General features: G+C 37.0%; 1 protein-coding gene across 1 annotated transcript; it reads left to right on the top strand.

Moving 5' to 3' along the window:
• Positions 1-15,430: 15,430 nt before the first annotated feature.
• On the top strand, positions 15,431-52,672 carry FAM135A (family with sequence similarity 135 member A; the record flags this gene model as incomplete). Its single annotated transcript, XM_029087248.1, has 17 exons — positions 15,431-15,503; positions 19,565-19,704; positions 19,821-19,891; positions 20,227-20,400; positions 23,009-23,135; positions 23,494-23,647; positions 26,164-26,241; positions 28,432-28,481; positions 30,041-30,196; positions 35,478-35,551; positions 35,850-36,004; positions 36,226-38,542; positions 40,596-40,756; positions 42,466-42,557; positions 44,634-44,731; positions 50,412-50,563; positions 52,562-52,672. Coding segments are annotated over exons 1-17 (4,168 nt in total), but the record flags the coding sequence as incomplete, so codon positions are not given.
• Between the last annotated feature and the right edge of the window lie 678 nt (positions 52,673-53,350).

The following is a 53,350-nucleotide window of genomic DNA, read 5'->3' as shown; positions in this document are numbered from 1 at the left end:
GGATGGCATCCCTTCCCTCCAGCGTGTAAAATGCTAGTTAACAGATGCAGGAAGAATATTAAATACCTTCCACAGAAGAGACTTTTGCAGATTCTCACATGAAACACATTTTTGGAGGTGTATCATATCTGAAATTAGGTTATTGGTGGGATTTCAGCAGCACTAAGTTGCTTGTGAACCTAATTCCCATTGAAATTCAGAGGAATTTAAACTTCCAAGACTAGTGGAAATTTAGCCTTATGGTATTTTTCTGTTCCATAGATTTATGTTTTTTCCATGGGCAGATACTTACTGATGTGTCTGAGCAGCAGTGACATTTTATGCTTCCATGTGTGTGGTTGTGTAATGTAGCATAAAATGTGTAATGTAGCATTAGTGTATGAATTTTAATGAGTCCTACTATGATTACACAGTAATTTAATGAGAAATAATGCAATATATGAAAAGTTATGTTTTTTCTGGATCCAGTGTCGACATTAGTCTTTTAATTTATTAACAAGAAATTAAAATTTGAAGAGTACATTTTCAGTGGGACCACTTTTCTTTCTCCTGGCTGCATCAGGAATGAAAAAGTTTTATTCTTAAATAAGGAAGTAGCCTCTGCTAATGTTTTATGTTGTTAGCATATGATCAAATAACAAACTCTTAATGGACAAGAAACATCCAGGCTCACCTGTTAGGCTTCCTTTTTAATTCATACAGCCAGTCATACTTGTACTTTCAAACTATGTCTCTGTATGACATAGCTTTCTGGAAATAAGGTTGTGAATTCCTTTCTGACATGTAGCTTATCTTCTGAAGTGCTGTACTGTGATCTTCACTTAATGTAATACAGTCTTTACAAAGGGAGAAGAAAGCTGTCAAATTTGTCCAACAGTTGCAAGATGAGCTCTGTTCTTTGGCGTGTGGTTTTACAGTCATACAAATAGCAGCAAAACGGGTTTAAGATTTTGAGGGCTGCTCTGTAAACTCAAGGGAATAGTCTGTTTAGGGAAAAGATTGCAAATACTTTTCTTTCAATTTCATTTTTATTTTTTTAAAAGTGGATCAGTTCTTGATTCTAGTTCAACAGTGGATGCACGCATACAGGTGCTGCTAGCTCTGAGGCAAGAATGGGTAAGACTGGGAATGAGCAGTGAGGAAGTCATACTTTAAGTTGGAATGGTTTCAGAAGTTAAAAGTTAATATCATCAAATATCCCATTAGCCCTTCTGGTGCAGGGTGTCTGAGAGACCAATGACGTGGTCTGGTCCCAAACAGCAATAACAATTTGAAGTACCATATGATAGTTCTTCAGAATCTTGTCTTTTAAAATAAAAAGCCTTGTATTTGTGGAGAACAGTTGATGGAAAAGTCAGTGGAAAATTGAACACTGCTCCCTTTGAGTTAGCTGGGAAATTAATGCTTTTGAAGTATATTCTGCATTGCCTATGTGAGTGGAACTGAAGATGTGGGGAGGTTGTACTGCTTGTCTTCAGATACCTGGCTACAGTGCCTGTGTTAGGAGACGTGCAGGGAAGCTTATCTAGGGGTCATCTAGAGCTGTTGTGAATTGGGCTTCTACTCTGAAGCATAGAGAATCTTCCCCTCCCTGTTAACTCCCTGAAAACGAGCCTGCAGCTTAAGAAACTGAATCAGATGCCTGAAGCTACCTGTTTTAGGTATCTGTTCTGATGTGTAAGGATGACGGTACAGGTGCTTATTTCTTCAGTTATTATTCATAGAGGCATAGCTAACAGTTGGTAATTTTCATTGTCCTGGGGGTGTGTTTTATAAAAACTTAGGTGTGTTGTTTTGTTGGTTTTTTTCCTGCATCCCCCCCATACTGATTCAAAGATTGTACCTTAAATTTTGTTGAATGTTGGTGGGTACTCATTGCAGAGTCTCGACTTCTCAGATATTGTGTACAAATTCTAAATCACCTGAATTTTCTTCAGATTTTAAACCTTAGATCCATGTTGTACTTCCGGAAATTTTAAACATCATAACTTCTGCAATTGAAATGGTTATTTTACAGTTGAAAATACTTTGTCAACTGAAAATTAAAACTGTCTAATGGCATCCCATACCTCTACAGAATTTGGCAAAATTCTGTTTTTTAGGAACAAAAAAATAAGGAGCTCAGATGGGTATTTATGGCATCTTAATGTTTTTCTGGAGCCTGACAGCACCGTGATAGGTGCAGCTATTTTGTGTGACAGCAAGGCTACCTGTAGTTGTGATGTGGGTTATGTAATTTGCCTTCCTTTGAGGACTATATTTGAAGGGTCTGTGTAATTCCTTCTCTCTGTATGTAATCAAAAAAAGATCTGTCTTGTGTATGTAAGACGAGGTACCATTTCACGTTGCAAAGTAAAGCTTGTATATCAGCAAGCCTTACCATGAAGACTGTCAGCAGAAACATGATCAGTGAGTTTAGTTTAGTGAGGGAGTAAATGACACTGTAAGACAGTATTGAGTATAAAATCATTTTCTCTGGAGAAGGCCCATTTTTTTAATCTGTAGAGCAATATAGGTAGCTTCTTTGTGTAGTATGGAGGTAGAATGGGAGTAGGTGTTAGCTGAAGACATCAGAATAATGGTTTCTTGAGTATGTACTTTTTCTTTCTAAGTCTGAGTTTTACTGGGTTCAGTATTCTGGAACAGCATGTGACAGCAGTAGCAGTTTTAACTTTGCATTAAATACCTGTTCAGTTATTAAAATTGCTAACTTTGAGACTCTTTCATGGAGCATGTAGCTTCTGCATAGGCTTACAGTTCAGACCTGTCCCCGTGTGATGGTAATAAAATCCAGAGAAAAATCTGCCATTCCCAAGTGTTCTGCCCTATTTGTATGTGCTTGGTTGATACACGTAATAGTTACAGCAGAAAGGTGATTATGTTGGTACTTTGAGTTAAGTCTGTAGCTATCTGAAGGAAGGGAGAGAGAACGATGGTCAGTCTGTGTTCCATTCTGTCTTGACTGCCTTGTGATATGACAGAAGTTACCTGATATGCCATCTCTCTGCATCTCTTCTGCCACACATACATCTAATCGTAGCTTTATGTGTACCTGTATCTGTAATCACAAACAGAAGTTTACTGGATCATCACAGACTTCAGAGAGCATATAGCTTTTTCTGAAGATGGAACCAGGCTGAGTCCCACCACCAAACTCAGACTTGCTGCCTCTGCTTCAGTCAAGTGATCTCTCCAAAAAATACCTCCCTCTTTTACTCATTGTGTATTTTCATGAGTTTTTAATGCCATAAGTAACTTCCAGGCTCTTGGAGGTTATCAGACTTAGAGGGGGGGGAATGTTGTTTATTTTTCACCTGTGCCAGTTTCTTTGATATGGATGCTTGTGCAACTAACTGCCCGAGCACTGGTTTTGGTGGAGGGAGAGGGTGAGAAGGTGCACCCAGCATGGCCCACTGGTACCACCATGAACTTGAATCTGTTGTGAAACAGTGATCAGTGATCTCATCTCTGGATTTGTAGTTGGCTTGAGCCGGTACAACTGCGTGTGTCTGCTAAAAGGTATCATGTGCACGGTCATCTCCTGTTTTGTTTGGTGTTGCAGTCAGGCAGTTGTGTGGTCAGTCAGGTGGGCCTGCTTTCGGCAGCAGTGTGGTCAAAGAGTGAGTTTAACGTGGCAGGAACACTGGGCTAAGGCTGCAGATGTTTCATGCAGGGAGGTCTGTTGGATAGCAGCTGTGTGAACAAGGGTGGTCCTGCTTCTGGTGCTTGCCTTGCTGTGTGCCTGCAGTAATGCTCTTCTACCTTATGGTTGGTCAACTCAAAATAGTAAGCCAAGGGAAAAATAAAAAAACACAGAATATGATTCTGTTTTTTCCAGTGTGTCTCCCTGGCCCACATCAGGATCAGATACTCTGCCAGTGCTGGCGCAGAAGGAGTGCAAAATACACAGGGGGAATGGGATCCTGACTTCTGTCACCAACTAGCTTTGGGGCTGGTTTAACTGTAGTGCTGGACCACTTCCTGAGGGAAATGTCTGTACAAGTTCCAACCTCTGTGTTAGGAAGACATCTCTTGAACAGGAGAGGCCATTATGCCAGTAATGCTGAGTGAAAGCAGCCCAGAGAATCGTATATTTTGAAACAAAACCTCTGTTTGAACTTCTGCTTTCATCTCAGTTGGCATCCCTGCCCGTAGGATGCAGAGTTACGACAGATGTCAGGTATGTCAATCCCAATTTCCCGAAGCTCTCATGTGGAGATACAGAGCTTGCCTGGCAGTGCCAGTGTGCAGAGTTTCCTCCTTCCTTGCTGCTGGCTGCTTCGTGCCGCTGCAGGGCACTGCCCTGTGGGTTGTGCTGGCTGGGCTGCTGTAGCAGCCTGCTGTCAGTTGAGCTGCTGAATCAGTCCAGCCTGCAGCGCTGCTCTGCAAGTAGTGCGTTCATGTAGTTGGGGAGGTGGGAATTGTATTGCATCAGAGGGGCAGGAGTGAGTCTGGGAGGGCAGGGCAGAGGAAGAGGGGAAAACAACTCCTTAAGCTTAATTTCTTCAAAAATCCTTACATTGTAAAAGTGTAGTCTCATTTTCAATACATTATTTTTGGGATTTTGTTATTATGAGAAGGGGCAGGATTTCCCAGGTGCCAGCTTGCATGAGCAACAAAGAGGACTTGGACAACTGCAGAGGACAGGGGGACCCAGTCCTCATATTTGCTGGGGAAAAGGCTCTAATCACCCCCAGATTGCCAGGTCCCTTTCTGTAGGTCATCTCTGAAAGGAGGAGGGAGGAGATGATAGAAGGGCAAGTTTGCAGACATCCAGATGAGCAGGGAGTGCCACTTCCAGCTCCCCAAGGAGAACCTGGATTCTTCTTCAGTGGGTTTCGCACATCCCCACTTACAGGAAGCAGTGGTGGGAGCTCAGCCTCTGAAGGGGTGCAGAGGAATTCAGATACCCATGCCCATGGAAAGATTCAGGCTGCTCAGTGGAGCATCACCTTGATGATCATCTCTGCCCTTATTACTGTGGTTAGTGCTTCTTCTATGTGCTTTCTCCTTTTTCCCCATCATACTGTTCTGCCCTTCTCAATTTTCATCTTGTAGTCTTTTTGCATGCTTTCCTTTCAGCAGTCTTTCTGCCTTTCCTGAATACATTCCTACTACAATTTATTTCAAATTATTTTGGATACTGTCTGAAGCTTCCTGTAATACTCATTACAGTTTTCTCAAAATACAAGTCTTCAACAAAATGTAGATTTTAGAAAAACAATTGTTTTGTTTTGTTTTGAATGTTTAATTTTTTTAGACTTGTTGAACAGGTTTAGTGAGCACTGTGTGTCCTTGGAACCTGGCAGGAGAAGAAGAGATTTGGCTACTTAGTCTGTTTGTGCCCATGTAATTTGTTTAGTTTATTTAAACTGGTATCAGAAAGTTAACACTTGTGATTTTTAACTTTGTTCTTCTACGGGTGTATTTGCTGCCAGGTACTAGATGGGGTCGGTGTTAGGAGACCAAAGATATTTTTGCTGTAGGAGGTGGATCTACTGTGGCAAAAATAAAAAGTCTATCCAAGAACAGCAACTTTTTTGTTTCCATGAAGGGGTAAGAAGTGATGTGTTTGAGAACCTCTTGCCTTCAAATCTCCAGTGTTCACCTTACTGTTTGACATTCATGAGCTTTTAGGATCATCTTAATAAGAACGTAAATTTTGGAATTTAGAGAAACAGATCTTGACTTCTGCTAAGTTTTCATAGCTTGCTCCTAATACTGTTCTGGTAATATTCTCTGAGATGATTTCTTAAGAATTATGTTAATAATGAATGCATAAGTACAGTAAAAAATGAGCAGATCTGCTTCTCTCAATCTTTTTAGAATTGAAACTCTTGAAGTTGAGGGAAAAAAATAATTTACAAGAAGTAGCAGTACAATTTCACATTATTTCTGAGCATGGAGTCCCACCAGTAGCTCATCTTGACCTAAGCCCTTGTCATGTCGCTGATGTCCCCTAGCTTCTGTCATGTCACTGGTCCTGCCTTCTGTAATCACCCCTACTGGATTCTTTTTTTTACTTTTCCAGGTGGATGAGCATGTTGCTTTGATTTACCATACAGTTGCTAGAACATCAAATCTTGTTTGAGGAGGAGCAAAAACATGTAAAAGGGGTTTGGGGCGGGGTTAAATTGCTCCTGCTGGTGGCAGCACTGTCTTAAGCAGGCTGAAATGAATCATGAAACTGCACCTTGCTTGAAGGAAAAAAGATAGAAGCTTCTCATTCTGAAAGATTTGTTTTTCTTTCTTAGTGTCCTAGTAACATCTCTGAGCAGTGTGTTATATTTGAAACTATAGTGCTCCAATTTAAAAAATTGAACTAGAGGAGTTAATGTGACTTCCTTGAATGATGTAGCTTTTTACAGGAGGAAAATTGAAGATGCTGATAAGGGATAAGAGTGGTGACCTTTATTTGGTGTATCTTATATAAGACACAACAGTTCACATGGGCTTTTTGGTCGTGACTTTTTGCAACAGTTTTCTTTGTGGTACCTGAACTTCCATCTCTCTTTAAATGTGTGATGTATTTGCTATTAAAACAGAGATGGCCTTTCATTAAAATAAGCGGCAATGTGACTTGTGTGCCAAGTTGTATACTTGATTACTGACAGATGAGAAGAACAGAATTGCACAGCTGCAAAACTTAAAAAAATTGGAAGACCAGTAAATGCCAGAAAATGGGTTGTCAGACTTGTCTTCTGGTCTCCCATCTGTTGTGTTTGCTAAACCTTGATTTCAAAATTAACATGTTGTGATGTGTCTGAGTAAAAACTGCTGCCTGTTTGCAAGGCGTGGAACTTTGGAAAATTATGACCCTGGTTACCAGGAAAACCCAACATCACATGCTTTTGTCCCCAGAAACCTGAACCCTTCAAGCCACTCAGTGGTTAAACATTTGTGATACGTCATTTGCAAGGCTAGTATGCTGAATCAAAAAGTTGAATGAAAGATACTTCCAAGCTAAATAACTAGAGTTAGAAAGTTGTCTTATAAGGGAGTATGGAAAATTATTAACCCTGTAAATGAGCTTCATGGAGCTGTTATAAAGATGCAGGGTAATTGAGTATGATTTCTTTCTTGTTCCCTTCAGTAATAACAGAAAATAAGAGGAACTAAAATGATAAACATAGACTAATATAAGTTAAGATTTATTTGATTAAATAAGAGCTAATCTAGTATTTTATTTTTATATAGTTCTTTAAAAAAGCAATACTTATTTGACAGTATTCCCATTTCAGGTTTTTACAATAAATATTTGTAACCACTGCAGGAATTCTGCCTGAGTGTCCCTGTGGTAAGAATATGGAGAAAAGGCTTTTGTAATAATAAGGCAAAATCCCCAGCTGCATTTACTTTCCCTTCTCTCCTGTCTTATGTACTTAATCCTGTTTCATAACAAGCTGCTATGACTTATATGAGGTATTAGTCTCCCAAATTATTCTCATCAAAGTTTTGATCTAATAACTGCTTTGTTTATATATATCTGTAATTGTCAGAAATATTGTGTGCCATAGACGTGGGGTACTTCTAAAAAGTAATTAACTTTCGAGGAGACTTGCTTTCAAATAAATGGGAATCTTTTATTGATTTCATGTAAGTTTGCACTTTGTTCTATTCATCTTAATAAAAAGACGTTAGCCGGCTGTGAAATACCTGGATTTTTCATAGAAGGGCCTCAAAAAAGATTTTAAACAAAGTCTTTTGGGCACGGTAATTTTCCTGCTGCTCAAGTATCTGAGTTAGAATTTGCTAAATGAGATAAACCCCACAATTATAGCAGAGTGTAATCTCATAGTGATCCATATTAGAAGTACTTATCACAAAGTGATTGCAAGATAAGAATCTTTCTTTGTGTTCTATACTTGTATTAAATAATTCCATGTCTAGATAAGACCCATAACAAGTTTGGTGGCTATTTGGTAGTCTGTGGGCCACAGGTGGATTTATATAGATGACTCGACATTTCTCCTGGTGGGGAAAAATTAAGGAAGAAATGTCACCAGTTCTCTTTTCTTTTTATATTTCTCACTTTTGAGAATCAGCATTACATTACTTCACAGAATCACAGAATCACAGAATGTTGGGGATTGGAAGGGATCTCAAAAGATCATCCAGTCCAATCCCTCTGCCAAAGCAGGAACCTAAACGAAATTACACAGGAAGGCGTCCAGGCAGGTTTTGAATGTCTCCAGAGAAGGAGACTCCACAACCTCCCTGGGCAGCCTGTTCCAGTGCTCTGTCACCCTCACTGTAAAGAAGTTTCTTCTCAAGTTTAAGTGGAACCTCCTGTGTTCCAGCTTACACCTATTGCCCATTACTTGTGCTTTATTCTCTGTTATTTTTTATATTCTCTTATTTCTGTTCCTTTACACCTTATTTTACTACCTTTCTGCTTTTCCTCTGTGTCTTTTATTTGTTTGCCTTTGCCTGGATTGCTTTTTTGCAGAATTCTGAAGAATTTTTTGGTAATTTTAAAATAGAGTATTTGTGTTCAAAGATCATTTGAAATGCTTTAAACATCAGAAGCATGTTCAGATTGAGGCTTTGAGCGGCCTGGTCTAGTGGAGGGTGTCCCTGCTGATGGTGGGGGGGGGTTGGAGCTGGATGATCTTTAAGGTCCCTTCCAACCCAAACCATTCTATGATTCTGTGATGACCTTGAAAAATGCGTGCAGGCTGGCATTTGTCAGTATAGGTTTGTGACTGGTTGCGTGAAATGCTAAATATCTTTAATGCTTTTAAGATAGATTTTTATAAATCCATGAAATAATTAATAATGTAAGGTCTCTGTAGTAGCAAGGGGCTTAGCTTGTAGGACAGGTGGATGTTGGACAAAAGTAAAGAACGTTCTTTGTCATTGTTCGGAGTCCTTCAACATTTTGCTGACTCAACCTCTCACCACAGCGGGAGTTTCTGTTGATGCAGTTTCACTTCTGTGGGAAGAGGTGTGATCTGTAGAACATCTGTAGAAGACACAGCTCTGCCAGGGTCAGTCTGACACAGCCATTACAATGACATTGCTGCCTCCAGAGCTGCCTGTTCCTCAGGAGACTCCTCTGCCCATTTTCCTCACAGTTCCTCATTTCAGTGCCACATTCTGTATTTGCAGAGCAGTGCTGCATCCCCAGCTCCGTTTCCCTGTGTGCCAAATGAAGCATGCTTACTTGAGCCACTGCTGTGTCACCTTGGAAAAAGGAGAAGGAGAGAAGTCTTAGTGGTGGTCTGCAGCGAAGAGGGTTTTCAACAGGGCCTTGCATTCAGTAGATCCCAAGAGCTCTCCTGAGGTTTTGCGTGTACAGGGTCACAGCTGTTCCTTCGTTTGGTGAACTGATAAATTTAGAAACTGCCCTGCAGGTGACCCAGTGTGCATGTGAATTTTGCAGTCCTTGATGTTCTTGTTAATGTGACTGAGAACATTTAAGTGTGCAGTGAGCGCACTGGGACTCACAGAAGAGGAAAGGTCGGACCCTGCCATGCGCGTTTCTGCCTTTCCTCTGCCTGGCAAGAGGAACTGCAAAAAAGTTTCACCTCAATGGTGAATTGCATTACAAAGCTTTTCAGGACATACATTTCCCTTGGAATGGATTTTAGCTGGCAAAGTAAGTGGTTTTTCAAGTAAATGTTCATACAGCTATCTCTGTAAAAGCACATACACTGGTTTTATGCATCAGATTATTTTTTAATAGTGGTTGTCCTTTATGACTTCATTTGCACACATTACTGCCAGTAATTACACAGAATCACAGAATGTTGGGGATTGGAAGGGACCTCGAAAGATCATCTAGTCCAGTCCCCCTGCTGGAGCAGGAACCTAAATGAGATCACACAGGAAGGCCTCCAGGTGGGTTTTGAATGTCTCCAGAGAAGGAGACTCCACAACCTCCCTGGGCAGCCTGTTCCAGTGCTCTGTCACCCTCACTGTAAAGAAGTTTCTTCTCAAGTTTAAGAGGAACCTCCTATGTTCCAGCTTACACCCATTGCCCCTTGTCCTACCATTGGGCATCAGTGAGAAGAGCCTGGCTCCATCCTCATGACATTTGCCCTTTACATAGTTGTAAACATTAATTAGGTCTCCCCTCAGTCTCCTCCAAGCTAAAGAGACCCAGCTCCCTCAGCCTTTCCTCATAAGGGAGATGCTCCACTCCCTTAATCATCTTGGTGGCTCTGTGCTGGACTCTCTCCAGCAGTTCCCTGTCCTTCCTGAACTGTGGGGCCCAGAACTGGACACAATATTCCAGATGCGGCCTCACCAGGGCAGAGTAGAGCGGGAGGAGAACCTCTCTTGACCATGTGAGAGCATTAAAAAGTCAAATAATCATTATTTCCTACATTTCCTTTTTTGTTGGTAGCAAGATACATTCCAGTTATTGTTAAACTTACTTCTTGCTCAGATTATAAATTATATTTTTCAACAAATGTGATGAAAAAACCTTTACTTATGTCCATCTAAATGATGATCCCAGTGGAAAAAGAAAGCTGTCAGTTTTCCTGTGTGGGAAGAGTTTTCTGGCACATGTCAGATTTGGAGTCTTCAAGATTTTAGTGCAGCTTGATGGAAAAGATTTAACCCCTCATAGAGGGTGGACAGTAGAGGTGGTCTCTGCCTGCAGGAGAGAAGTAACTCTTAACTACCTTTTTCAGAGGACCTTTTGCTACAAGGTCTGTAGTAATGACACTTAGCTCCAGATATTATTGAACCTTTTAATAACGTGGTTATGGATTTGCATATGATTGTATTGAGGACTACATGAGATAAATGGACATGAGCAAGTACACACATTTATGTACAGATGGCATAGACTGGGGTTGGCAGAAATCTCCTGGATATTTATAAGCTCTCCATTGGCGACTTGGCTTTGCTTGTATATACTGTCTCAGTAAACATCTCAAATGCTTAGGCTAACTCACACATTGTGAAGCAAATGCAAAGGTACCCTTGGGGGTTGGATGTGGAACTGTTTCAGGACAAAGCCTTTAAGCAGTGCAACTAGAGCAAGAGATGTGGTGTTCATCCTCAACCTCATGACTGTGGCCAAGATAAATAAAGGTAAATGCTGGAAGCATTTAGAGAAGGAGAGGTTGTGTTGTAGATTATCTTTTTTTCCTCAAGTCTAGGGCCTTGGAAATTTAATAGGAACTGGAAGATGCTGCCTTTCAGAGAAGCAAGCACATCAGCTGTTGAGAAATATCTTGCCTGTGTATATGCAGAAGTGTCTGCCTGAGTTTAGACTCGGGAGGGCCAGGAGCTGGAATTCACAGATGTCTCTGCGACTTGTTTTGTGTACCAGCTCCCAGCCGTATGCGCTTCTTGCTGTGTTGCCTTTCAGTTACCATGTTGTAAATTACTGAACCCTGTTTTATAGGTTTCCTGTAATCTCTGGGATCACAGCCTGATTCAGGGTGGAAGGGATAGTAGCATGTTATATAGTCCACCCTCATGCTGAAAGCAGGGTCAGCGTTCAATCCAAACCATGTTGCTTGGAGCTCTGTCCCCTCAGGGTAGCCCCCATGGGTAGAGATACCACAGCTTACCTGGACAATCTCTTCCAATTTAAGCTTAAGTATCCTTAAGTCTCAGTTTGCTCAGTCTCCCTTTGGGGACTGTCCTTCAAATCACTCTTAAATCAGCAACATGAACATCAAGCAGTTGTGACCTGCTCTTTGTCTTGACGAAATGGTGCTAAGGACTCGCTCAAAATCCTATCTTTTTGTGGTGGCAGACCTTCATCCAACTGTCAGCCTGCTGTTCATCTCAAATCTGCTCCCTGCACTGCAGCTGCTGCATATCAGGTTCTCGCTTCTGATCCATTTTTTAGTGCATTTTTTCATCATATTGTAAATTACAGTTCTTGGTGATATTTCTGTTGTTTTATTCCCTGTTTAGTGAAACACCCAGCTATCCTGCTTCAGCTAATGAAGCAAAAGGTCCTTACACTGATGGATGCTGCTGTTTTCACAGATGATTAATGTGTATTTTTCCAGTATACCACCTTTCTGAATACCATTGATTCTTTTCTTCAAAACAGGGAGAGTATCTTTAAAGCACCTTCGTCAAAATATTTCTGACTTCTTTGTTACCTGAAAATGGCAACTGTTAATAATCTGAAAATGATGTTTTCCTCATTTAATGCAGTCAAAAGAGAGATTAAGGGACAGGTTTTAACACAGATTTTTTTAAAATTATTCTTCAAAAATCTTCACAAAAACATCACTACAAGTCTAAGCTTTAAGAACCTCAGCACTTTTCTGGAATCTTAATGTTTATTGCAAAGTTTGATCTGTTTTATTTTTTAACATTTCTACTGCGGAAAACAGTTCTATATAAATATTGAAATGAACATGGAGCCCCGGTCTCTGTTATCATTAAGGCATTTTTCCAGGTTGCCATCAGAGTCAGGACTTGAGAAGGAGCTGGTGTGGGGTCAGTTCGAGTATTCCTCTGTCATGTTCCTGGGACTACAGATGTGTGTCAGAGAAAATGTGCTGTACCAGGGCTGGGCTCGTGAATCTTAGTGACTATGCTTTAGCACTGGCTGTGCTGCTGAAATGTTTTTACCGTGTTCTCCACCCCTATGGGCTTCAGGAAGGCATTTTAGTATAGACACACTGGTGGACCCAAACTGTTACACCCTCTGAAAAGTTGGAGTACTAAGCCTGGAACTACCTGATCAGGTCTGCATGTGCCACCTCTTGGAAGATGCTGGACTGGGGTTTGAAAGCTTTGGTAGACCCAAGCTACTTGATCTGTTGGGGCACCTTGTACCGTTGGTGGCATGTTCTGTACCATTGTTACTGTCTGGGATTTTCCACTACCTGGGATACCCTTGTTCTCTTGTTATGCAAGATAATGGAGAGCTGATTGTATTCAGATCTTACTTACAGAGTATTTTAAGCACATGTGGGATAATTGAACGTGACAGGTGAGTCCTTGATAGTGAATTGCTATGTGGAGGCCAAGCAGATACGATAGAATAGATCAGGCTTATGGGTCAGTTATTGTGTATATGAGAACTAAACAGTGTTCATGGTACAGATGGGAAATAGTAAAAAGTGACTTGGTTTGGTTTTGTTTTGTTTTGTTTTTTTGAATAGAAAAAGAAGCATTGCAACACAAATTGATTAATGAGTTGAACCAGAGATGGAAAGAAGATGAGGAAGGCAGGGCTTGGGGGAAAGAGAGTGACAAAGCTTGATGCATTTTATTTTTTTTTAATTTCTTTTAAAATTTGTTGTCAAATGAGGAATGTATAGCTTAACTTTAGAAAGCATTTCCTTATTTTATGTATTACAAATGTAATTCCTTTGTGAACAAGGTACCCTGTGTCAGTATCATAGCTCTTGATTTGCAGATAGATCCTTAATATATATGGCATTTAAAGATGAGTGGCAGTGAATAATTTGAGTAAATACTGTGTAGGAGGTTGGGTTTTTTAATTTAATTGTCTTGATGCAGTTAAACAATTGTTTCAAAGATCTAGGCATAAGATTTTGAATTAATGTTTACATATTTGCCTCCTACCAGATTTTATTATTCAGATTAACAGGTGAATATTTTATGTTATAAACTGCTTGAAGTATAAATCTGCGGAAGATCAAAGCCACTTGTTTCAAACCATGCACTGTGATCTTCCCATTAGTCCAAATTAAAACACATCAGACAGGTAAAGGGTTTACAGGATAAAGGATGGAATATTCTGCTTTTGATTAGTTGCTAGCAAGTAGTAATAGGAAAAGGAAGGATGTCCTAACAGCCTTTTTGTTTCACAGATTTCATTCTAAACACAAACAGTTCTATTGATTCCTTTCTTTCAGGCCCAGATTGTAAACAGTCACTTAATAGCATCCTTACACTTGGAGAAGACAACAGCAAATGCTTAATACTATATTTTTTTTTTTTAATCCAATACAAATTGAATTAATTTACTGTTTATGAATCAGTTAAGAAGTTTATATGTTTGACCTGTGGGTTCCTAAAGTCAAAATATATAATGATTAGTTTGCAATAGGTTTAGTTTTACTTGATTTTTAAAAGGTAGGAATCATTTTGCTATCACCTCTTACCTCTGGCAATGTCACTTGTTCGTTGAGTGTCTTTTGTTATAAAGCTTTCTTTGGCATACAGTTTCAACCAGACTAAAGTTGACTTTTTAATTTTGTGGAAGGATTACATTAAGAATTTTTATATTGGTTGATTCTTAGGCTAGTACGTAGTTGTGTTGGTTGTTAGCAGTGTCCTGGATGATCAGCTTTAGCTGAAGTGTTAGAAGCCAGAATCAGAACAGCACAATAGATGAGAGGAGTTTGGATTTGGATGGTGGGGATGATGAAGATGAGCCATAAGACTGTGAGTGGGTGTACACCGTAAGTGGAATACAAAGGGCAAACTGCATCTTCATAAGGGCATTTAAGACCGTTCTTCTGCCCGTCTCTTTAGCATTTGTCTTCCTGCTCTCTGCATGTGAATGTTCTTGCTCCCTCTCTTTCATTGGTGTTTGTGGGGCTGTGTGGTAGCTTACATCAGCTCACAGGGGAGCTGAAGCTAACCCCTTCAAACAGAAATAAATCATCTGAAATGGGGTGAGTTGGAGAGAATGTCTCATCTAAGTTTGTCATTTATGGGTGCTTGTGTCATGGGAAGAGTTCCATAAAATCAGTATGAGTGACAGGTAGGGATTTCACAGAAGACAATCAAAGCTGGAAACAGTACGGAGCTGAACAGGATTAAAAACTCTTTAAAGATGGGAACAGAGACACGGAAAACAGAGACTTTAGTGGTGTTGTTTGTGGTTTTTGTTTTTTGGGTTTTTAAAAATTTATTTTAGGCTTTAAGCCTGCAGTTTCTGCCTTTGCTAGCATAAAGGTGTCTTTAACACTGCCAAGTACTGTTGTATTTTGGCTGGTGTAACCTTTTATTTGCACTTTATATTATCTGCTCTGGGAAGGGATGTGTTTTCTGAGGATCTCGGAGGGGTAGCAGGGGATGTGTTGCAGTTTCACAAATAGCTCCTTCAGCAGCAGTACTGGCTAGAGCAGTCCTGTAGATGTGCTGCACGGTAGATCCTTCTGAGATGGCTATAGTGTAGCTGACAATCCTGATTTCTCATTTCTATCAGTTCTCTAGTGTAGTTTACCATGTAACTCCATGAATATGTGCCCCAATACTGTGAGAGGTGTGGAAAGACTAGCTCAGTGTTGAGGCTTCCTTCTTTTATTCATGTGTTTGGCTGCTGCTCTGGTTAATGATTAAGGAAAAACCCAACAAGATGAACAGACAAAATAAGACAGTTTTAAGCTTTGTAGACTTCTTGCCCTGTTCCACATTCCCACTCTCCATTCCTGCCTTTGTGGTTGTACGTAGCTGTATGTAGTAAAAGAGATGTACTGTACTGTATGTGTTGCAAATCACTGTCTTGTGCTTTAGCTTTTACCAGATCCGTGCATCTATGAAAATTCCTCCAAGAATTCCCCACAAATTAGAAGCTAGCTTGTTACATGCAACTGGTAAGTGCAAAAACTTCTGGTAAATGAGCTCATTATCTTGCCTTGCTAATTAAGGGAGCATGCTTTTTGTCTTACATTGTTATAATTAATATAAAAGTGTTTTTAATTTTGTTATTAACACAATAAAAATGTAAGTAGTTTCATGATGACCTGCTGAAAAACTAGCTTGTTCTTAGCAATGAGATTTAAAAATTGATTACAAAACTTGTGTTACTGTTTTTCCTGTTAATTCCTTTTGCTGGTAGTAAAACATAGTGACGCCTTTATATTAGTGTCCTCTGTTTTTTTCCACTTTGTCTTCATGTTTCAGACTAAGATGCCCAAGAGCTGATGTCATTTGCATAGGTATCCTCAAAGTGGTGGAGGACTTCAGATGTAGGCTCTTATATGGATTGCTGAGCCCTTTTTTTTGCAAAAAGAAGACTCTGAAAGGATACAGTCTTCCTGTTTCCAAACTTACTCTCTTGCTGTCCAGTGGCAAAATTGAAAATTGATTTAATCTCGTGGACAGAATTATCTGTTCCCTCATATCTTTTTCTTTTTTTAACCTGACACTCACTTTTGGTTTCTTTGTCCAGGCAAACTGAACCCAGAGTCACGTGTTAGTGCACTTCTAATTCTATGAAGCCCACACCTCAGCGCGCTGTAAAAATATGAGAAGCAAAAAATGAATTAAATTTTCAAATATAAGCTGGAATTCTTGGAATTGCAGGGAAGAAAAACTTACTACAGTCTGCGAAAATGTGTTATAAAATTACTGAAACCTGAATTATTCAGGCTATTTTAAAAATTAACTCTTGAGTAGAGCACCAATATAGATACTGAATTTTAGTCATTCTTCCTGAATATTTCTTGGATTTGTGTGAAATAATTAAATAAATAAATATTATGAACCAAGATTAGTCCACTTCAAAGGCAAAAAGAGAATTTAACTCAGCTAAACTGATCCTTTATTAAACAATACTTTCTTAATAGTGTCACTTAATGGTATGTTTAATATCACAGAAAAAAGTTTTTCGATTTCATGGTGAATATTAGAATGATCTTCAATTATTTTTCTGAAAAACTGCAATTCTGATAGTAAATTGTGACATATGTGTTAGCTTCTTGTCTCTCATTACTAGGCATAAAGGATGTACACATTAAGACTGCAACTTGACGTGAGTTTAGGTCAGCAATGCTGTCAAAAAAGAAATCAGGCTGTGATGCCCCCTGTCCACTCCTTCTTACCTTGATGTTGCCCTGTGCTCTCTTGGCACAAGTGTTGGATTTGGCCCAGGAACTCATTCAGCTGACAAGCAGCAGTTTTACAAAAAAACAAAACCAAAAACTGGGGTCCTTTTTCGATTAATCTTTCAGTTTGGTTTATCAGGTAGTTACTGATAATGTTTGTACCATGACAAAGCAGAGAGTAGGGTACAAACTGGTCAATGAAAGGGCGTTAGTTTGTCCTGGTGGATATGACAATGCTTGGTCTTGCTGAGGACCTCTGTCTTCCATTCATATTAGCTGCTTGTTTAATTTAGCAGACCTGGACGCTGTAGCTCTTAACTCACAGCTCTCCTGCTCACAGTGGTGGAATAGCTGATGCCAGTTGCTGTGACTGCATTATTTGTAGAAAATAGCTGTTCTTAGGCTAGGCATGGACTAGCACTAGAGGAATTGACCCACCATCTGAAAGTGTCTATTGTTGTTGACCGTAGAGGAGGCTGGACAGGAGCCCACAAGTTTCACTCTTGAGAATGATGTCCTGTCTTGGTCAGGTACTTCCTCCTGTACTTTTCTATCTATCTCTTTTTATGTCTTCCTCATACTTAACCTGTTCTAAATTCTGTTCCCTTTGACAGTGTCATGGTTTTCCCACTCCAGTCCAAGTCATTTTGCCTACTTGTAGCTCTCCCTAGCCTCTGCACAGGTCACCTGCAGTTTCCTTACCTTAGCTGTGTGTTTTCCCCTCTCTCACAGACTGTATTTGATCTATCTCTTCCTTTTATTTCCCCGAGTCAAATATACAGGCTCCGTTTTTCCCTTCTTTCTGTTCCTTTGCATCTCCTTCCAGCCCTTCCCAGCTCGTCATGAGGTCCCATGGTAATTTAAATCCAGTTTTCTTCCATTTCTATTTCCCACATCCTTTAGTAGTTCACTAGTATTGCTGAGGACCCAGAACAAGTGTCATTACAGATGTGACAGGGCAAGCCACTTGCTTCAGCTCCAGCCTTGTGAAGGTCTCTGGCTTTCTTGTAATTTAAAAGGAGATGTAGTCTTGCTCTAGAAAGTTAAAAGAAAAATTTATGTAATTCTAGCCTATGTGAGATTGTTTCAGATTTGAGGCTGTTCTGAATTCCTCCTTCTATCAGAAACTCATGGCTAGTTTTCAGGGGGGGAAAGGTTAGGAATGAGGTGTCTGTTTTTACAATGCAAGAATAAATTAATTTGCCGCTATTTTTTCCCCTGCTTTAGAGAGGTGGTTTTTTGTGTGGATAGAAACCTAGAAATAGTCTTGGCCAGTCAGCACAGAGGTGATTGTAGTTCTGCCTTGTTATTTTCACGTTTGTGAGGTCTTGCTCCCCACGTAGACGTGGCTCAGCCTTTTCCTGGTGTCAGCTCCTCTCTCACTTCTGAGGGTGCCGGTTCATGTTACACTGAACTCAGCAGAACCGGGGGCTGTAACTCAGAGTTGGACGCTGCGTCGGAAGTGGGACCTTGGCCACGCGTCTCCGTTACTTCTTTTGTATCAGACTGGAGTGGGAGATCCCTTTTGCTGATGCTCTGCAGTTATATCAGATTACATGTCATGTGAAACCACACCTACTCTGCCCTTCACCTCTAACAGATGACACGGAGGGATGTAAGCTGAAAGTGGCATTATACGTAGGGAAATTACTCTTGAATGATTCAGCCTTTGCAGGCTTTTTGTCCAGGACACTTAAATTGATGACATGTATGGAAGCACTTGAACAAAGACTAGTATTTTCACTTGTTTCTAGTTTCTGAAGGGAAGTTGAACTGAGATGTTATGAGGATTAGAGTGGGAATATTTACCAACTACAGTGATTTTCTGTGAGAGACCTGTAGACCCTAAATCTGTAAAGCGCAAACTTTACAGATTTTTTCTTTTGTGAGTTCTATTGAATTATTTATTAAGAAGAATAAAAAGAATATAAAAAAATGTTTTGCACTCCCGTTTACACAATTCCTAAGACCTTGTGTTTGTGAAGAGGTTCATGTTACTGGGTTTTCTTTTAGAGGAGTCATAAAATGTTGGTATTTCTGCTACTTTTGTTTTTCCAAGTTCCATCTTCTTTTATGCGTTGTTTCACAGGATAGAGCCTGTCGTGGTATTTCCTGTGCGATAATCCCTTGCTATTATGCTAAATACTTCCTCAATAACTATTTTAAACCATTCTCATTTCTTCTACGAGTCTTTCAGCCTTTTTTTGGCAAAGGATTACCTAACCATTTATCACATTTTTCTGGGCTCTTTTTGATGAGCAGCAGACTGAAAGCAGAAAAGCAGAAAGTGTGGTATTGAATGAGAAGTGTAAGACTCAGGTGGGACACTTGGAACTGGTCTGGCCAGAGTAGTATGCAAAGATCTGGAAGGAAGGAACAAACCACCTCTGTTCTTTATTAATTCAGTGGAGTGGTATATGTCATTTAACCTCTTTGCCTCATTTATAGGTAATTAAAAGTTCTCAGTGTGGTTAAACCTTGCAAATCAACGTGAATGCTGGATGAAACAAGAAAGATTTCAGGTTTTTTATTAGAATTTTTAATACCTAGAATGTCTTGCTCCAATTTGGAACAAAGCAAAAATTCTTTAGTTTAGAACTTGCATTAAAAGGAAATAACATTAAAAATATTGGTACAGTATTTCTTTGAAACAAAATGCATCCTTCAAACTCCAGCAGTTGCTGACTGAAACAGAAACTGCTGATTTCATTGATGTTACAGTTTTAATAGTGGTCATGAAACTGACAGGAATGATAGTTCCACTTATTAGCTGTTCCAGAGTTTCCAGATTCTAGGCCAAATACATTAATACTTGTTTGTCTTTTCAGGTGCAGATCTTGCCTTTCCTGCTTCAATCCATGACAATATAGTTTGCAGTAAAACATTTCAGATTCTTTACAAAAATGAGGAAGTTTCTGTGAATGATGTGATGATTTTCAAAATAAAAATGCTGTTAGATGAGAGGAAGGTAACGTGCCATTCAACTTTACTATATTCAGATAATTAAGTCTTCATTATGTGCAGTTTGGATTAGTATAAATAAGGGACCTGAAAAGATTTCATGCTTCTACAATTTCTTTTTAGATTGAGGAGTCTCTTAATGAAATGAATTTTCTGCTAACATTAGATCTACACTTCACGGATACAGACTATTCGTAAGTTTACAGAAGATTTTATTAAAGCAACGATACATGTTAACTTTTTAAACTGTTTAAATCTGTATTATATGTAGATGTATTGTGTTCATATTAGACATATATTAGGGTTAAAAAAAAGAAATGCAGTGCTGAAAACTTAAGATTTCATAAGTGGTTTATATCATTCTGATTTTTATATCACTCTGATTTTCTTTTTTTTTCCTGGGGGAGATGTTATTGCATTCCAAAGTACAGACCTATGCTAAATTGCTGTCTGCCTCAGCTATTAATAACTAGCACTTTAAATATGTTTTTTCTAATTGTATGTTGTTTTTGTTTTAATTTCTTTTTAGACCAGATGACCTGAGCACACTACAGCCAATTAGTAGCCGAACTTTAAAGTTGCACTTTAACTTACACCGAGGCCTTCATCATTACGTCAATGTTATGTTCGATTACTTCCACCTTTCCGTCATATCGGTTATAGTCCATGCTTCTTTGGTTGCTCTGCATCAGCCATTGATAAGGTAATCTCTTGTTAACATGCAAATAAATGATTGAGTGTGCAAATATGAAATGTTATAAAAAATAGAATACTTAGGAAGGAGTTAAATCCATGGCCAATATAGTTTTCTTTATGATGATTTTGGAATTCAGGGATGAGAAAGTTCTTGTTTTCAAAGTTACCTGGAACAAATCTTGAATTTGTTTTTGTTAGAAATAAGAGTATTTAGTGTAGAAGAGAGGTAATACCCAAGACCAGAGAAGAGGAGGAATGTATAAGTATCTGTATTTGTACATGTATATTTATACATATAAATATTTATACATTTTCTTAATGGGGAAGATCTGCTGCTCAGTCTAGTTAGTGACTGAATTAGATGCCATCAATACAAATAGGGCATCTCCTGTTAGCTGTCTTCACAGTTTTCAGTAATGGCAGCGATGTCTGCAGATGATGCATTTACAATTTTCTAAAGTAAATGGAACTAGAGAATTTAATTTTCTCTTTAAAAAAAAGCTTTTGCCTAATTTTTACTGAAGCCTTTTTATTTCATTTACTTGTGTCACCCTTTGCAACCTCTGTTTGCCTTGCTTCTCTATGTCAAAAGTAAGTGTGTAAAAGGGCCATACAGTCAGTCACACGTATGAAGTGTTCTTTACATCACTTTTTCTTTAGAATATCTATCTTTGCCTTCTTTTGCGGTCTTCAAATACTCCAAGCTCCTTCCCCCAAGTTTCTTCACATTCAAATTCAGGCTCTGACATCAATGTCCAAATGTCCAAACCTTTAGCTTCAGGTATTCCCACTGCTTGTCACTGTTCTCACATCATGGAAAGCTGTGTTTCCATGTATGTTAGACAGTTGTTCTTTGCAGTACGACTGTGCTGGTTTGGAGGATTCAACTGGCTTTTTCTCTTTTTTTTCTCTTTTTCCCCTCCAAGTTGGATTGTTTTAGGTGTGGTTATATAGTAACTGAACTGGCACATCTGAAGGTATGGTGCAGCATTATTTGGGAGAGGAACAAGTAGTGAGGAGGTGGGAATTATCTTAAGCTAGTATTGTTGTTGAAAACTTAATCTGATAAATAATGCACCTGAAGTAGTAGCACGCATGTAAAGTGTAAGTTGTCACACCTTACCACAAGTGAAAGTCGAGCTTTTCCTCTGTTTTGATCCCGTAGCTATAGGGTCAAACTTCACTTCGTTGTCAGAAAATGAGAAACAGATTTTGTTACTAATTTTCATCCAGAAATGTTTTTGTTCCTTTTCCTGCTGACTTTTTAAAAGGTTGCAGAACATCTGAGGTTTTTCATACAATTTTTCCTGTTCCTGTCTTTTGAAGTGGTGATACAATAATACTATTGAATTTTAAACCTCAAGTTGATATAGCTTGTGTAAAGAGATATTGAAACAAAACAGCAACTTCCGTGCTTCTTTAGTTATCTTTAGAGTAGAATGTTACTGGTGTTCATATTATTTTAAGGATCCAAGTTGTCCTTTAAATCAGTTTGGGGTGGGGAGAGAAATAAACTTTGAAATGTGCAGTATTTTATTTTGGCTGGGCAATCCCATATTATAATGTTTAGCAAATACTTTGCAGTTGCCGTGTCCATACCCTGCTTGCTTTTCTGGAGCACCTCTTTCTGAAAAACCTGAACATCGCAAACTTCACTCCCCTTCATCTTTTGGGCTTTCCTGGGTGGCAGTTTGCTCCTCTGTGTGGGTCACACTCACATTACTGGTATCCCTTCCTTTCCTCGGGAGTCACTTTTTGAGCATTTTCAGAGTAGCATCCAGGTTCTCCTTCTCTCAGGAACAACCAGAATTAACACTTTCCTTGAAAGAGAGGAAATAATTCCACTTGTTTACAGCCCTGGAGTCACGTACAATCTACTCTTTTTTATTAACTTATCATCGTTTATTTCTGCCCATTATCTAGAAGTTGCCACTTTCTGTAGTAATTCATTTTTCCTAGCTCTGTGTCCTCACAAGGCTACTGCTGTAGGACGCTCTTTTCTCCCAGGGGTTCAGGATGAGCTTTCCTCCTTAGCAGGCAAAGGTTAGACATCCCTTAGGAAAACAGCAACAGCAGTTTGTGTGACAGCTTTCCATCTGCTTGCTGCTGCCTTGTTTTTAGGAGAGGAAGTCCCCACAGCAAAGTTGGCGGGAAATTAATGCCTCTTACCTGTTTCAGTTCAGAATTTATCTGTATGGCTTAAACTTTCAGGAATATTGTTTAAATTAGTTGAGTTTGGTATTGGAAATAATGAGGAAGAGCTTCCACAATCTCCTGGCACAGAGTCTGCTGACCTTCGTGGTGAGAGATGACAAGAGAACAGCTGAGGGTAGTAATTTCTTAAATTTCTCCAACTAGCCAGAGATATACTTTGAAGAGAACTGCTTTAGAAGCACCGTTCCCCTAGCACAGCACCAGAGACTAAAGATAACTGAAGTATCTGGGCCATCCTGAGAGGTTTTAAAAGGGCAGCCCACCATGCTAGGAACTTCCAGGACATTGCTGAGAGTCCTGTTTCTACTCCTTTTGAAGAAAAATCAAGAATTTTTTTTAACTGTGATAGATTTGTGACACACAGTATGTTCAAATTACCAGCTCATTTGTGCTTTTTGCAGTTTTCCTCGCCCAGTGAAGAATACGTGGTTGAACAGGAATGCACCAGCACAAAACAGGGACTCTGTGATTCCTTCTCTTGAAAGTGTGGTCTTTGGCAATAACTACACAAAACAGTTATCAGCAGATGTAAGAAACTATCTGTATAACCTTTTATTTTTATTTGGTTGGGCAGTGTGAATTTCATCTTTTCTGCAGAAATATTACTTGATAAAGAATGGACTTTGTTCGACTTACTGTGGTGTGATGTGGGAAATGAGAAGAATTCTTCCAAAAGGCTGTTGCATGCTTCAGGAACACGCAGATGGAAAGCTTACAATATTTAGTGTTTAATTGTGTTTTTAAGATATTGCAATCCATTGAAAATCACAAAAATGTGCAGTTTGTGAAAAGCGGCAATTTATTTATCTTTTTTTGGTATTCTGTTAACACTTCATTTACTGTACAAAAATTAATATGTGCCTCATTTTTTTTCTCCTTTTTTTAGGGTTGCAGTTTTGTTGTGTCAGAGTCTTTCCTCAGCCATGCCTATAATTTTCACTATACTCTTTGTGCCAGTTTGCTGCTTGCTTTCAAAGGGTTGCATAGCTATTTTGTTATGATAACAAAGGAGCTCTCCTCTTCTCACCGAATTGAACTAGGTATGTTCAATTGAATAAAATACATCACTGTCCTGTCAGTGTTTATTAAGAACACCCCTCTCCTAGACTAAACTGTCATTAATTTCATACATATTTTATATCTAAAATCTTTTTTTCTCAAACTGAGCTGGAATTTAATGAGTCAGGAAAAAAAATTAAAAAAAACAAGTATTGTTGTGTTAATCATAAAATAAGGAGATAACAACCTGAATTCATGCAAATGTAGGTTTTCTTGATGGTCTTCATTTGACCTGTTATTTCAAATCACTATATTTAGTGTTGAGAAAGTTAGAGAAACTCTTAATCTAAGTAGCATGCTGCACTTGTGTGTTTGTTATAAGGAAATGTATATTTGTATAAAAATTGTAAGTCTGTAAGCTTTGATTTGAAAATAATATTACAATAGAAACTTACCTGAAAAAAGACCCACAAGAAGAAATTGCTGCTGACTCAAGTTTACAGTGTAACTTTTTAAACAGACTTAGTTACAAAGGAATTAGGAAATTATCTGAATAGACAAGAACTGTTTCTATAAAACTTAGTAGTTAAAATATGCTTTCAGAGAAGCTTTTTCTTTAATAAACTTAAAAGTAAACTCTTATAGGACAGTCTTACAGAAAGAAATTTAAGTTCTATGGCAATGAAGACTTCTAGTAACTGCATTTGATAAAAGTAACTGTGAAAATATTACATAAAATGTAATGTATGGAAATGTATGTTAGATTTCTATAGAATGCAGTTATATTAGAGAGCCTAGCCTCAACTTGTGAACTAGGAGAGTGATGAAAGGAGAGAAGCAAAATATATTGGCATTATAAAGGATGATTTAGACATTTTCCTCATCAAGCCTATACTTTTTTAGTCTTGTAAAGTTCTATTTAAATCTGAAAAATGGATCTTTTGGAATTTACATTGATTTGAGACAGCATTTACAGATTTTTGTATTGTTTAATTTTACCAGTGTCAAAACTAAACATTATGAAACAGTAAGGTTGGCAGTTGCGATATGAAGACTGTTGTGATGTGGTCAATGAATGATTCAAACAAAGAATATTTCACTTGTATATCACAAAATACAAAGCTATTTTTTGAAAAAAAAAAAAAAAAAAAAGAGGGAGTGCATTACAAATCTGTACATAGAAAAATACCAGAAACTGAGGCTTTTTCTTTATAGAAGCAAAAATACTGCTAGTTAGGGAACAAAGAATATTTCTGTGTCAGTTATCTTAATCTTGATATGGAGGGGAACACCCTATTAAAGGAATGACTCAACTCTTAGTCTTCCTTTTAAGGACAAAATATACTTTTTCCCAAATAGAATCTGTTAGCACTATTGTTGTTGAAAAGATAGGCTTAGACTAAATCTTGATACTTAAATGTTTCAGGTGGGACCTTCGTTTCCCCCAAAACATTCCTACAAAATATATATGTAATAGAAAAAAGCTGCCCATTGAGTTGCATAGTTGGATTGTATCTTTCAAACCTCACTGAAGTCACCAAAAACATCTCCATAAGCTTCAGCGGAACTTGAGTCAGACCTTTTGTCATTTCAGTGGGTAATTTAGCATACCTTTAGGAATGCAAGCTTGAACAGAAATGCTCAAAATAAATATATGAAGAGAAAATTACTGCTTGCATTTAACATTCATTGTACATATTCTGCTGACGGTTTGTTTCCTGGGGGGGGTTTTTTTGGTTATTTTTTAAGTCTCTGCTAGAATTACTTTGTTTTCTTATTTGTAAATCTTTTTCTCATTTATTTCAGTTATTTTGTATATACATTGATTGGGACAGTTGATATAACAAAAAGGACTAATAATGTAAATATTAATTATGCTACTATTACTTACCTTTTGCTCATGAAAAAAACTAATGCCTACCATTAACGCTGAATTTTATACTGTTGGTGGATTTTCTAAAATCCATCAACAGTAAAAAAAAAAAAAAAAAAGCTGTGTTTCTGTGATGTCTGCAAACAAATTGAAACTCTCTGGACTTCACAAAGTACACAATTGTCATTTGCATTTGGTTTTCATTTTTAAAGTAAATGAACTGTTTTATAGTGAAGATTTTATGTCTGAAGTTTAAATGGGCATTATGGAAGAGAATCTCATGTCCTGTTTAAATCCCAGAATTATCATTTTAATTTTAAATTAAATTATTATCTCTTTAATTTTGTTTCTTCTGTTTGCTTTGCTGTTGCTCTGTCATATAATTTTAACACAAGACAGTGATTTTACAGAAGCATGTGCAGCCAACTGTTGGACTCAATAACTGTCATTGAGCATTTAAGTATTATTGGTTTCAGGAAATAAAAAATGCTAGTTTAATGTACGTCATGAGTGATATCTAATCTAGAAACTACACTATAAATTATATGCTTTCATTTACTGATCTAACTGCACTAATTGCTAGGCTAGCAATAAGCTTTCTTACTAACTTTAAGGCAAATAATAAATCACAGATGGAAAAAGGAGTGTAGTAACTAGTCATGTGTGTGCAATCCCTATAACTAGCCAAGGCCAGCATGCAGGTCCTTTATGAACGCCTTCTCAGAAGAAAATATCCACGAATCCAGAGAGACGCCTACCTAGGTATGTTTTCAAAGCAGGTGATACAACCCCTCAGATTTTTATTAATAATACAAAATACTATATTCTTATTAATAACACAAAATATTATACTACTACTAATAATATAAAATATGATACTCTTGTGTAAACAGGAACACTGTTTCACCATTCAGCCGTGGTGAACGTCTGTTGAACTCTGATAAAGTCTACACAATTGAGCTATTAGTTATTTCTAGATAATAAAATGAGAAATTATTACTGGTTTTTGGTTTACTGTTGTTCTGTTTTACTAAACAAAAATGGCTGAAGAGTTCAGTCAGTTGTCTCCATTTAAATAAAATAGCTAAAAATTATACTTTCATTTAATTCATCACAGACTCAATTTTTTTAGATAATTAAAGACTAATACTTTCTCTTCCTGAGAAATCTTTCAGGTTGCTTCTGGTATCTCATTGATTCTTCCAGACACTGCACAAGACGTTCTCAAAGCTTCAGGTGCATTTGTCCACATCTAAATGGCCAGTTCTCCCTTTGGAGAGTGTCAGTGTTGGCCTGATGCTGGACAAAAGACAGCAGTGCTGTTTAAACACAAGGAAGTTTGTGATGGCAAAAGAATAAAATGCCAGTTAAGTCTCGTTGTAGGTCACCAGATTTATCATATATAACTGCATTTTGTCTTGGTTTTAAAAATAAAACAAAACTGTTGTTTAGCAGGGCCAGCAAAATTCCATCAGATATTTGCTAGGTGAACATTACTGCTATAGGATGTTAATATTTAATTTCCTTTTGTCTGATATTCTCTCTACTCTGGTTTTGGTTGTAGTTTTTTATTTATAACATTGTAGTTTGGGATTTTCCATAATTATTTTAGACTTCAGAGTTTTAAATGTTGTTCAAAGCCTATTCTCAATTGCAGTGTGACGAACGAGATAAATAATCAGTATTGTGTCCCAAAAGTGGTATCATATCTGAAACTGTTTTCATACATTTTCAGAATGATTACCATCAAGTACTGTTTAGCTAATATAGGTGTTTGTAGTTTCTTTCAAAAACATCATCTGAACTTGTTTCTGAGAACTTCATGCATTTCTGCAGTTTGCATGTTTTCTCAGAACTTTGAGTTGTGTGAGTTAATTTGTTTGTCACTGAGTTTAAACCTAAGTATAATGGATGCAATTAGTTGAAAATCAACATCTACTTACCAAATCTAGGTGGTATCATTCAAAAACAAGTTGAGTAAACACACTGTTGCCATTCTGTAAACCTCTGTTAATTATCCGTATCTTAAATTTATTATTGTGGGATTCAAGGCATGTTTTGTTGGTGTATGCTTTCAAGAAATATTGTGGGTTTTTTCCTTAATACTCTTATTTTAAAAATGAATTTAAATATAAATATTTGTTACAGACAATTTTAGGGTTTATAGATTGATTCCTTGTTACTGGTGCCTCAGATGAAGAAGCAAATCAAAACATAGTACTGAATTATTTAATTGATCAGAACTTCTTGAGTAGAATAGGAATGATTAACAAGGAAATACATGTCACATGAAGAAATAAATCTGTTTGCTTTATAAATAAGTCATTCAAGGTTGAGATCTAGTTCAAGCTGCCATACCATGGAAGATTGATTTGCTCTTAACATTGAGCTATTGAGAGAAAGATCAATTAAAGAACTGTTTTATTTGACTAAAATATAATTCCTGAGACAATTAAAGAGTTGTATTTGTATTAATGTAGTTTGCAAATCAAGTAAATAATATACTTGTAGAAAAATGGTATTGAAGTACGGTATCTCTAGAAAATCTGAGGTAGAAGAGGAATTGTAAATGATGACCTTGCTGCTGAATAGCTGAGCAGCTCACAGTGGAGAATCTGCAAACTGTACCGTCTAAATTACAGTATTTTCAAGTATAATTTTGAATGGAAAATTGGTGTCCTTGACAAGGTATCATGATAAGTGATCATGATACTCAGTTGCAAACCTTTTTTTATTAATTGTATTCTGTCCTCAATCTCAGAAGTTACTAAGAAATTATTTTAATGGAAGTTTTACTTGATTAAAAATTAATTATGGCACTTAATAGACCTTAAAGTTTTATTTGATGGGTTCTTTCCATTTAATGCTTTAAAATTGCTTTGGGAGGTAATTTGTTTTAATCTGCAACTTGGAAAGTACATTTTTCATGGATGTGTCCTTTCATCTTTCCAGAAAACATAGATGTAGAAGTTCGTCTTACAGAATTGTGTGAAGAAGTAAAGGTACAGGTTTTTTTCATGTATTAAATAAGTGAAATAACTATAAAAGTAGAGTATGCTGATTTCATATGCTACTTGGGAATAAAGTGTTTGTTTCAGTGATAACATGCTGTATGCTTTTTGCCAATGCTTATTTCAACTCTTCCTCGTTCAAAGAGAAATTGCTCAACTGACTCCAAAACTTAACTTGATCTAGTGGCTTGAAATGTCAGTAGTAGCTGTGGTAACTTTTGCATGTCATTAAAGAGTATAGAAAGGTGGATTACTTGTATTAAAATCACATTTTGAATTTTCTACATTTACAGTTTGAATTCTTTGTTTATGATGGTATCAAATAACAATGTTAGAAGATCAAGCAGTAGTAGTAAGTTGTACCAAAGCAGATTCTCCAAGTCATCCCCTCATCACGAAGGACTTCTGATGCTGTCTCCTTCTCCTGTTTTCCTTGTATTCTTAGGGATTTGTCTCCCCAACTGTCTCCTTAGTCAGAGCTAGCCCCAGCCAGATAGCTAATGTAGTTGTCACAGCAAAGTTTAAAGCACATATTTTAAAACTTTCTTGAAAGATTGTCCTTGCTTTGCTGCTGAGTTGGTCATCTACCCAGCTTTTGCAGAACAGTAGGCTTACCTTTCATTACTGTAGTAGTAGTATAACTGCAAGGAAATATAATACTGGCTTTAAAAGCGTATCCCTTGTACAACTGCAGACAGAGCCAGCACAATTAGCTCTCTGTGGGCAGATAAGTAATCTTACTTTAGATATTAAAAGTTTTTTTACATTTCCATAGCTTCTGTGAATTCTTTAGTTCTCCCTTAGCTTGCTAATGTGTGTTTATATTTTTTCCTTTTTCTCCTTGACTTCTTAAACCCTTTGCCTCAGTGCCTGATGTGCCTGCAGTTAGTTTCTGAAAAATTACATTTTTCAGATACTTATGGCAGGGCACATAAGTCTGTCAATCTACAGTTGAGTTGGGTGGAACTGTACCACAGGACTATAGTATGTTGTTAATAAAGAAAAACTTGTTTTGCACTGAATTTGCCTTTGTGTGATCTGGGTCTAGGAAGCCTCTACTATAACACTGCTTCCTGATTATGTTTAAAGTACATGTCATATAAATGTTATTGTGAAGTGTGACTGTTCTGAAATTGAGATATCTTTATTAAATTTTTACAATTGTACCAAATTTGAACTAACATACCAAGTATCAATTTTCTGTTTTCTAATTCCTGTTTCCTGTTCTTTTCAGGGACACTCTGTTTTTGCATGTTAGAAAATACAGCAGTTACGACTCATAGTTGTGGTTGCCATAAAGAGGATTGTTGCTTTAATTTAAGATCAGGAGTTGTAATTCTAAAAGACAACCTTAAAGCAACATAAAATTATCTGTTAGTGATGTAACATAGGTTAATTCGGTTCTCATATTCAGGCAAAACAGTTCTTATTTGGAAACTACTTTTTAAATTAAATTCTCACCTAAGATAAAGTACACTTTTTTTAATTTTTTTGTCTGTACTTTTATGGTCTCATTTCTTAATGGTGTAAATATTTTTTCCTAACTTCAGAAAATGGAAAATCCTGATGAACTGGCAGAACTTATAAATATGAATCTTGCTCAGCTTTGCTCACTTCTCATGGCTCTCTGGGGGCAATTTCTGGAGGTCATTACCTTACAAGAGGAGGTCACAGCATTGCTAGCACAAGAGCATCACACGTTAAGGGTAAGTATTGACTCTGGTGTTAGGAACTGTGGCACCTTCTCCTACTGGGACACATTGTTATGGAAATGTGTATCAAAATGAGACTCCAGATGCTATTTTTTCTGGTTTTATTTGGGAAAGTTAGTTGAAATCATAAAGGGAGTTGTTGTATTGCTTTTATTAGCTTGTGTATCATGTTGTTAAACTTATTATTGGAATATAATACATAAAATACCTTATTTATGGTTAAGAACCAACTAATTCATTGATCTTTGGAATAAGAAATGCTATTCAGAAGGCAAATTGCAGTTTGTGGAATAAGAAGTATTTATGTAGAACGTTATATTTTTCTACAGGAGCCACGCCTAATGCCTACCCTGCATTTTACTTCCCTACTGCATTTAAGCTGCCTGCTTACATCATAAAACAAAATGTACTTTCTTTCTGAATTAAGAATTTATAACATTCATAAGCTTTGAAAAGGCTCTTAAGTGGGATTTTAAAAAAGAAGAGATGTATTGGAAATTATCTGGCATGTTAGTACATGTGTATATGTATTAAAATATATATAGTGAATACTTTCACACACAGATGATCTCTGTGTGTGTGGATACAGTTGCTGTGGGCTTTCTACACACAAAACCACAGCCAAGCTGGTTCTCACAGTGGAATATTTTCAAATATGAACTAAAGTGTTACCCTCATTTTCTAATAAATATATTTTCCCTCCCGTCTTTTGTGGCCAAGGATTTGAAGAAACTTAACATTTAAAAATTTTCAGAGTGAGATTCAGTAAAACAAAACCAAATAAACAGTGACACTGCCACCGAACACGCAGCTTGATCTTCAGCTGGCCCAACATCTTTACTGTCTCACATCGCTATCTTTGCATTTATCTCACACACACATTACAGAATAGGTAATTTTAAGAGATTATCTGGAGGTGATTCTGGTAAAACCATTTGCAGAGAGCTTGTTAGATGGTCTGGTTAATGAGACTACATGTTATCAGTGTTTTGTAATAGTCACAATCCAAAACAAAGTGTGTTTTAAGGCTTTAGTTCTCTTGAGATTTCATTTGTCTCACCAGCATTTCTGTCACTTGCATCAAAACCCTTTCTGTTTTGGTTCTGGAGGGGAAACTGATTATGAAGAATACTTGAACTGTGGTTTTATGTACAGACTCAATAAATCACATTGTTTAATGAAGGAATCATGTTTGTGGAAATGGCCTATTCTGGAGAATAAGTGGAATCTTTTAGAAAGAGCACAAGGCTTGTTTGTTAGATGTGCGAGCCATAGGAAACGGTGATCGTTTTACTGGCTCTGTGTGAATCTTACTTACCTTTCTGTGCTTTTTGTATAAATTCTGTAACCCTTCGGGTTAACTGTGGAAGGTATGAAGCAATAATACTGTTTCATTTAATCTGCACTTGCATTCAACTGCTGGTATGTTAGTGTTTGACAAATATATATTTAATAAAAACAAAAGAATTATTAGTGTTTTTATTTTTACTGCTCCAGTGTTTTGTTTTTTTAAAAAAAGATACTGATAATGAGATGTACTTAGCTTCTTAAATGTGGTTCTTTTTAAAGTCTCTGATTCTCTCTAGCTGTCAAACACCTTAAGAATTCAATTTTACTGTGGTTATTCTAGGAAATATAAATCAAAGTAGTTAATTAAAATATGTGAATGGAGATATTGTGCATATTAAAAGTATTTCTGTGATGCTTTCCAGTTTTCACAAAATTTAAATAGGAGTTCCCTTCCTCCCTTCTTTTTTTTTTTTTAAGAAAAGTATCATTTGATTTCACACCTGCATTTTTCCAATTGTTATTAAACCCACTTCTTTTGTTATCTGTCGTTATGCATAAATAAACTTGTTTCAAGCACCACATCATATTAAATTTTTGCTTTTTTAAATAAGAAAAAAGCAAATTATTCTTTAATAAAAGCTGTAGAAATACTCTTTTATGGAGGTGTGAATCCACACTTGCAGCATAGTGCTGTGGGCATAAAGAATCTTACACAGTGCTCAGTGTAGCTTGCTAGTGGGGGACACAGAGTCTCTAAACTTAGGAGTTTTCTAAGTTGAGCTCAGAGATAACCCTTGTTATAACTGAAAAAGCTGAGCTTACTTATTTTTCAAAGGAGTGGCTAATTGCTATTTCTTACTCAGTTCTGCAGTTACTGAATAGATACTACATTATCTATCCAAACATCAGAGACTGAAAAAGAGGTGCAGGACGTGGGTAGTCTCAAATTTACCTTTTTATTTAGAGCCTGATAGTGAAGAGCAAGCAGACTGACTCTAAAATTCGAATAATTGACATCAAGAAGGAAATTCTGCTTGAGCCAACTTACAGAGAACCAGCAATGTGATACCTGATTTTACAAGCACTAATTTGAAAATGTGACACTCGTTTTCTGTACTCTAAGATGTGAAGAGCTTGTGCAAATACTTTGCAAATATATGTAATGTTATATGTTACACAAATATATGTATATGTTAGGTTAATGATTTGACCTGCCTGATGATCTTAAAGATCTTTTCCAGTCTTGGAAATTCTGTGATTCTGTGTGATTCTGTAATTAAAATATATTAAAAAGATGTAGCTCCACTGGGCTTCCCACATGGCAGTAGAGCAGGAGCCAGCAATCCATAAATTCAGTAAATCTTTAAATTAAAAAGAGATGGTAAATTTGAGCCTTGACATTCATAAGATCATGTTTGGTTCTTGATTTTTCGATCATGTTTTGGGGTGCTTAGTATAATAATTTGTAATTTTTATTGATAATATCTTGAGAATTTATATTCTGAGTGTTCATATAAACTTATTCGGGGAACCTTCAGTGATCTTGTTTCACTAGAGGTATTATTGGTACACGTCAAATGATGCAGACTTTCTAGTTAGTGAATTTAGTAGAGATTTCTGAGATGACCTACTGACTCTTGAGAGATTATCTGTCCTTTGTGGAATAAAATTTTTGTATTATACAAAATTTCTGTCCTTCTAAATCAGCATTTTATTTTGGAAATTGGTACTCTTGTATTCTCTACTGGTTGCTAAATCTCTTTTAATGTTACCTTTTCATCTTGCAGTATTTATAGACTATACCCTCCACGGGAAATTTCTCCCTGGGAAAGTTTAGTTTTAATCCAAGATAAATGCACCCTTTTAGGGAGTCATTCATCTGACTGATTTAGATATTTCTATTAAAATACCCTGTAGAAAATGCCTGTCATTTGTATTTGTTCAAACGACTTTCACCCTCTTTGCACAGATGCTTATAAAACAGGTATTTCTGATGAAGTCTTTTTTGAGAATAGTGTTATAATGAAATAATATAGTTTAACTATTTTAAATTATTATAATTATTTTACTTAAGTATTTAAATACCTACCTGTTTTCAAATACTTTGACTATTAAGCGCTACATTAAAAAATCAGGAACACTTTAAGTACACTAGCACATCCATCAACTACATTATCACACTGATAATGTTTACAACTCTGTTTTATTGAAAAAAACACCTAGCGTATGTTATTTTATATTACAAAAAGTTTGCACACTAAACTAGTTCACCTGTTTGTTCAGTAGTGACATCTTCTGGTAGGTGTGAACATGCTTTTCCAAAATTATTTAATTCAGTTTGATTGGTCCTAAAATACGAGAACTGAGAATAAGATCTCAGACTGCTACTCATAAATGTGCGGGAACTCAATATAGATTCCACGGCAGTTTTTCTGTCTCATTTTTCCTCCTCTTCTATTTACACTGGAAGGACCATAAAAACCATAATTTTGGGAAATCTGTAGGGACTAGGAGCAGTGGATGCAGTTTCCTCCTGCAGAGTCATTGTGGAGTCAGCCCAAGTCGGTAGCGCCTGAATCACTGGCACCAGCTGGTAGTCGCTCTGGTTCTGCAGAGCCTGTGTAACAGCGTCCTAGCAAATGCCTCCATCCTTTCATAAGTTGTACAAGTTCCATAAGTTAAGCACTGATTAACCATAAAAAACTACTGTTAGTTCGTGTTGGGGGTTTTTTTTGTTGTTGTTTTTTGTTTGTTTGTTTGTTTTGTTGGTTTGGTTTTTTTTAAATCTCTCCTTACTATTGATTTAGGCGAGCTTTTGGAGCTTGCTTTCAACTAGTTTTATACCATTGCTATTACGCTCAGGGATGTCTGGAGCTGGTAATCAGATTTTCTTCAAAAGCACTGGAATTACAGTTACCAGCAGGATTTATTGCAAACAAAAAAGAGTGGCAGGATTCTAAAGATCTGGTCTCCATACAATTCCAGTTATTTTTATGTCATCAAGTGATTGCTCGCACCTAAAGTCAAAACCGCCTTGCTTGCCTTCTGGGAAACCGCTTTGTGTTCTTTTCTTGGCTTGAACCACAGACATATAATTGAGCAATATTCTTGTTACTATTTTATTTCCTGTTACCTGATTGATTAGGATCTTTAATTCATTTTTAAATTGCTTGGTTTAGAACAATAACCAGTTCACTCTTCATGATCAATTGTTCTAAAGTCTAGTTTTTAACCTGTAAAATTGTCTCTAAGTCTATTGTATAACAATCTTCTCCCTTTCTGGGAAAGGTTGGGGATTAGCTCTGACAAAATAATGTATTTGGAAGGTGGATGTCTGTTTAGAAAAGCTGTCTGGGAGAACACTGGGGAGTACTTAGGAACACAATTCTAATCCCACAAGTGTATTCATAAACTAGCATAATTTCTGAAAAAAAGCAGATACCTCTTGTGTGTGTGTGTGGCCACCGCTGAGAGTGGAAGTTGCATTTACAAGGGCATGTCAGATTTATTGGGTTGTTTTTTTTTTTACTTCAAAACATTTTCCATGACTGTTCACAGATTATTTTAGCACTGAGATAAATTTTGTATAATATAGTAAATGAAATTCTGGGAGGTTGGGACAGGACTTTCAGCTTCTGGTGCAAGTTAGAGATTGGGAGTTTAAACTTTGTGATTTGGGATTGTTTGCTTTTTGTTTTTTAAACCACCTTGGAGAAAACTAACTCCCCTCCAAGTGCTCATGTCTGAACAAAAGTTGATGTAGTCCTGAAAGTTGATGTTTGCCAGTTAAAGCACAGGATTTTCCTAGTGCCATGTCTGCACTCAGGGTGGATGTGGCTGCTGGCTCTCTCCCACTCAGACTGACCATTTAAAGAAAAGTAACTGTCTGTATAATACATACAAGTTAATAACATTGCTGTGTAGGAATGGTGGTGGATTATTAAACATGATATATAATAAACTCTAACTTTATTGGATCTTGCAGGTGCGCAGATTTGCAGAAGCATTCTTTTGTCTTGAGCATCCCAGGCAAGCTGCCCTTGCCTATCAAGAACTACAGTGAGTAGCCATTTGAAGTGCACCGTAGGTAGCGTGTGCTGCTATTATTCTATAGCTTACGTTGTCTAGAAGTACTGTCTCACAAAAATACTTACATAGCAAGTTCAAGAGAAACTTATGTTCTAAATATAATTTTAATGAAAGCTATATAAGAAGTTATTAAATAACTATTAAAGCTATTAAATAAATAATTAGTAGGAAAGCTTCTCCTAAAGTGAATTAAGCTACTGCTAATTTCTTTTAATGTAAAAATAAATAGTTATAATTTTTTCATGTAAGACTACTTCCTTTTTTTCAGTGCTCAAAGTCACCTACAGATGTGTGCAGCTATCAAAAACACTTCCTTCTGCAGTTCTCTTCCACCCCTCCCTATTGAATGCAGTGAACTAGATGGAGATATGAACTCCTTGCCTATAATCTTTGAAGATCGATATTTAGATTCAATTACTGAAGGTAAACACACCTCATAGTGCAGTTTTCTTTTTGAAGAAATGAGCAAAAATTATGTAAAACTTTTTTGTTATTGGTTTCTTTTTTTTTAATATTTCTTCCTGGCTTTAAAGTGGTACATTTATTTTCTAGGAAATGTTTTTTTAGTTTGGGTTTTAAGTCACCTGCATAATCTTGTTGTCAATAATCCTTTTCCTTTTTTTTCCCTCCCGTTTTGGTGAAAGATCTGGATGTGCCCTGGTTGGTAGTTCAGAGTCTTCCAAGGTCAGAGTCAAATAAACTGGATAAATTTGAAGCTGAAGAAGGTTTTGTAGCCAGTTTTACTAGCCCGGAATTGAAAATAAGACCTGCAGGTGCCTCCAATCTTTGGCATTCGGAAAGTGAAAAGATGCTAACAAAAACTATGAAAGGGAAAAATGAAGATGCAAATAAATCCAAAGTTAAGGTTACTAAGCTTATGAAAACAATGAAACCTGAAAACACAAAAAAAGTTGTGAAACAGAACTCTAAGGACTCCGTGGTCTTGGTAGGCTACAAATGTTTGAAAGGTGCAGCACTGGAAGATGGCTCTAGAAGCTCAGAAGGCAGGCCTTCATACAGTGCTAACGAAGGGCTGGACCCTACATTAGGTGGTTTTCCTTGTGATACAAAGACCTGCACCAGGCAAATAAGTCAAAGAGAACTTTCATTTTTGCCATCTGGAACTGAGGAAAAGACTAACAAGATTGAAGGTGTCCAACCAGGTCTGGGTAGTCCCGTGCACTGTGAAAATGTGACTATTTTTGGTAGACTTACCATCTCCCAGACAGATTCTGGAATTACACAAGCAGATAGTGCTCTACAACCCAGAGGTACACTTGAAGGTTGTCATGGAAGTCAACCAGCTTCCTCAGGAGTCAGGACAATTGAGGTCAAACCAAGTAATAAGAATCCTTATGAAGGGGAGAAAGTAACTGTTCACATTGGATCATGGACTGAGTTTCCGCAAGATGGAGTGCAAGGAGAGAATTTGCAGACACCCAATATTCAGTCTTCAGAATCTGAAAATAAATTTAATTCAGGAGAACAGGAGGCAGTGCTTGAAAAGGAAGACATCCACGAAAGGAACTTCCGACATACCAGTGACAACTTGACAGAAATGAAAAGTAATCAGCCTACTCTTTGTACAAAAGAAAGTCAACTTTCTGCAAGTGGAGAAATGACTAAAGTACCAGATGTTAGTGTGACATATGCCTCTTCTAGGTTTTCAGATTCAGGTGTAGAAAGTGAACCAAGTTCTTTTGCAACTCACTCCAACCCTGATCAGGTTTTTGAAAATGTTCAAGGGCAAGGCGGGTACAATGGTGAGAGAGTATTTCCTCGGCTTTTACTAAAACCAGACTGTGCTATAAAAAATGCAATAGAAAGCCACTGCACTGAGAGTACAAGCGCTGTAAGTGAAATACAGTCATCTCTGACATCCATAAATTCTCTGCCTTCAGATGATGATGAGTTGTCGCCTGATGAGAATTCAAAGATATCTGTTGTACCTGAATGCCAGCTAAGTGACAGTAAAACGGTATTGGATCTTGGAGCAGTTGACATGCCAAAATGTGATGACAGTAAAAAATCAAACACCAATTTGCAGCAACAGTGTGTTGTATTTTCAGGGCACTCAGATAACAAAACTCTGTCTATACACTGCCCACTCTCGGGAAGAAAAGATCTTTTACACCTAGTTGTTTCAGATGAGGATACGTCTACTGATGTGAAAAGTTACAGCCCACAGGTAGACATTGGCACAACCTGCAAGGACTCTCAGGGGCTTGAAAGGCATCTTAACACTACAGAAGAAACAGTTAAATTGTGTTTGGAAATTACTTGTATGGGTGAGCCATCTGTTGTTTTGAGTTCTTCATCTGTAAATGCAGTGTATGAGGTTGAAAAAACAGATGAAGGAAAACATAATGAGCCTTTAGAACTAAAGGAGACAACTGAAGAACTGTCTGTAGCTAAAAGTGAAACTGGTACAGATAATCCTTCTCCAACCAGTAGTACTGACATGGTAAAGCAAGGACTTGTCGAAAACTACTTTGGCTCTCGAAGCAGCACAGATATTTCAGATATTTGGCCTATGGACAATAGCAATCCTGTTAGCCCTCAAAAGGATACATACGAAAAACACGTTATTTGCTCTTCCCAGCAAGACAAGGAAGAAGAGGAGGATCAAGAAATGATTGAAAACGGGTATTATGAAGAAACAGACTATAGTACATTGGATGGAGCTTCCAGTGCTGACCTAGATCATGGGTCAGCAGAAGAGAGAGCCCTGCGATCTGAAAGGATTGATAGTGGGCATCTGCGAGATGGAATGACTGTGCCTCCTGTCTGCACTCCTGGTTGTCTGTCTTTTCCTTCTTCTCTGAGAGACTCTCCTTGCAATGTTGTCTGTTCTTCAAGGAATAAACCTGATGCAATTACACAACAGCCAGGAAGCACATCCTACAGCTCAGCTTCATCTGTTTCCTGGTATGAAAGCTCCCCAAAACCTCAAATGTTAGCGTAAGTGATTGTTTTAAAACAATTTTTTTTACTTTTAGAGATTACGTTTATATAGAATAGAAGGGGAAAGAAGCCTGGTCGGGCTCCAGAGTGCCCCTCGGATAGTGTCTTGTGGATTCTGCACACTCACGTAACATCACGTTTTAGATGTTCAGGTAGAAAGTGAGATAGCAGTGAATTCCTTCTAGCAGTTATCTTTTAATTTCATGTGGCTTGACAGACTTCAAGCAAAATGTTACTTTTTTTTTTTCTCTAATAATATTCCTTTTTTAAAAAATAATAATTTAGCTGAAAAGTTATGTCATAATGGCTACTGAACATAAAAATGGTGTTTTATTAAATGGAAGCTGTTAAAATAGCAAGAATATGAAAATATGCTTTGCGTTTAAAAACGTAAGTACAAAAACATTCTGTAAATGGTTCTCCATCTAATTAGTTAAGTGACGCAAATTTGCAGTGCTAGCCAAGGTGGGGGCCTTATTCTTCAGTCTTAACTTAAAATATCCAAAATGTAACATCTCAGAGACCATAGTGCTCTGAATTACACTGCAGTATGGATACTGGGAAAGCCAAATTTAGAGGGACATCAGGGATCCCATATTGTACCTCTTCTTGCTGTAAACATAGGAGTTGCCCTGATAAGCCCCTGCTTCTAACTGAACATGGGAAGCAGCAGCTTAATGTGTTGTGTTGGAAGTAAATCGTTGCTATCAGAAAGAAGAAAGTTAAAAAGAGAGGTAGAAACAAGGAGAATGCTAAGCAGGCAGAAGGGATAAAAAACCAGATGGTTGTGGTAAGCAGCTGAGAACAGGAGGAAGGATTGAGCAGTGGTGGAGGAAAACAGGTTAGAAGTAGTCAGAAAAGTAGCTTCTGAAATACTGGAGAGTGGGTACTGGTGTGGAATACGAGGGATGAAAAGCAGAGACTATTTATGGTGTTCTGTAACAATAAAGAGGAAACTCAGAGTAAAATCAGAGACTTGGCCTTGGGGAAAGCAGAGTCTCCCGGAGTGTGGGGTAACTGGGATTCCAGAGGGCACCACAGAGAACCAATTTTGGTATCGGTTCAGAAAACATGCCTTGTGTACAAGCTAAGTATCTTCTGCTGTGGAGTGATAAGACCAGCTGCCTGCAGTGGTTTCTGTTTAGGCTGACTTCATTGAAGTTTGCTCTTGCCAGCTAGTGAGGAATGAGCTGAAGATAAAGCTGAGAAAACAGAGAACAAAAAGTAGAATGGGAGGAAAACAGTGAGCAGGCAAAAGAGGATGGGATACAGCATGATGGTGTGAGGGATAACATAGGACAGAGGGACTAAGGAGGGAAAGAAGCATAAGGAAGCACAAAGCCTGAAGTGCTGCAGGGAAACTGAATCGCAATTAATTAGGTAGGGAGATCATACACAAAAAACTAAGGGAAGGGGAAGAAGGAGAGAACACAAGGAACTCCTGGCATGTGGTGAGCTCAGATGTTAGAAACCATTTAGTGTATGCATTCATGTAATATCTGAAAGATAAGAGGTCTGGATCTGGCTTCTTCTGAAGCAAGTATCAGTTATTCAGCCTACCAGAGGGACTTTCTGGTGAGCAATGGCACTGGCTCCAGCTCTCTCCTGATCTAGGAGGTAGGTTTTAATTTTGGAAAGATGTTTGAAAAGGCAGTGGGAATCTTTCCTTGACTCCTGATTGGTTATAATTCCTGTAACTTTGTTACCTCATTTAAACCAAGCTGTTGCTTGCTTAAGGCCAGAACTAACCTAGAATCTTCATTGGTTTCAGAAATACTTCAGGATTTGCAGAAATGTTCAGAGGAGAGAAGAGAGTAAAGCTTGGGGTATTGATTTTGTTGCAGAGTAAAAGGGGCTGTAGGAAGCTGCAATAAAAAATATTTTGAGGAACTGGCTTGTTTTGTGAAGATAATAATTTAATAAATATATTTTCCTTTGTATCAATTACATAGAAGACAAACTAAAAAGACAGTAGAAAACTGCGTTGTAGGAGACCCTACGTTTGTCTGGCAATAGTAAATGTTTTATCATAAATGTGCTTTTTTTCTAGTTTCCTACAGGCTAAAGAAGAATTGAAGCAACTTAAACTTCCTGGATTTATGTATAGTGATGTTTTCAAACTGGCTTCTTCAATACCTTATTTCAGTATGGAAGAGGATGACTGTTCTGAAGAAGGAATACATCTTATAGTCTGTGTCCATGGCCTAGATGGTACGCTGGTGATACTGAATGAGAGAGCAGCTCAGATTACCAGTCAGGTTTAGCTTTTGTCTGAACTCCGAACTGAACACTTCTGAAATAGGTTCACTGGAGGGAAATGGGAATCTGACATTGTACTGCTACATTTGATAATGTGTTCCACAGAATCATTTAAACTAAGAATTTTGTGTAATACTTGTCTTTAGTAAAACTTCCATGCACATAAACCCATTTCATGCTATAGTTCACATTAGATACATCTTACAGTTTTTTATGTCACATAGGTATTTGTCCTTATCATGGTAATAGGATGGAGTTTTGCTAACAAAACAGTTTTGTTTAGAATTTGTCAAGGAAAATTAAATATGTGTATCTTGTTAGGAAAAAAAATAGTGTGTGTAAAATGCAGGCAAGTGTTTAGAAGATTTTAAAAGGTCAGATTACTGAATCCCAGAATGGTTGAGGTTGGAAGGGATCTCTGGAGATTGTCTGGTCCAACTCCCCTGCTTAAAGCAGAGTCACCTGCAGCAGGTTGCCCAGGACCCAGCCCAGTAGGTTTGTGAATATTTCCAAGGATGGAGCAGAAATGAGAAAATTTCTTGCTAATTGAAAGAAGGATTGGAAGGTTTAAATGGTTTGAATATAGTCACCTGCTTTTAATTCAAAGCGTATGTGCATGTTAAGAAATAATGTCCCCTCTAGTTAAGATATTCATAGCTTTCTGCCTTCAATGTTTTTGTCTTTTTTTGAGAAGCTTCTTAAATTAACAATGTAAGGAAACACAAGAGGGCAATGGATAGAATGTTGGACTGGACTGACACTGCACATTTGTAGTACAAACACCTTCTTGTATTTTCCAAATTTCTGAATTAAAAAAACAAAACAAAACAGAATAGCTTTTCTTTTTTCCTCTAGGCAGAAAGCAACTGTTCTTAAGCACTTTTAAAACAGAAATCAGAAATGTTCCTTCTTACTGGTGTAGATGTTCAAATGCTAGAATTGACACAAAAGTTAACTTGGCCAAAAAAACTGTTGTAAAAAAAACATGTCTTTGAAGCCTTAGAAAAATCCGTATAGTTAGAATTTTCTTATGAAATGGTGAGTTTATTCAAGTTCTTTCCTGTTAATAGCAGATTTAAATAAAAATCTCGTTCTCTAATTAAGGCAGAAAGGGTACTCTTTCTTCAAAAGCACGTATGATCATTGATGTAAAGAAATCTTCAGGCAGCTAGCATTTGTGGCCTTGGGTACTAGTCTAAATGTATCTTTATCTGCTGACAGTCCACTGTGCCTCTTTATTCTGTGAAAATATTTACGACTTGCCCTTATTCTTTGCTCCTTCACTGAATTCTTTAAGCTAGTTCTGAGTTCTTTAATTGACTTTTATCAAAGTTAATTAGGTTTTCAAGAATGAAATGTTCTATAAAGGTCTAAATGGTCTATATCTGATGGATGCTAAAACAAATCAAACATGACTTCCTAAATCCTTGCTTTTTTAAAACCGTATCTACATTGAATGTCATTTTCATAGGCCGTTTTGTCACTGCATTTGGCATTGCGGTTTATCTTCCTGAGTCTTACTGAATTTTAATTAGGGCTGAGAATATCATTAGCTGTGTTTAAATATAAAGTTGTGCTGTAGGTTCATTTCAGTAGTCTGAGTGCTTTTATTGCAAGTTAACTTTGCAGTATCTAACTCTTTGATTGTTTTTCCTTTTAAGGTAACAGCGCAGATCTAAGATTAGTGAAGACTTACATCGAGCTAGGGCTGCCTGGAGGGAGAATAGATTTTCTTATGTCTGAAAGGAATCAGGTATTTGCCAACAAAAAAAAAATTGTAAAGCAATAAACAGTGTACATCTTCAGACATGTTTATTTAATGGCACTATCGTGTTGCACTTTCCCCCATTCTGGATTTTTTTATTGTATTCTCATGGAATCCATGATATGATCTGTGGCTTGCATTAAAGTAATTACAAAACCTAGCATGATATTGAAGGTAAATATTATATAAAGAGTAACATTTGTTGGTGACATTCTGTTGTGTGTGCTGATAATCTCCTAAATTCTCAGCAAAATCATTGAGGATTGTAGATAAAATACGCTCAATATTAATGGTAAAAATGACTTCAGTGAAAACAGGTGTCGCGAGAAGGGATATGTGATATTTCACAGGATCTGAGAAATACAAAATACCTGTTTCTTGTTATTTTGTCAGTGTACTGTAAGGTCCACATCATGACACTGAACCACTATCAAATTACCTCGTGTGTTAAACTTTAGTGAATTTTATTCTTTTCAGAGGAAGTAAACTTGGCAACGCACAGAACCAATTTTTACTTTTTTTGTGTATGTCACATATTGTATTAGACATTCTTCAGGGATTAATTAAAACAAAGAGTCTCTTCAGTGGCTCAAACAAAAGGTTCATTTAGTGCAGTAGCGTTTTTCTGGCGATAGCTTCTGGGATGCTCTGCAAAACAGGCTGGACAGGCACCAGTCCATGCTTTCTCTTCTCTAGCCCTATAGTCTTTGGCAGTCAGCAGTTCTGAAACTTTCTGATTTGGGAATTCCTTTGAGACCACTGAGCCTAAGAGCTACTGACAGACTTTTCTCCTTAATGTTGACTAATTCTTTTTGAATGTTTTTACTTCCAGTTTCCACAGCATGCAGTTGAGATTAATTCTGTGGTTCATATAAATTACCAATTCAGTGGCAAACAAGGAAATTTTAAAAAATCCCCCTACAGCTTGTTTTGGGGAAAAAAAAAAAAGTAGTTAATAATCATTCCCATTTTCTGCTTCAGTTAATTAAGTATTTTATAAACAAGTATAATTTCTCCCTCAGGAGGCAACTGAAGAGACATAGTCCATTCAGTATTTCTCAGGATCATATGTGAAATAGTATCTGATCATCCATGGTATCCTTTCCTGCCCACTTTCAAACATCTTGTCATTTGAAATGGGATGATCAGAACTAGACAGGGCATTAAGATGCTTGTGCACTGTGGACTTAAAAATGCTATGCTGATATTTTCTGTTCTTTCCTGACTTTCCTAATGTAGCTGATTATATAGAGATGTACAGATTATTGTTTGCATATGTTAAGGGCTGTTTTTCCCTATGTAACACTGTTTTGTATTTCTTGCCATTTTGTCACCCAGGCATGCAGTATTGTAAGATTATTCTGGAATTCTGATTGAATCTAGATTTGACTATCCTGGATATTTGGTTTTGTCTCCAAACTCTGTCATCTCATCTCCTTCTTCCCTTTCCTGGATCATTTATCAATATGTTGAACACTACAGATTTTAGCACAGATCCTTTGGAACTTGTGTTGAAAAGTTTTAGGCAGCCTTTGCCTACCTCTTTTTTAACTTGTTACTGCTAATCATTGTAGAGAATCAGCTCTGAACTGGGAATAAGGCCTTAAGGATTTTTTTTTGTTGTTTGTTTGTTTGTTTGTTTTGATTAAACAGTACTAATGTAGACTCTTTCTGCTGTTGCAGTAATTGTCTCATTTCTATTTAATGGGCAGTGTGATTTAGTTCTGAATATGCAGTTTGGGCTTCTGTTTCACTACAGATAAGACTGTGTGTAGGGGAAGGCTTAGAAGGAAGACTGGCTGCATGTGTTAAGATTTGTTTTGGTGCATTAGAAGAAAGTAGTCTTACAGTAAAACGTGTATCACTTCATTACATGTTACAAGAAAAAAAAATTGAAAAAACATAATAACTAGCTGTAGTGCTTGTATTCAAAGTTAATATGGATGCTTTTATTTGTGTGCTGTTGCTCAGAACACTGGGGAATAAGAATTCAGACTGAATGCAGAATGTATATTACTGCATTAGAAAATACAGTTATTATTTTTTATTTCTTTTATTTTACAGAATGATACCTTTGCTGATTTTGATTCCATGACAGATCGCCTTTTAGATGAAATTATACAGTATATACAAATTTATAATCTTACCCTTTCAAAAATCAGGTAATATCTGTTCTATACTATTTATAGAAATAAACTTAAAACTAGAGCCCTGTGTTGTTCTGAACTGTGATGCTCAGGAGCAGGCCAAAGAGAGATGGGAAAGAGAAATTTGGGGTGGGGGGGAGCAGGGGAAAGGCAGACAAAGGAGAGAGAGGGAATTCCCAGCTGAAAGAAGACTCAACAGTGTTGTAAGCTCACCTAGTCCTGTAAGCTCACCTAGTCCTGTTGGGGGTTTTAGGGCAGAGTTAAGCATTACATCTAAGGAACTGCTGTCCTCTGTTTCCTAAGATCCTTTATGGGTAGGATACTGCAGAAAAACAGATAATATTTTGAGAAAGTTGAAGGAAATTGCAATAGCGCTATGTCAAGAAAAAGTTAGCTTTCTTCTGATTTTATAGTCTCTTCACCAAGTATGACATAGCAAACTCTCTATCTTGTCGTTCTACAGGGAAATTCCATCTCATCTGTGACATTGCAGGGCAGCTGCATGAAAAAAATATGTCATCATTTTGACATTTTCAGATTGTTTCATCTGCTAAAAAGCATGTTTTACATCTTAATAGAAGGCTCACCCCAGTCTATGCATACCTGTTTCCTTTTTCAGTTACTTCCAGGGAATACTTGTTCCATTTATTTTCTCAAAGTAGGGTACCCTGTTTGGGCAGACTACCTTCCTAACTCACCTGTGTTGCTGGAGTCAGCTCATTGATAAATGAAGGGAGCAAATTCAAACCTGCCTTCATCCATTTGTTCAGGCATCCTCAAATTACACATCTGGAAGGTTTTTTGACTTGGTAGTCACATGCATTTCCTACAAGCTTCTACATATTCATGTGTTTAGTAGGCTTTAATCAGCTAGAGAAAACATCTAAGATGTTTAAACTTAATCTCTTTTTAAACAAATGTTCCTGTTTTGAGATAGGCAAGATTTGACATGATTAATTTTGTCTAAATTGATTTTTAAAAAGCCAAAAAACAAAAAGCAAAGCAGCACAGTGTGATAGTATCTGTATTACTCAGACTGCATGTTAGCACCCTCGGTACGGGAGAGAAGAGTTCTGTAACCCACCAGCACACACTGATATCTTCTCTCCCATGTCGTAGACTGAAGACTGTAATGAGCAAACCCACCCAGTTACCTTCTCGTTGTTCATACCTGAGAATTGAATTCTTGTTTGCTTTTGGTTGGCTTCTTTCATAAGATTTTCAGTTTGTAAATATGTTTTCAGTTTTATTTCTTTCACTCGAAAGAAAAAAGAAATTATCAAATTTTATCTCATTTCTTATTTTAATTTCCTTTTGAAAGTGTATACTTGTCTTTGGCCCTTCTGAAGGAGAAGTCTTCATCTCTCAACTTTAGCTTTTCTGATAAGAAAGTTAAACCTATCAGCTAATTCTGCAGCTGTTTCCTTGTAGTTACATGAGAGAGATTTCAGAAGGAGACGTGGTTATATGCAGTTCCCTGCAGGGATGACCAACCCAGAAAGCTCAGGAAAGTACTATGGAGAAATCCTCTGTTCAAGTAGCTGCTGTGTTCCTTCCTCATTGTGGCTGTCCCACTGTACAGAAAGCAGTCTTTGTGCTAGACAGCCACGCTCTCCTGAATGGTGCTGGTTTGTCCTCCTGAAATCTCCCTGTCTGCTAAAAGCAGTGTTCTCTGTACAGGTGCTGCTCAATGGCCGAGTCAAACTAGAAGTCGGTCTCCAGACTGATAATGATTTTGTATGGCAAAGAAGCCAGCACCGTTGTATGTCAGAAATACGTGTTCTGTTCCTCTCTTACACTTAAATTCTTGTTAGGGGCAAAAGGGAACACACTTCATATGCAGAGATAAGAATTTATTGTTAGTCCAATTAGTCTTCTAATAATCTAATTAAAAATGCAGCAAAAAAAAAAATACTATTAGTCTAGCTACAGTACTACTAGATTGATAGTCCAAATTAATGCAGAAAAGTCCCGCTATTAATATGGCTAAAATCATCATACAGAAACTTTCTAGTATTTTTTCTTAGGTGGTAAACTCCCCTTCCAGCAGCTGTCTGGGTCCTAAGATTGGTGGTTTCTGTTTTCCTTAAGCAGGGGCACATCAGCATGCTGGGGCTTCAGTGTAAGGTGAATGATGTTCACAGTGGGGGTTTCTGCCTCCCTGGCCTTGGGTCTGCCTGGGTTTATTTTCATACTTTCATCTTTTCAGCCTGCTCACATTTACTCTTCTTCCCCCCCACCCCCTCCTTCTCTGTTATTCCTGACAATGTCTTTCTTTCCTGACTTGTAATATTGTGCTTCTGCAGTGATCATTAATAGATCATTGGGGACCTCTGGCATGTACCTGTGTCTGCACTCTTCCACACCACCACACTTTATTCTAGTGATACACAGTTCAAGCCACACAGAATAACTACTTGTTCTTAATAGAAACCATAGTGAAACTAACAGAACTTTAGGCCTGATTGTCACTTCACTGCCAGAAGATTGTTGTCACAGCTAAAACAAACTAGTCAGCTCAGGCCAAGACAAGTCAAGAGAAGTTCTGAGATTCTTCACTGTCTGGTTAAGGCAAAGCCTTGTGCCTTCAAGTAATGGGAAAATCCTATTTGTTGTGCCACTTTCTCCTACTGAGATATGAAAAAGGACTCGCAGAGCCATGCTGTAGCATCAGTGTCAGTGAACCAACGTTTTTGGTACTGCCAAAGCTAATACCAGTTATTACAGCAGTACACAACCCAACATGAGCATTGGTCTCCTCTGAACAAAAACTTTGTGTTCACTACAGGTGTTTAGCAAGTATCAACTGGAAGCTTGATTCAGACCAACAGCAATTTGTCTTATGAAACAACTGTTTGGTAAAGAATCACAGAATACTTCAGGTTGAGGGGACCTCTGAAGTTTATCTGGACCATTTACCCACTCATACCAGTGCTACCTTCAAAGTTAATAGAACTTTGAAGCAAGTCAAATTGCTCAGTCATACCTGTTCAAGTTTTGAGTATCTGTGTGGCTGGAAGCCTTTCCAGGTCATCACATAGCTAGGAAATAAACCACATGCTCTTATAGTGTAGTTTCAGAAACCATTTTCCTCATGTCAACTCATAAATTTCTGATAACCTGTGTTGGACTTTAACCTCAGTTGGATTATTCGGCTTGTCATCCTCTTCCCTAAGTAACATTGGCTCACAAAAAAAAGAAAGCAATTTTTAATGATGTGCATATATTAAAACATCTGTTCATTGTTTCAGCACCTTTTTGATTATGGCTTTTGATGGAATTTTTTTTTCTTCCATGAATTTTTATAGTTGGACAGGATTCTTCATTTGTTATCACAGAATAACAAAGTTTTACTGTGTTTAATTTTCCAGTATGATCTGAATTAGTAGACTTGAGACATAAACTGCATATAAATACTACAGTATAATTCTGTTACTTCAATGTGTTAATGATACCTTGTATTCAGCAGTTGGTAATATTGCCACCTGCTGTTCAGAAATGCATTGGCTTTGCAGAGTATCCCACAGTTGGAGGTATCAGAAGCAGTGAGTAGGATAGGTCACATTTTTGTCTTAAACTTTCAAAACCCTTTTTGAAGGATTTTCCTTTTCCTCCACTTTCCTTTTTGATGTGAGCAAATCCTTCAACCTTTCTGTATTAAAAAATAATATTAAAGGCTTATTACGCATTCACCTGAACATCTAAATTTTAACAAAATCTATTACTGTGACCTTTGTTACTTTTCTGAGTCTTTCCAAATTAAGAACAAGTGTTTAAACTTTGAGATACATTCACATAGCTAATTCAGCACCCTTTTTTTCCTCAAGTGGATCTTTCATGTTTCTGAAGTTTTGGTTCAGGTATGCCCATATTCTTGAAGATGATAGGATTGACTGGTGGATCACTGTTTTTTCCCAGTGATGAAATAGTCCTTTGTTATGATAAAATCTAGGAGTTTCTCATCCCTTTATGATATTTAGTAAATAGTGGATGAACTGTCAGAACTGTCAAGAAACTTCTCTCCTAATGTTCATATTTTCTTTAGAAAATAAACCTCAAGTACTCAAGAGCAATTCTGTCATGCAGATCATCTTCAGGATAAACTCACTTAATTTCTGTGGCCATTCTCTTGTTCCCAAAGAAATCTACAGTTTTGTTCTTCCTGTGTGGACTTTATGATGTACTGTTAGAGAATGGTTTAAATTTTAGTATTCAAGACAGTCAGCAGCTCAGTATTTTGTTTTGCAAACGCACTGCTGTTGTGCTGACAGCACAGAGGATACATATTTTATATTTCTAAATTAGGCAAACATAGCAAGCTGCAGCAAAGAATTTCTGATACTGCAGCAATTTTGACAATCTAGTAGTAAAAGCAAATGGGAAGAATATGCATAAATGCTTAAACTGTGTATTGGTAAAGAACAAAAAGCCTATTCTGTCTTATAAATGTATGATTATGTCAGAGTTTAGGAGCTCAGGAGTGGACTTGCTATTCTGTACCTAACATTTGAATTTTTTCATTTATCTTTAAATGTGAATTTTAAGAGTCAATAATTCTTGCTTGGGAAGCAATTAAACAGTCAAGTAATTTGTTAGCACTGTATTTTACACAGGTATTCCTGGTAGCTTTATCTATTTTTGTCAAAAAATATAGTGATACAGAGCAAACAGGAGCGATGATCTCATGGGTGTTGTGTTGTGGCACATAGATGATCCAGCCACAATAGTTCTGCTGTATATTTTTGATGATTGTCTGTTCTCTTCATGTCCTGAGATTACATTTGTTAAATGAAAAGACAGTTTTTCCCGTGAGTCTTGGCTCTACCATATCCTCTTTAAGTCAGTGCCTAGGATGGTGTGGCCCTTACCGCAGCAGGGACCTGTAAACATGACTGCATAATAACTAGAATTGTTTTATTCTGTAGTGTTTCTACTAAAGAAATGCTTTATACAGGCTTGTGGGTACAACAATAGGCAGCTTGGATTAAGCAGTAATTATACCTAGATACATGAGGTTAAACAGTCCTACCCATCTTGCCCCTAACTCGCTTAACCAGGGAAACAACTAAATGTAATATGTCCTAGTAGAGAGTTACTCTTCAGCTGCCTCGCTCAAGCTGATAATCAGTTATTTTGGTCCAACTGCTAAGCAGATTTGAGATGTTGCTTCTGTTTTAAAATAATCAGATTCTGTTAAGTAATGGTTTTCCCCCTTCTAGGAGTACTTTTGGAATCCTTCTCCACTAGGTGGTTTCAGTAACTGTCACGCATTTGTCATATTGAATGCCATCGCATGCCAACGCAGTGCTTTCTTCAGTCATGCACAGGGTGGTGCATATATTTTATTAGCATAAAATATTTTCTGAATACTTGGTGCTAAGGGAAATACAACCAGAAATCTTGATTTTAGTGCGAGATGCTGGTGGAAGGATAATTTTATTTCACTAGCTTTTCAAAAACAATATCTAAAATAATTCTGGAGGAGCTCAGGACATGTTTATAATGAGTTTGTGCAGCTTGGGAGATATAGACAAGCGATGTTTTCTGTGTGACCTAAAATACAGGCTTCTGGATGGAAACTTTTAATGAATTTTTTCCTATGCTCTTTCAGCATTTTGTGACAATAGTTTCTGTTTAAAAGGAAAAAAAAGATTGACATCAAATTCTGTTATACTGTTTTTTTCTTTTTAAACAGCTTTATTGGACACTCACTGGGTAATTTAATAATCCGTTCAGTGCTCACAAGACCTCGATTTAAATATTACCTCAACAAACTTCATACCTTCCTGTCTCTGTCTGGACCACATCTTGGTACCCTCTACAACAGCAGTGCTCTTGTTAACACAGGTAAAGTATTATTTTCAGTAGTACAAGTTTAGGGGAGATTTTGTCTTTGAAATGAACGCAGCAGTTTCATGTGGGGTGCACATTTCTGCATTATTTTGATTATGAGAGAGTGCAGGTTTCACTGTCAGAAGAGAGAATGGTTATAAAAATAAAGTATCAATAGAAGGATGTGCAAGAGATGGTTGACATAAGTGTTTTCCCATATGTTTGATTCAGGTTTATCTGTTACACCATTAAAAAAATTACAGTTCTAATGTGTTGACTTCAGTTTATTATAAACTGAATTTTAATATATTTAATTTGCAAAATGAGTAGGTAAGATGCATTAAAATAATTCTGAACTACTAGTAGTGTCTTTTCTCTCTCAAAAATGTCTTACAATAAACCTTACACCCTGCAGTGCGTTTCTGCAGATGGGTTTGTACCTTATGAATATCTGTTTTTCTAAAGATTAAATGTTGATTTAGGAGAACTTGTGAAAACTGCTGAGTTTTGAAATAAATGTTAGAAAATATTTTCAGGTAGCATCAAATTTTTAAATGGATACTTGTTTCTGAGATTACCACCTACCTTGGAGAGCCCAAACGCAAAATGAGTAACACTTATTTTCACTAAATATAAACATTCTCATTAAACTCTTTAAAAACGCTTTAAAAATCATTAACTATTATTTTAGTGACAGTTTACTTGAAGATTTTTTTTTTTTTTAGTTTGTTTCATACAGAAATGAGAAGGAAAAACTTTAAACTCATATGTGTTGAGCTTAAGTGGACAGGAATTGCTGCGTAACGAGTTACTTTGGAGTTTATAGAAGCAATGGGAACAAGAGAGCTCTTTGAATTTGGTTAAAATTGTAGCATTTGTAGCCCTCAATGCACTGCCAGGGAGGTTCACTTCAGGATTAAAACATCTACAGTGTAATTTACTCTGGGCACCTACTGGGCATTTAACCTAGTACATCTGTGGACCATTTCTTTTACATACTTTAATCTGTAATTGAATATCACCCACATCACTCAAAAGTGTTAGCATTACTTTGCTTTTAGAAATTGTAGTTTTCCAGGATACAAAGAGGCAGGGCTGTTTGCTTGTTTATATAATCAATGGCCAGCAAATGGCTTTCAGTTATTTAAGGTTAAAGCTATCAAAGTATAATCCAGAATATATTCACTGAAAAACAAAGGATGTCTGTGGTATTTAATCTGTTTTATAGTTGAAGACAGTACAAAATGTCCTTTTCATATAATAATCTTCCTCTATATTTCAAACTCCTTAAGGTTTTGGAAAATACCAAGATAATAAGTAATGAGGATTGAACTCTAAATTACAACATTTTATATATATATTAATGGTGTTCAGTAAATTCCTTCAGTAAAAGACAACTTGCATCAACGCATTATTGAGGCTGTTAAGGGCTTGGTTGTCTGCTTTTATTTCTTGGCAAAGGAGAGAAGATTTTCTGAAAGGACAGGTAGCCAGCTGGCTTTGCTCATTGGCTAATAGAGAGAGTACAGCATCATAGAAAATATAATACTCTTGTTTTTCTCTCAGTAAATTCTGCTTCCTTTTTTTCAAGTTATATTTAATGAATTCAGTGGTTCTATAAAGTTATTTTTAGAAATCTGAGAAGTAATACTTGTTCTTTAGTATAGTATGCTACATATTTCCACATCAAAATGTTCTAATATTCTATAAATTGTTGAAATAGTTTGTATATTGCCTTATGACTAACTTCTTAGTGTATTTTCACCTTTTCTTAGTTATTTTTTTCTAGAAAGGCATGTATATTAGTGGAAATAATGATCTTCATGCTTTATTATAAATAGAGAGGAAAGAATAATGAACAAAAATGTTAAATGGTTCTGGGCTTGACAGTGCTGACATGAAAAACAAGACTCTGAGGAGCCAAATATATGGACTTCACATACTTTTACTGATGTTTAATTAGTTTTCATATTATATTGTGGATCTCTACTCATGTTGTACCTTACAATGCAGGACTGTGGTTTATGCAGAAGTGGAAGAAGTCTGGTTCTTTATTACAATTGACGTGTCGAGACCATTCAGATCCACGACAAACGTTCTTGTACAAACTTAGTAAAAAAGCAGGTAAGCTTTGTTAATACTTACTGCCTTTTAAAGGCCACTGTACAGAAACGTGAATAGGACCCTAGAAAAAATTTTTCCAACAAACTCCTATTTCAGTTTGTGACTAAGAGTTACTTTGGCTTTAGTCCCATATTCTTCAAGTAAAATAAACGATAAACCATTTTTGTTCCAGAAGTGGACCATTGGTTTGATATTTTCCTTCCTAACTAATGAGCAGAAGTTCTGAGTGCAGCCACTATGTTGGTGTGTATATATTGTGATAGGACAATATATACATATGTATATATGGAAGCTAGTGATTTCAGTGTGATAAGTCAAGTGCATAGATACTGATTTAGGATTACCAGTTTGTGTATCTATTTTTCTTATCTATTCTAGAAATGTAACATTCTGCTTTAAAGTTTTTGCTAACCTGTCTTCTATTTCCTCATTAAGATGGTCAGGGAAAACAAAAACTCATTTTGATAAAGAAAGAAGTTGTACTTAACATAATAGCTAAAAAACAAATTAAATTATTCATACTATATAATTCATGCAATTTTCTCTAGTTTGAATATTCTTGTTTTAGCTATTGGCTGTGAGCCAGTTTTGACAGTGAAGAATGTGCCAGCTGGGTGTAGTTTCTATTAAGCATTATAAAGTTATTGAGGATTGTGGTGGTTTAACCCACAGTAGGAC

The sequence above is a fragment of the Antrostomus carolinensis genome, unplaced genomic scaffold (assembly GCF_000700745.2).
Source record: "Antrostomus carolinensis isolate BGI_N321 unplaced genomic scaffold, ASM70074v2 scaffold44211, whole genome shotgun sequence".
In the NCBI taxonomy this organism is placed as follows: Eukaryota; Metazoa; Chordata; class Aves; order Caprimulgiformes; family Caprimulgidae; genus Antrostomus; species Antrostomus carolinensis.
Note: the sequence above shows the minus strand (reverse complement) of the source record. Positions and strands in the feature narration are given on the sequence as shown.